At 37.8% G+C, this 72,089-nt stretch overlaps 2 protein-coding genes across 2 annotated transcripts; both read right to left on the bottom strand.

Annotated features, from left to right (window-relative positions):
* Window positions 1-13,864: 13,864 nt before the first annotated feature.
* On the bottom strand, window positions 13,865-17,574 carry LOC149844657 (phytosulfokine receptor 1-like). The gene is made up of 2 exons (XM_089995007.1): window positions 16,839-17,574; window positions 13,865-16,691 (listed from the first exon to the last, which is right to left on the bottom strand). Exons 1-2 carry the CDS (start codon window positions 17,317-17,319, stop codon window positions 14,197-14,199), a joined length of 2,976 nt encoding a protein of 991 aa, XP_089851133.1. The 5' UTR covers window positions 17,320-17,574; the 3' UTR covers window positions 13,865-14,196.
* Window positions 17,575-43,831: 26,257 nt separating this feature from the next.
* LOC149844656 (protein kinase and Mad3-BUB1-I domain-containing protein) lies at window positions 43,832-63,354 on the bottom strand. The gene is made up of 16 exons (XM_089985752.1): window positions 63,346-63,354; window positions 59,355-59,500; window positions 51,805-51,870; window positions 51,535-51,685; window positions 51,282-51,439; window positions 51,072-51,159; window positions 50,075-50,188; window positions 49,911-49,998; window positions 47,110-47,213; window positions 46,903-46,974; window positions 46,458-46,547; window positions 46,176-46,333; window positions 44,953-45,007; window positions 44,746-44,880; window positions 44,487-44,608; window positions 43,832-44,021 (listed from the first exon to the last, which is right to left on the bottom strand). The coding sequence occupies exons 1-16, from the start codon at window positions 63,352-63,354 to the stop codon at window positions 43,832-43,834; spliced, it is 1,746 nt and encodes a 581-aa protein (XP_089841878.1).
* Window positions 63,355-72,089: the final 8,735 nt, after the last annotated feature.

Here is a 72,089-nt window from a genome sequence, read left to right as displayed (position 1 = left end):
GGTAGTTCTTTATTGGGTCATTTTATTGAATGAATCCAGCGATGAATCTAGAAAAGTATAATGCCAGATATATTGTATGAATCAATTTGAATTTAGAACCTAAGGATATGAATTTGAACAACATTCATATCCTATGTGACCTATGGTTTTCCTTAAGCAATTTATGCTTGCATGACCGTCTATTTTTCTCTATGGATTGCGTTAAACTTGATGCTAACATCTCAAGTCACTTTTGGATATGAACACATATAAATCCAATGGATTTGGAGATAGATTTTTGTTTGAATCTGCTAATGAATTTGAACTTATATGTTGACATGCTTGTGATTTGATTGCTTATTATCATATTTGATAAGATTAAAGGCCTCAAAAAAATAATGAGCTTATAATCATTGGTATACCTAAATGGTAATTGAACAAAAAAGAATAACTCTCATTGATTATAGATTTGGTGCATATCCAAATTAAATCTGGATATGTGGATTTAAGCTTTATTACTAATGCATATTGCTTTCAGTTTGTGATATTTTAATACACATATTACTAAATTATAATATGTTAAAAAAGTGAGAGCGAAATTATAATTTGCATATATATGTGAATATTTATTTGCATATGATGATAAATAATCATCATAAATCATGCTCTCAATGGTTTGCTTTTATGAATGCATGAAGGGATGTATTCATGCTTTAGAATCTTTATGCATAGTATAAAACATAATAGTAAGCATATTTTTTAATCATATCTATATATATTTGGATATGGATGTATCGATCTAAAATGATCGGGTGGTGGCTAACCTAATGAGAGTTAATTCATGTTGCATGTGATGATGATGCACATGGATAGTGAGAGTATTAATTTTGGTAAAATATTGAAAAGTGTGAGCATTTGTCATGTTTGGCAAATCATAATTTATCATGAATCCATGAGTTGATGAAAATTTATAGCACTCCACTAGTATGCATGCGGACTTTGTGCAAGGTTATTAGCACATGATAATGTACTAGGGTATAGTCATGGAAGAACCATAAGAACTCAAAGGCTAACTAAGAATGCGAGACCCACATTATGATGTATTATAATAAATATGTCATCCTTATTATATATGTGAAAAATAATTTACCATGGTTTGTTCTTGAGTTGTAGCCTGCATAATTAAATTGAATGGTGAAAATTGAAAATAAATCTTTTTGCATATGAAATTTCACATTAAAGATTATGATTGAAAATTTCGGTATGACAAGAAACTCATATGGTTATATGAAATGAGTGCATGAAATGATCATGATGAAAAAATCAAATATCTTCATGATTGAGACATATCATGAAAGAAACATCTAACTAGCGTATGTAAAACCTCATGATGTCATGGCTAAACTCATACTATGTGTGTAAAGAATCATGGTTCATACAATGATGAAAAGTGCACATAGCTATGTGAGAAATAACTTATAGTATGTGTAAAAATCTTGTAATTGAAAATGAACGATAGAAAAATTCACATGATTATGTCAAAAATAGCCCATGACATTTGAGAAAAACATCATATAAAAATATTGATATAACCCTTAGAATCGTTCAAGTTTATTTTGTGCATACTCTTGGTTATGAAATGCTATATGTGATACAAATTGCACCAATTATGATATAACATACATGTTTCCCCTGTATCACCAAGTGAGAGATATTGAATATTAATGTTATTTAGTGGTTGCATTTAGATGGTTATGGCATGAGGGGTTATTGAGTTAATGAGGCATTATCTCCAAGTCAATGAAAGAATTAATCCAATCCTCCATGGTTGTCTATATAACAAGACCATAACAATGGCAAAAGGCGAAGTTGAGCCACATTATGGGGAGGGTGGGCACATGCCCAGCCTGACCCATAAAAAACCCCTATGGGTCCCACATTGACATGCATGAAACATGGGTAGTGTCCACCCTGATTGGGTTTGTGTGGGTATTGGGGACTGACCCAAGGGGCCAATGGATGATGGCTTACCCCGACCCTAACCTTTTCCAAATCCATCCCCCCTTTCGCCCCCTCCTCTATTTCTCGTAAAGAATAAGAGGAGATCCTTTATATCATGTCTTTTCTCTGCTTCTCAAACAAAACCCATCAATCATTGCACTTTTCATTTTTGGGAATGAGCAAAAAAACCAAAAATACCAGTTTTTGTTCTTCATGTCTTTTGCTTCTTTAAGAATGACTCCCTTTGATTATCAAGATTTAACCTATCAAAGATCATTAGAGTATCAAGATAACACGATGATCTCTTCGACTCCATCAAAGTAGGCTCAAATGGTCACCAAGAGCATAGACAACCAATTTGTTATATGAAGGTTTGATCATTCTTTTCCCCTTCTTTTTTGGTTACCTTCTTGTGTTAGATTACAATTTTCTTTCCTTGTTTTTCTCATGTTTACATACTTGTTCTCTCATTTACTTTAGTGTTCTCCATTGATCTGATTCTTTTGGGATGTTCATGCCTATTATGGGTTTTCATCATATTGGCTTTTCCCAAACACTTTTTTGGATCTTCATTTTCTCTATTTACTTTCTCTAATTGAATTTTGTGGTTTCTTTCTTGAACCTCTTTCTCTTTGCCCTCTCCATGAAGTGACCCCACCTATGGCCCCCTTTTCACGGCTTTGCCTGTGAAGTGACCCCACCTGTGGCCCCCTAGCCACGATTCCACTCTCTCTCTCTCTTTCTCTAACAATTTCCTACCTATGCTCTCCCTGCGACATGACAAACCTATGGCCGCGGCTCCGCCCATGCCCATGACCCCACTCTCTCTCTCTCTCGGTCTCAAAACCCCAAATCCCTTCTTCTTTTCATTCCCAGTCAGTGCAGTCACTGTCAGATGCCCTCCGTCGGACGCTCTCTGATGCCCTCTGTTGTGTGTGCCCCGCTCTCTCTCGATGTGTAACCCTAACCTACCCATCTTTTCTCCTCTCTTCTCCTTCTCTGGCTACCACCTGCCATCTTGATGTACTGCTTTGAACGATTCATGTGTAACCCTAACCTACCCATCTTTTTCCTTCTTTCCCTTCCTCATTTTACCCTCTCCTCTCCCACCACTCGCCCATCTCTGGCCTCCGCCCGCCATCTTGCTGGACGACCTCCTGTTGGCTACTGAATGGCCTCCCATTGCCCTCCCTTTGCTAGTTTGAACAACCTTCCATTTTTCTCCCTCCACCTTCTGTCGCCTCACCGAACAACCTCCTGCCTCCCTTGCCTCACCGGAGAGCCTCCTGTTTCTCCTCTACTCTACCGAACAACCTCATTCCCCAACACCGGATGGCCTCCTGCCGCCTATCTCTCTCTCTCTTGCCTTCCCTCTCCCTCCCGCTATGGTCTTTGGTGAGTTTCTGTTTTGGGTAGGCCAGCGTATTCTAGCTCTGAGTTGGGAGGCAGACTTACGATTTGGGGACGTCTTCAGCACATGTATTACACCAGCTACTCCGTCGGCTTCTACTGCTCCGGTAATGGTGACTCTATCTCTCTCTCACACCTTTCCTCTCCTTCCCGAGCTTGAGACAATGAGCAACACCGTGATGTCCCCTGGATCCCAACCATGTCAAGCACCACCATGCCTTTGGAGGTGCCTCCTCTGAGTCATCAAGCACCGCCGCCACATCGTCAGAGCACTACCACCACACTGTCAGATCTCTCTCTCTCTCTCTCTCTCTCTCTCTCTCTCTCTTTGGTTGTGACCCATGTCTCCCTCATCCCTCTTCATTTGGGGCTTATGCATCACCAACCCCCTGTGTGTCAACCAGTTTGCTCTATCTTCTATCCAAGAGGCTTTGAATGACTGGGGGCTCACTTTCGCTCTACGTCACCAGGGTGCCTTTGTTGCCCTCCCTTTCTGCCTATCTTTTCGTGTGTTCTTCTCCCTGTCGGAGGTCTTTGTCTCCTGTCTCGCCGCCGGATCGCTGCTACCTCGTGACATCGGGCGATTCATGCAGGTCATCAGGGTGGAATCCCTTCAAGCTTGCTCTGTTGGCGCCACACTATGAGATCCTTTTTTCTTTCGTAGGCCTCCTAGTTCGGTCATCGGTCGGGGCTGGCAGGAGGTGAAAGCAACCTGGCAGCGGTCTTTCATCAAAAAGCTTTCTCGTTCTGGTCTTCACCGAGCAATGTCGGGTGACTGGTGGTGCGCGGGTTGCCTATCTCTCAACTTTCGCAGACGTCAAGCCTGCCTCCATTGTGCCTCGTTGTTCAGGTCAAGGCGGCACCCAGTTTCCAGCCGCTCGTGGGCGGTAGCCTCTCTTTCCTCCTTCAGACGGGCCTCTTCGCAAGTTATGCACCTCTCTCGCAAAACATTATTCGCGCCTTGGGTCCAGATCGGCAAATTGGAAGATTCTTCATCGTCATTTATGGGGATCAAGATTGGCTCTTTTTGGGTACCAACACTTTCGTCGCCGGCCGCACCGATGTCGTTCTCAGGGAAGCATTTCGGTCTCAACCATCTCTGTCACGACTGTCCTTGTGGTTCACAATCCCTAATGGGCCAGGTCGGTTCCTGCTCCGCTTTGCCAGGTCCACCTATCTATTGTGTTGCCGCCGTTTATGAGGGCTCTTCTTCCAGTAATATTTGCAGCTCGGGGGTGCAGACAGCGTGCTCTGAGGTACCTGCAATTATTTTGTATTCTTCTATTCGGTGGAGCTCGGGGGTGCAGGCTGCGTGCTCTAGGGTGCCTGTGATTAATTCATCTTTTTCTATTCGACGGAGATACTTTTTTCTCTTCTTTCGCCTTTTTCAATTTCAGAGGAGATGTTAAGGCAAGAGGTAAGAGAGACGACCTTTCCTCGATTCCTATGACGAGTTCTCACCTCTCATTGTTTTGGTGGTCGTGTTGTCCACTTGGTTATCGAGTCATACGACATCCAGTGGCTAAAGTGGGTCTCTTTACTAATGTTGCGGGGTCCACGTGGACGAGGTGGGGTTTTCTTCGTCTGCAGACATCATTATGCTATCCTATGGGGGCATTCATGTATGGGCTACCTCGGAAGCTTGGCAGTGTCTGTGCCTTTGTGTCGACATGGGGATTTTTGCAGCCTCGGGTTGTGAGATCGTCGTCATTATCATTTGCAGTCTCATCCTTTCTGGGCTCATCGTTCAGAGGTACTTTTCTCTCTGGGGGACCACCTTTTTTCTCTTTGGTTATCGAGATTGCTGCGTGTGGCGGCTTTGGAAGCGCGTTTCTGGGTAACCTCTCTCTCAGTATCCACTCTACCCAAGAAGTCGGGCGGCATATCAGCTGGACTAGCGAGTGTGACATGACATCTTTGCCTCGGTCAAGAAAATGCTTGCTGTCATGGGAATCTTGGTGGTCTGAGTCTAGGGTTTCGATGACGCTGATCCATTTGTTTGGTCCCTACACCGAGGTTGATGGGCTTCGGGATCCGTCAGGGGTCGCCATGGCGCCAAAGGATTCTCTCGGCCTCTCTGTAATTACAGCATCTTCAATTTCGTTTGTTATGATCATTGAGGGGTCTAAGATTGGGCCTTTCCCATGAAAAAGGTCTCATCTATCGGAGGCTTTGTTTCTTGCATCGACCAATATGTCACCTATTTTTGGAGTCTCGGTCCGACAACGTTTTTTCTGCAGGCTAGTTGATGGCCTTTCAACCTTGGTTTCGTCTATCACAGACAATAGTATCGTCTGTCTGCTTCGCCTGGTCTCAAACAGTTTTGTAAGTACTCCTCTGTTAGCCATGTATTGTAGGGCTCCGTCTATATTGGACAACACCTCTTTTATCTGGGAGGGTGACTTCGATGGCCAGGGGGCTCCCCAAACTTGGTCTATCCGTTACTTGTGGGTTTGCCATCTATGAGTGGTAATCTTTCATTAATTATGGGTTTGTCCGTGGATAAAGTCGCTCGGCTTCTAGAACTAGCGCTCCCCCAACCCCAGTTACTCGGCGTCGATTCTATTATGCATGAGTCTTTGATCGCGATCGAAGATCATTTACCGACCTTGGTCGCAGATGATTGGCATATCACTAACGTCAGCCCCCAATCTCCTTCGGTCGGGGGGTTATCTTAAATTGTGTGGGGTGGTCTTCCAATAAGGAGACATCATCGGCCTTCACTATCTCCATCCGACAAGTCTGGGGCCTCTCCTAGACGGTCTATGAGGATCCGCACTCCTCGGGGATTTCCGGACTTCCAGTTATGAAGATCATGTGTTGAAATATTCGGGGACTGAATTTCCCCTCCAAGCGTATTTTCCTAGCGAGTTGGATTCGTCAAGAAAAGCCCGATCTTATTGCACTTTATGAAACAAAGATGTCATACATCTCGAGCTTCGTCATCTCCAAAATCTGTTGTGGGGCGGATTTCTTCTTTAAGCCTGTGATTCAATATGCGGGAGGCCTCCTCATCCTCGAGAAGCATTCTCTAGCCTTACAATGGGTGGACGAAGGAGCGTTTTTCATATCCATCGTTCTTCCCCTTCCGCCAAAGATGACACCAACTATGGTCACAATGGTGTACGGTCCTCACCGCCAAAGCCGTCGGGAGGAGTTTTGATCAGATTTGAATAGGGTCATTACTTCATTTGGGGACCAGCATATTATCATGGGAGATTACAACTGCCTTCTGTCTCCTATGGACTCAAGCATTCCGGTTTCCTACTCGGCTTCAATGAGGGGCTTCCAAAACTTTATTCAGATGAACCGGTTGTACCCCATTCCCCATGTAGGTGAAGCTTTCTCTTGGACCAATCGATGATCTAGACTGTGCTTCCGTCTGCTAGACAGGGTGCTCGTTTCATCGGATCTGCTGAGCTCTATTAATGACATTTCATGTTGCATTCTTCCACCATCCGTCTCAGACCATAGTCAGATTGTTATCCGATGGGGCCAAGGCTTCACCGGCAACAGATCCTTCAGATTTGAGCAATGGTGGCTTAAGGAGGCGGGTTTCGAGTAGTTAGTTCAATAATCTTGGAGTAGACCTTGCTATGCAGACCGGGAGGCTACATGATACATGGTTAAGCTTTTTTGCTTATTCTGTGACATCAATTCTTGGCTTATCTTCAATAAAATAAGCAAATTCCAAAAAATAGGGGATTGATAGCGTGAGTTGTTGTCTATCAATCAATTTATCTTGGCTATGACCTCTATGAATGCATCAAATATTGAAAGCCTAAATGCTAGATCGGCCGAGCTGACTCTTCTATTACAATCTTGGCATCTAAAGGATGAGATTCGTTGGAAGCAGCGGTCAAGAGTGACTTGGCTTAAAGCGGGTGACAGAAACACAAGGTTTTTTCATTCTTTAGCATCTCATAGGCATCGAAGACTTGTGATTCATTCTACGTCTATCAACGGTGTCTCCTTCTCGGGCGATCAGGTACTCCATGTTGTCACCAACTATTTCTGTAACCTGTATTCCTGCAGCCAAACTATATGTGGCTATATGGGTACGACATTATTTTTGTCCATGAATTGGGCGCTCTCCAAGTCGATTCAGGTGTTGTTCACCGAAGAATAAATCCTCACGGCAGTGCAGGATTCGTTGGGGTGGAAGGCTCCAAGATTTGATGGGTATCTGATGGATTTCTTTCGCATATTTTGGCAATGCGTTAAGAGTGACATTATTAGTGTCTTCGCTGAGTTTCATCGCAACAGCCGATTGTCGGTTCATTCTCACCTAGCCATTGTGTCACTTATTCCTAAGGAGAAAGCCACATTAGACATCTCACAGTTCTGCCCTATATCAGTGTTAGGGGGTTTATATCGCATTATCGCCAAGGTCTTGGCTAATAGGATGCGGTCAGTCACTCTTAGGATTTTTTTGGAGGCTCAGTTTGCCTTCATTTCTAATAGAAGGACTCAACATTTATTCATTTTGGTCACTGAAGTGTTGCACTCTCTCAAGATCAGTGGGGGGGCTTTTATCACTTTTAAGCTTGAATTCTATAAAGCCTACGACTCAGTTCATTGGCCGTTCCTTTTCAACATGTTGGCGAACTTGGTTTTTGGTAGGCACTTCTTTAGTTGGGTGCATGAGTTGGTAACCAATGTCCAATCATAGATTCTGATCAATGGGATGAAGGGAAAACAATTCAAACTTGGTCGTAGTCTTCGGCAAGGATGTCCTCTGTCTCCTTTACTCTTCAACGTCGTCTTTGAAGGGCTTGTGGTTTTGGTTAAGAGGGCAGTAGAGTGTGGTCTAATTGAGCCTCTCGGTATAAAGGAATGTCGTAGTCAGATCCTGACCTACGCCGATGACATAATTATCTTCGGAAGGGCTTTCATCCAACAAATGTTAAGATTCAAGCTTATCCTTTTTTTCCTATCGATGTCAGGTATATCCATAAACTATGATAAGTGTTGTCTGTCCATGGTAAATGCCCCTCCGTCAATGCTGGCCATGAACCAACGGATATTCGGGTGCTCGGTATCGGAAAACTCTTTTTCTTATCTGGGTGTGCTGCTTCAGATCAGTCGTGTAACAACGGCAATCTGGAGCACAACTCTTCAAAGGGTTCAAAATAAAATATCGGGCTGTCAAGCTTCCTACCTTTCCATCATTGGTAGACTGACTCTCATCAAGCACATTCTAAATGCTATGCCAGAATTTTTTATGTCTATGTTCCTGATGCCTATGGGGTTAGTAAGAAGCTAGCTCGGGTAGTGACGAACTTCTTATGGTCTGGGCGAGGCCCCAACAACAAGCGCCACCTGATAGGGTGGGATACCCTTCGACTTCCTCTATATAGGGGGGTTTAAGAATCAAGGATCCCAGGCTGAGGAGTATGATTCTCGTCGTGAAGCAGAGCTGGCTTGCACACCAACCTGGGTCCACGTGTGCAAGCATTCTTCTAGCTAAATACGGGGGTGTGGAATCATTGGTGGGGGCTACAAGCGTGTGTCAATGAATAATGTCAAAGCTTCGTCGATCATGGATCCAAGCATGGTCTGCAGTTCTTTCAAATAATGAAAATGTTGACTTGCAGTCACAGTTCTTTGGATGCAACTTTGCTCCAAACAGATCTTTTCGCTCAAAAGAATGCTACCTCGCTCTCCTTCCTTCGGGGGTAGACCGGTTCCCGGTGAGCCTGATCTGGGGCAAGGGACCGACTTCTCGATTATGTTTCCTGGCATGGCTAATCTTACACGACTGGGTGCAGACTGACAACTTCCTCAAATCAATCAGATTCCATCTGCCAAGTATATGTGTGTTGTGCGAGGCGGCCGAAGAATCTACGTTTCACCTTTTTTGGGAATGCATTATTTTTTCAAAACATCTTTAAGGTGACCTGGAATAAGTCGGGTGTCAGCGTGCGCCAGGAATCGTTTGCCAGCGACTTGTTGTGGGGTCCCCAGCCAGTTCGTCATTGCAACAAATGGCAGATTATTTGGCGAACTTGACTTCTCTCATCCTGGTGGGCCGTATGAATGACCCACAACAATGCTATTTTCCGGCATATTCCGGCAGTGTTCAATAAATTGGTGAACCTTATTATGGCAGACGTGTATGCCATTCTGTGCATCAGCATCCCTGATCTTCAGCGCAATCTACCTCCATGGCCCCCTCATGATCCAGGGTGATGCTCATCGACTAACTGTATCTGTATCTTGTTTTTCTTTTCTTTTTTTGGGCTCCTTGGCATGTCTTGGGCCGTTTTTGGCTTTTCGGCAAGTTCAATGTTGGTTGAACTTGTTTCGTAATGTTGATGGTTATAGTTCGTCTCTCTCTCTATTCCTTCCCTCCCTCCGCCCTCCCAATGATATGACCCCACTCGTGGACCCTTCTCCACGGCTTCACCCCTTCCCTTGACCCCACCCATGGCCCCTGGCTCTGTGACTTCACTCCTTCCCATGACCCCACATGTTCCCCCCTCTATGCACCTCTGTCCTTCCCGCGACCCCATAGGCCACAAATGCAAGCCCCTGTGTGTGTGTGTGTGTGTGTATGTGTGTGTGTGTGTGTGTGTGTCACCCTCTCATGGTCTGCTCAACCCCATAACACCTCTACTTTCTATGTGGCCCCCTCCCCTTGATAGCATAACCCCACAACGATACAATGACACTGTCAGAGACCCATCTTCATGGTATGGAGGCACCAAGATAGCCTTAGATACCATACACGTTGCTTCAACATGCACATGACAAGATGTGTTCTCTCTCTCTCTCTCTCTCTCTCTCTCTCTCTCTCTTGTCTTTAGGGATTAAATGCATAATCAATGATGTAAGAATTAGAGTTTCGATTAGCATTTAAGTTTTCAATGAGAGATATTAATTAGTTTTTTTTTTATATTTTTTAATGAATATTATACATGATCCACATGCTTAATTTTAGTTAAAAAATTGAGGGTTTTGTTTTAATTAATTTATGTATGAAAACTATAAATCATGTTTGCTAGGTTTGAGGTTTTCATTTTTTTAATAACATGAATCTTTAATTAGGTTTTAGAGTTTTTTGTATTTTTTTTAACATTAAGCATGATTCTACATGCTTGAATAACACAAATGCATAATTGATGATATAAGAATTAGGGTTTTGATTTTATATTGATTTAAATGACATAAATTTAGAATATGCTTTAGGGTGTTACATAATTTTAGTACTTGACTTTGGTTATAATTTAAAATTTTAGAGTTTTTTTTGTTTCAATTAGCATATATGAGAATTTTAGTTTTTTTTTAAATTAGCATGTATTTGTTTTTTTATTTTAATTAGCTCATATTTGCTTAAATTTATTCAGTTCTTATTCACTTATTAAATACATGTTAGTAATCATAGTATACATTATTTTAAAAGGTTATTTGAAAAACTTTGATTGGTTAGTGATTTGATTATAAAAAACAAGTTGTTTAGTTTCAATCAAGGATCCTATTTCTGAATATGACACTGTAGTTCTTCAATTTCTTTCGCACTTGCTAATTTAGTTTATTGTCAATTAATTTCTTTTTTTTACTGTACATTCGTGCCCGCACTAGCTTAAATTACTGTCTTCACCCCTGGCAAGAGGGACAAGCAATATGTGAGCTCAAATGAAAGACTGTGAAAGCCCATGCATGGAGATGGTCTGGAATAACCGAAATAGATATTGCATGTGAGATACGCATAAATGGAGGTTTGAGTCCTCCTAGCGACATGCCCCACTGATTCAATGACCTCCACAAAAACCGAGTTTTAAGAACTTATCAAGTTTCAACACACACACACACACACACACACACACACACACACACACACACACACACACACACACACACACACACACACACACACACACACACACACACACACACACACACATATATATATATATATATATATATGAAAATGGGGATTCTGCTGCCTTCTTTTTTTGTTAGGTTACCGTCAGGACTATAAAAAAATCATAGTTTTAAGTGTTTTATGCTGGATCTGAACTGTAAGATGTGTTTATTGTTGCTTATTTGATAAGAAACAATCTTTGTTTCAAATTGATTTGATGTAAAATGTGAATATTTTATCATCAAATTTTAGTATAATATCAACTATCAAATTTTAGTATAAGATCAACTATGGAAGCTATACATCTTCTTAGACAACTTATTGAAAGATATAGAGAGAGGAACAAAGATTTGCATATGGTTTTTATTGATTTAGAGAAGGCATACGATAGAGTACCTAGGAACGTTCTCTGGTGGACAATGATGAAGAAAGGTGTTTCCCTAAAGTACATTAGTATAATTAAAGATATGTATGAAGGAGTAGTAACCAATGTCCGCACTTGTGGAGGGGTGACAACCAATTTTCCGATAACGGTTGGGTTACATCAAGGATCTGCTTTAAGCCCTTTCCTATTTGCGATAGTGATGGATGAGCTTACGAGATCAATTCAAAAAAATGTACCATGGTGTATGTTGTTTGCTGATGATATTGTTTTGATTGATGAGTCTAGAGCTGAGGTTAATGCTAAGTTAGAATTATGGAGACAGACATTGGAAGCTAGAGGTTTTAAGTTAAGAGTAAGAGTAAGACTGAATATATGGAATGTCGGTTTAGTAAGCAACGAAGTAGTGATGGGAGTGTAGTGAAGCTTGGTGAGCAAGAAATACCGGTGAATGATTATTTCAAATATTTGGGATCCATCATTCAAAAGTATGGAGAAATTGATGGAGATGTAAATCATAGGATAAAGGTTGGGTGGATGAAATGGAAAAGTGCAACTGGAGTGTTGTGCGATCGTAGAATGCCATTGCGGTTGAAGGGAAAGTTTTATAGGACGACTATTAGACCCGCTTTACTATATGGTACGGAATGTTGGGCTGCCAAGAGACGTCATATTCAAAAAATGAGTGTAGCTGAGATGCGGATGCTTAGATGGATGTGTGAAAATACAATAAAAGATAAGATTCGGAACGAGGAGATACGTAAGAAGGTAGGTGTTGCACCCATTGAAAATAAGATGCGAGAGAATCGTTTACGGTGGTTTGGACATATTCGGCGAAGGCCTAATGATGCTCCAGTTAGAAGGTTGGAGAAATGAGAAAATATATTAGTTAAAAGAGGTCGGGGTAGGCCTAGGAAGACTTGGATGGAGATGATAGGAAAGGATATGAATGCTTTGAACCTCACCGAGGACATGGCATTGGATAGAAATGATTGGAGGAAAAGGATTCATGTGGAAGACCCAAAATGAATTTCTTTTTTGGTTCATATCGCTGACCCCAATTGTTTTGGGATGAAGGCGTAGTTGTTGTTGTATCAACTATTCATTTTTTACCTCTTTAAAATACACAGCCCTGCGTAAAGATGCTTAATCAAAATCATATTTTTTATTGAATAAACAATGATAAACACATCTAATGGTTCAGATCTAACATAAACCACTTAAAACCATGATTTTTTAATGGTCTTAACTGAACCTAACAAAAAAAGGGGAGCACAATCCCCATTCTCTCTCTCTCTCTCTCTCTCTCTCTCTCTCTCTATATATATATATATATATATATATATATATATATATATACTGGTGATGATAGGTATACCTAGGCTTCAACTTAGGTACTCTCATTAATCATCATGCTATCGCAACGTTAGTAAGGCTGGGCTTACTAATATCTAGGAAAACCTATAGCCGAACCTAGATTCAATTATCTTAGACCTGTAAGAACCCTCCAAGGATCTAATTCACTTGATGATATTTGAACCATGCTATTTTTTAAAACCTAAGGCCTAATTACTGTTGGGAAAGTGACCCTAAGTACGACAGGCTTAGCCAATGCGACTAGGTCTCTGATCCTAGGGTTGGTTTTCCCCAATCCTTGTGGGAAAAAAAATCAAGTTCAGCTTTCCAATTGTGATAACTGAAGTTAAGCCAGTTAAATGGTTGATCAAATATTAGTAAAGGTTGACCTTAATCAGAAGAAAGCTAGGAAGTCCCCCATTCTCAGGAACTTATGAGATGAATATTTAGAATGTCCTTAAACTTACAACTTGGAATTTGCTTTATCCTGAAAACTCTGCATGAAAAACAATGAGACTCAGAATACAGAGTCACCGACCTATCAACTGCCATACTTTTAACATCTCCATTATACTAATTAATAATCCAGGCAGCAACACAATGGCTATTATGACTTGAGAAATCAGGACATCTTCAAGTAAACAAGTAAACTGAATCCCAAGGGTGTCTGCCAAGGACAAACTGTCAAAGATCTTAAATTTTTATCAGCAAATACTGACTAGCATACATGCATAAATGGACACATGCATATGCCCACATGAGCATGTATGCACACAGACAGACACATGCCCACAGACATAGCCACCTTGCAGTGTGACCAACCACCCTTTTCTTGGACAGAGAGATGGGTCTACAAGCAAATAGAGAGATTTGGTTAAGAACAACATATAAGCATTGGATTTAAACAGATCAGAGTAGTACACTGGTTGGATTTGTTATCATCAGCTACCATGATAAGCTTATCTCTTCAGCCTTTATAAGAAATTGCCAATTGCAAAGCCTGGCACTAACTCAACGTGTATGATACTACCTGAAAGGCATATTATATACAATCTCAAATGTATACACTCGATCAGACAAGGGACAGCCCTTCTCTAATTTCAGCAACTCATCATTTGATGGAATGCTGAATTGGTTCAAATACAGTCCCCATTGCAGCTGTTTAGGGTAATGATATTAACATATAAACACAGAAACCCACTCATGTGATCTGTTCATCTTCATTTCCGACAGCATTGAGCAATGAAACAACCTGCTCAATTGATGGCCTCTGTTTCGGATCTATGCTTATGCATTTGCAAGCAATATCAAGTACTGCTAGCAGATCTTTTTCATGATCCTTGTTCCATATCAATGGCTCGAATACATCGGCATCTTTCACCTCTGACTTCATCTGGCGGACCCAAGCAACCAAGTCCCAGCAACCCTTTGATTTGCAAACATCTACAGGTCTTTTACCAGTAAGAAGTTCCAAGATAACAACTCCCAAACTATAAACATCACCCTTGAATGTAGCTGTCATGGTCTGACTATATTCAGGAGGAATATATCCCAATGTCCCCACAAGATCAGTTGTCACATGAGTGTCATATGGCTTTAGCAATCTTGATAGCCCGAAATCAGCCAAATGGGCTTCAAATTTATCATTCAAGAGAATGTTGCTTGATTTCACATCACGATGGACAACGTTCACGCATGCATTGTGCAAGTAAGCCAGCCCCTCTGCTGCGCCTCGTGCTATCTTCAGACGAGTCTCCCAGTCCAGTTCCGATCCTGCATCAAGCCTCTCATGCAACCAATAATCCAAACTTCCATTCTCCATATAAGAGTATATTAGCAACCTGTCATTACCATACCTGCAATATCCTTGTAAAGAGACAAGGTTTTTGTGCTGAGCTTTTGAGAGTGCTTCTACTTCAGCCTGAAACTCGCGTTCCATCTGACAACAGTCCCCTGAAAGCCTCTTGATTGCAACTTTTGTGCCATCTGGGAGATTTGCTTTATATACAAGGCCAAATCCTCCACATCCAATAATGTTGGCTTGGTCGAAATTGTTGGTGGCCTTCAGGAGGTCACAGATGGTCAGCTCCTTTCCTTCGGGATTTTGAAATAGGACTAGTTTTGCACCCAAGTTGTCAGATATTCTGTGAGGACGACCAATTTCAGCTTCTTCTTCATTACACTGGTTCACTACTTCTCTTCTTGACATGTTGAAAAGGACAACTGCTAGAAGCAATGCAATCCCAACTCCAATACTAATTGTTATTCCTAGAATGGTTTTTCTTCCAGCTTGGCTTTTCAGGATAGATGCTACTTCTGTGACATTTGTTTCATTACAATGTGGAAAAGGTGCACCACACAAACAAAGATTGCCTTCAAAACTAGAGTTGGAGAAGGTGAAGAACTGCCCATCGGTAGGAATTTGTCCACACAGGTGATTGTTTGCGACACTGAATTTTGATAGGAAGGTCAGCTTATTCAAAGACAGGGGGATCGATCCATAAAGATCATTGAAAGATAGATCCAACACTTCTAAGTTGGACATACCTGAAATAGAGTCAGGAATAGTTCCGGTAATGTTGTTCCTGCTCAAATCTAAGACATGTAGACCTTTCAACTGCCCAAACTCTGGCCATATCGTACCGTTGAGCCTATTGTTGCTCAAAAGTATTGATGGAGGGAAACCTGATATCTGATTGTATTGCATGCCGTTGGCACTTTGGTTCCTCTTCACATACAGAGGGATATTCATATATGTGGTGGACCCCCAAGACGAATTGGTCGAAACAAGGCTCTTAAGCTGTGTCAGGCTTACAGGTATCTCCCCGGTAAGAGAATTGTTTGAGAGATCCAAGTAAAACAGGTTGTCCAATTCACCAATCCAAGATGGAATGCTTCCACTGAAATCATTCCATGAGAGATCCAATACCTGTAATTTCTTGCACTTAAGCAACCATCCAGGTAGTTGACCAGAAAGGCCACAATTTCCAACCGCTAAAATAGTTAGCTTCTCAAATCCATCTATATTGTCCGGGAAAACCTCTCCTTTGAAATTTTTTGCCAGGATGAGTGTAGTTAGGTTTCTACAATTCTGCAGTACTTGCAATGCTTTCGAGATGTTTGTGAAGCTATTGTTTGACAACGACAGGAATGAAAGAGATTGAAGTGTACTGAATTCTTCAGGAATTTCACCATATAAATTGTTCTTAGCAATGCTCAAAGTTTTCAATTCTTTGCAATTTGACAAGCTAGAGGGAAGCATACCCTCAAACTTATTCGTGGCCAAATCGAGAGAATTAAGTTGAACCATACCTGTGAAGTCCAGATCAATCTTCCCAGTAAGAGAATTGTTCCGCAGGTCAAGCGTCTGAATTGAAGAACAGAGGCCCAGAGAGAATGGCAACGGACCCGAGAAAGAATTTGACTGAGCGACCAACTGCTCTAATCTGGTCAGATTTCCAAAAACATCTGGCAATAAGCCGGAGAATCGGTTGCAGGAGATCACCAACGATTTAAGCTTCACAAGATTTCCAATTCCGTCACTCAATTTACCAGAAAAATTATTTGCGGGGATCGATAATTGCTCCAATGATGTCAAGCTAAACAAATCACTCGGGAGCTCCCCATTGAGAGAATTACAGCCCATGAACAACTGGTCCAGAGAAGTACAATTGCCAAGCCCTACCTGAACCGCGCCTGAAAAACGATTATCCGAGAAATCAAGAACCTGAATAGCAGTTGATGGGCCGCAAAGGACGGTCGGAATAAGCCCGCTGAAAGAATTATTGCTTATGTTGAAGCTCACGAGCTTCGGATAGACGGGCATTGAATAAAAAAGACTACCATTGAAGAAATTACTGGAAATGTTAATCCATCGGATCGAATTCAAACCAATCCCCGCGGAGTCGAAGAACGAACCTCTCAACTCATTGTAACTGAGATCAAGAAATTCCAATTCCACCAAGCTCGACATCTCCCGCGGCACTTCGCCCCCAAGCGAATTCATCGAAAGATCGAGAATCCGCAGACGATCCAAATACCTCAACGACGGCGAAATAGTTCCTCTGAGGCCTCTCCCGCTCAACGCCAACCTCACCACCCTGCCGGAGCTTGCATTCGCCACGGCCGCACAAGAGACACCTTCCCAAGCGCAGCAATCAGAACCATTGAACCAATTCCACAAAACCGAGCGGTTCGTTAGGTTTCCGGCGAAATCCAGCAATGCTCGCGAATCACCCGCATCACAGCTTCCCATTGCCGCGCTAGAAGAGCATAGCAGAAGCATCACCACCATCACCAACCATCTCAGAACACGAGACCCCATCTCTACCAAAACCCCAGAAATCACCAATACCACGTTGAAAACATGAACCCTAACTCACCACCACCCTCAACAGATGAATAGGAAGACCAAAAAGAAGAAGAAGAGGAGAAGTCATCTTGGGAGAACCCCAACTATCTTATTCTACACTCCTTTAGCCCCCAGAAAAGAACAAAGAAAAAACAAAAGCACCCCCAATTTCTTCAAATTGAAGCAATGGTTTGACAAAAGGAGCATGACCCATAATTCAAATTTTGAAATAAAAAAAAGGCTTTTCTTCTTCTTTTTCAATCATAGCAGAGCATGACGTGTACAGAAAGAAAAGGAGAGGAAGGGGGTCAGAAACAAAAAAGAAAAAAAATCCTCTCTTCTCTTTTTGTTTTCTCTTGTAGTAGTTGGGCTAAAAAATTTGGGAGGTATAACCTAACCTAACCCTAGTTGGTGGGACATGAGTTTATGATCAGATTTTTTTTTCTCTATTGCCTCTCATCCTTTTTCTGCCTCCCACGCTTTTATCACAGGCCTCTTGCTGCTCCACTTTGTATAGCGGCTTAGAGAGAGAGACAGAGAAGTCAACTAAAAGGAAGAGAGAGATCATCACACAGCCACCACTTCTCTCCCTCACCGGCAACAACGCGTGCTGGGTGGCGTTGCGGTCGGCGGACGTCACGCGTTGTTGCCGGTGTGAGAGAAAAGTGGTGGCTGTGTGATAATATGTACGATGAAAACTTCTTTAATTGAAAACCTTAATAAACCTTTTGAAAGAACGTTTTATTAGATTTTTGTTGTTTTCTTTTTAATTTCGGCCGTATAGATATGATTTGTATTCTTGATTTTTAGGAATCAGATCATTTGATTCCATGCATGAATAGGTTTTCATAAGTTTCAAAAATAATTGATTACAATTTTCATAAATTATTTAGGCTCTAAATATCATTTTTTTAATCTAAAATGCATGATCAAGTATAGATTTATAAGAAATTGGTCAAACACATCTTAACAGTAAAAAATTTGAAAAAAAATCAAAAAAATTTCATTCAGAGCGTTTTCATTGGAAGGTTTATATATATATATATAATCACTAGAACATGAGAATTGGAAATATGAGAACTAATGTGTCAACAACGATTTTCATGGAATTATTTTCTTTTCTCTTGAATTGTCCAATCTTAATGCATAAACAAGATTTTTTTAAGGTTTTAAAATCAATTACTTATAATCTTCTTAAATATTCAAGCATTCAAAAATCATATTTTTTCATCGAAAATACATTATCCAATGGTTGATTCCTAGTAAATTCACCATGCAGAGCACATTCACATAGGGATTTGCAAAAGAAGTGTTGAAAATGCATATATTTCTAGTTCTCATATTCTAATTATTCATTAGGGGGTTTCTTATATACATGAAAATAGAAACCTATAAAATGGGCACGGTGCTAAATGAAACATGCTAATGGATTTTTTAGATATTTTTTAAAAAAAAATCTGACCTCATAACATGATTGACTAACTAGAAATCAACACTTGGATCAAGCATTTTGAATGAAAAAAATTGCTATTTGGAGCCTAAAAAATTTATGAAAATTACAGTTTATTTTTAAAATTTTGTAAAAACCTATCCATGCATTGGAATCAAATGCTCTAAGAAGTGATTCCTATAAAAAAAAGTATATATAAATCACAACTAGAGTCAGAATTTAGAAAAAATACAAAAAATTCAGTAAGATATTAAGATATTTTAGGACAAGAATTAATCGAGCTTTGTGTTTTATGAAAAAGAGGCCTGGCACATTTATTATACATTTTGACTGCTGCTTTTGAGAAGGAATTAAATGAATTCAAGATGTATTGAGGCTTTTGACTTTACTTTAGTGAAAAAGCACTCCAGTGGTGGTTGCCTAAAATGCACACTATGTTACTTTCCACGTTCAAAGGAAGTTTTTTTTCTTTTAATGGCGTTATAAACAAGTTATTGATGGATGTTTTGCATACTTGTTAATATTTTGCTTTACTTTGCAGACGTAACATTGCTTCTAAAGTGTGCTTGAAATAAAAAAATTACATTGCTTCTAAAGTATCGAAACTTAAATGCAATAGAGTCACTTTTACTTGGTTTCTTAAAAGTTTTATATACTTTTTTATTACTTCTTTCTACTGTATCTAATTTAGAAAAAGAATCGATATATATATATATATATATATATATATATATATATCCACCTTAAAAGTTTAGAAATGTGCTATTTTGTAAATCAAAGTGCAAGATGTGATCTATATGGTCAAAACCCTAAAAAACAACAAGTGAATTAAGCTTCTTTGACGTGTAAATAGGATTTTATAATGTACTAAAAATTAAAGGTTGGAATTTTTGAAATTCTTTTAGATTATAAAAATCTAATTTATGCAATAAAAAACTTCTTTGGTTGACCATGTAGATTGTATCTGTGAACTTAGATTTATAAAAAGACATATTTAGAATTGATTTTTGAAAGTGGTTTGAACCTTCTTTGGTATGTCTAATTTGTCAAACCATGTGTACAAGCAATAACTGGCAACCATAACATGGTGTTCCCATTTTCAAAGTTAGGTTGGCAAACATGGACGCTGGAGGACACAAAGCAGGTAGGTCTGAAGCAGCAATAAAAAAAAAAAACTTACCTAATTCTCATGTAAATGAAGGTAGACATCATATAGATGTAATAAGACTTTTTTTTACTCGGAGAAGCCACCCCAAACGCAGGGACCTAGCCGCGCTGGCTCAGCCTGACGTACTAACAGTCTCTGTCCATGTCCGAGTGCTTATCCCTTGACCTCAGGAAGTCGTCAAGCTTCGACTTCGGTAAGTAGGTGACGCCCATGGGATTTGAACCTAGACTGCCCGTCAACCCCCTCGGGTATAGGGATAAGACTTGATGGTAATGGTAACCATCAACTATTTTTGACAAAGCTTCGTTTTGCTCTTATGTCCATACTTTGAAGAAAGTTTAGCAAGCGCTGCCTTTGTTGAACACAACAAGCTGACTGAAAGGGATGTGGCGCTTCTCTTTGGACAAAATGGGTCTCGGCCATCTATTTTTTGGCTTTGATGACAATGGTCGGTCACTTTGTCACAGGGACACGCTATTTGGGGCGTCATTTATATGGGTTACGACACGAGACATGGATGCGCTGTGATACGTGCCTGACACTATTTATATTTTTTAACAGTTTTTTTGTAGTCTATTATCTCAAGTCCATAATGTATCCGTGTCCGTGTGTCATCACAATTGACAGACTGTCAAGGTAGACTTTCTCAAGAAAAAACTAAAACAATGGACAGAATCTTCTGTTTGGTTTAGACCGACTCCAAGGCATACCTCACCTGTCAATTTTGACTTTAATGGTTGGTAGTTGATCTGCTTTACCTAGATATATTTGTTGAAGGTAGGGATGGCAGTGGACCGGGGGAAAGCGGGGCCCCTCCCCGCCCCGCCCCTCCCCGTTTGGAGGCAGGGACGAAGGTTAAAATCCATCCCAGTTCGGGGATGGAGGTACGCTTTTCCCCGCCCCGCCCCATCCCCGCAATTGCCCCGCTTCATCCCCGTTTGAACCGGGGATGGAGGGGACATGAAACGGGGATGAAGGCGGGGGTGGAGGTTAAAATCCATCCCGGTGCGGGAATGGAGGCGAGGATGGAGCACTGCCATCCCTAGTTGAAGGTGGGCTGAAGCCGTTGATCCTTCGAATCCTATGAGCGTCACACCCTAAGCAAGTGGTGACTCCTGCAATGGCAGGCAGAGGCAGCGCGACTAGGTCTATGATCCTGAGGTGATTCCTTCGAGTAAAAAAGAAAAGTGGGGTTAACGGAAGGGTGTGAGCCACAATTGGTTCAAACCAAGCAATTCGGTTTAGGTTAGGCCAGAGTGGTTCGATAAGAGGGTGTTTGATTGTGCAGACAGCAGCAGTATCTGTGGATTACTGCTGTCTGCGCCCCACACTCCCGACACAAACGGGAACACACAGGATGCCTGAAACACAACATCCCCGTTTGGATACTTTTTAGGTATCCCACGGTATTTCACCACTCTCCCTGGAGCAGTGGTGTCCGAGACACTTGGGACAAAAACTAAAAAACTGAAAAAAAAATTAAACTAAAAGAAAGTAACACCCAGAACAAAAACTCGATATGTTTACCAATGGGAGCTCCGGTTGTTTGGTAGGAACTGTTAGTGCACATCACCATGTGTTGGGACGTTGCAAGTTCAAAACCGAATGGTATGTTGTGGTAACTGGTGGGGTCTGCCTAACCTCGGCTTGCCTTTCAAAAAAAAAACTCTATATTTGGGGCAAGCAGTATCCAAACAAGACTGTTCTATATAGTTCTGTCTGTGCAATCAAATGTTCCCTTAAAAAGTGTTTGCATGCCGGTTTCTCAACCTTGACTTGAGACGCAAGAGTCTACCCCCACATCCCCAAGATTTTGGGATAAACCAGCCCCAGCTAAAAGTGTTTTGTCCCTGCCCATGCATTTCTCAAATGTGAGACAACCCTTGACTAGGGGAATTTTTGTTCCTAGACAGCGTTTGTCCCGGATATCAAACAGCCCCTAAAACATTTAGCTTAGGCAGGACAACTTTGGCAGCATTCCCTCTCTCACTTGGTGACAAATTTTCCTCACCTTTTCCTTTGAATTCATGAAAAATCCAACCTTTCTCAATCATACAAGCAAAGGATTCTACGTTTGTCCAGTCAACCATTTGCTTGCCTTACTTTTCCTTTTTTCAATGGTCAACAATATCCTATTCATGTTTGGATATGCACCGGGTTTCCTTTTCATAAATATCCTGGGGCCCCACCTATATGCACGAAGTTCACATGAACGTGTTAGACCTTTCGTTTCAATGACCTAAGAATACCAACCGAGGTTGGTCCCTCACAAATCACATGAATCATGAATTTTTGCAATTAACTAAAAAAAAGTTCATGACTTAGAGAGAAAGAAATAATATTCAATTAATTGTTGTTGATGCATAGTTGTTAATGCATGTCACTGTTAATCAAGTTGCATGATTATTAAACTTTGCATTTTTAAATATTCACAATTGGTAGTGGTAGGTCTTATTAATTACTTAATGTTATTTCATGTAACATATGGTTGATTTTCTTTGGGCTTAAATTTAAAAACACACATCAATTACTTAATGATAATAATAATAAATAATAATAATAATAAAGGGTAACTAATAGTGTTTCATGTGGCCCCTCCTTAAACACAAAATATTTTTTCCTTTTTTTGTTAAGTGGCCAAACCAATTTGGATATTATTAAAGGTTGACCTTTTAAACTTCTAAATGATGGCTTGGAAGAAAGAGTTGAGCCTTTAGCTTTACGCTGTCAGCTTCTTGTGGTACCATTATCGTCCACCGTACGATTGAAGTCCACATGAGTCGTGACGGTTCACAAACTTCATTTTTTTTTATAAGTTAGGGCCGGGAAACGAACCAAACACTCCATGCTCGAGCTCGGCTCGTTTACCATGAAACCCAGCTTGAGCTCGGGCTAAGACTGGTATTTGCTCAAGCCCGATCCAGATGAGCTGAGTTCGAATCGGCTCGTGTAAAAAAAGTATCTTGAATATGGAAGATGGGAAAGGTGGGATTCCAGCACTAAACCTAATTAGATAGCATGCACTTTGTGATGAATGTTGCACTTGTTGGGATAAACCATCACGTTGGTGGGTGGTTACCCATGATGTGGGAAGATGATGCTCCTTCCGTTAAACCTGCACAAATAAGGGGGAACAGTTACACAACCGTTCTCATTTTGTGTTTATAAAAAGGGGGTTTCATGAGCAACCTCCATCAAGGTAAAAACACAGGAGAAATCATGAGAGAGGGTTTTTGGTTCCTACCTCTCCATACAGTCAATTTCTATTAAGAGAGAATCGGTCCTGCTCACCGACTGCATCCGGCAACCTGGGCTCATGGAAGGCCGCAGTCCGGCTGAGGAGAAGCCTTTCCCTTCCATTATCAACCACCACCAGTAGCAGCGCGGCCTTCTCCTGCTCCAACCGATCTCCACCAGCCAGAGCAGCTCAGCAATGGTGGCATAAGGTACACTGTCCTCAATGCTCTGTGTTTTTCAGTTTTTACACAAGGCCACCACCACTCAAGGGAGCCGATGGAGTTTTGCCGGAAAACCACCAACCGACCCAACAATGGGTTACTGAATCAGTTCAGAATGTACCGAACCGGGTTTGTTATACTCTGAATCGGTCTCTACAATAGTGAACCGGTCTTAGTTATCTGAGAACTGGTTCTAGAGGGATCAGGATTGGTTCAGAAACAGGTTGAACGGGTTCGTACACAGTTATAGTTTATCCGGATCCGTTCTGTCAAACTGACGGATCCAGAACCATATAATCCGGTTTTAATCGGATTTTGGATCAGTCACTGAAAGAACCGGGTCCAGCTTACCAAGATCTGATCCAGAGAATGTTTTCGAATTCAGGATCTAAGACCCGAAGATCTGAATTCGGACCCAACCCGATTCATGTGGTTTTAGGACCGGTTTGTGGGTCATTTAACCGGTTCATGTGGTTTTAGGACCGGTTCGTAGGTCATTTAACCGCTTCATATGGTTTTAGGTCCGGTTTGTGGGTCATTTAACCATTTCATACAGTTTTCAGACCGATTTATGGTTCATATGATAGGTTCATCCAGTTTTTGAACCATTTAAATGCGTTGTTTAAATATTGGCATCAATGATAGTTAGATAACTTAGTGTATTTGTGTCACCAAAGTGACTGAATACACATATGTTGTCAAAACTTTATACTATCATACGGTTATAGCCAATATTACTGTTGTACTTATATTCATAAAACGATAAAATGATCCAAAGGTAGTTTTATCGTGTTTGTAATTTAAGTAGGGTAAAATAAGGTAAATGTGTTGAGATACATCACACATGTGTATCCAAAGGTACCTTGTGTTGATGGTCTAACTTCACAAGAAGCTTAGTTTTACCGAATATGGTCGGTAGGCGAAGTGGTTTCACGTGTTAGAGCTCTTACCAAAGTAGGACTCCGATGACCCCCTTCACTCGCCTGGAAATAAGCATATCAAGGGCCTTTATTCTTTTGCTTTTTTCACTAAAGTTTTAGTCTCATACGAATGCTTCTTGATACATGTCTTTTGTCATGCAGTTTCTAGTGCTGTGATTTTAAAATGGCTCAAGCTCTATACCTTTTCTTGATGGATCTAACTTTAGTGATTGAAAAGAAACTGTTCTTTTTATATTAGGGTATATGGATTTAGATCTGGCCCTAAGGATAGATGAACTCGTTGTTCTCACTGATCAAAGCACTATTGATCAAAAGATTGCTTTTGAGAAGTGGGAGCGCTCGAATAGGCTTACCTTGTTGCTTCTGCAATCTAAAGTAGCTAAGAATATTCGCAGTGCTATCCCACAATGTAGAACAGTGAAGGAATTCATGAATGTCATTGAGGCACAGTTTGTGAGTTCAAACAAGGTCAGAGCTAGTACCCTGATGTCTAAACTCATATCTATGAAATATACTGGAGGGTGAAACATTCGCCAACACATTTTGGAGATGAGGAACATAGCGTCTCAGCTAAATGACATAAAGCTCACCATCTCTGATTCTTTCTTAGTGCATTTAGTTCTAACGTCCTTACCTTTAGAATACGGACCTTTCAAAATCTCTTACAACACACATAATGATGAATGAACGTTCAATGAACTTATGTCCAAGTGTGTTAAAGAAGAAAAGAGGTTGAAATGAGAGAAGGTGCAGAGTGCACATATGGCTTCTCATACATCTAAGGTAGGACTAAAGAAGAATGCATTTAAGAGAAATGCTAGGAAGAAGTCAACTAGGGATAAGTTATCCCAAGACAAGCAATCTGACTCTACTCCCATAAGGTGCTTTTTTTGTAAGAAGAAGGGACACAAGAAGACATTGTACCTTAATATACCATGCATGGTAGTGCCTATCAGAATGGTGTAGCTGAAAGAAGAAATTGTATCCATAAGGAAATGGTCAGAGCTATGTTGAATTATTCAACACTTCCTATAAAGTTGTGGGGTGAAGCCTTAAGGACTGTTGTGCATATTTTGAATAAGGTTCCTATGAAATCTGTGCCTAAAACTCCTTACGAGCTGTGAACAGGTAGGAAACCATCACTGTCTTATATGCACATATGGGGATGTTCTGTAGAGGCCAAATTGTATAATCCCCACATTAAAGCCTTTGATCTAAGAACAACTAGTGGATATTTCATTGGTTATCCAGAAAGATCAAAAGAGTACAGGTTTTATTGCCCATCTCACTCACCACAGATTGTTGAAACAGATAAGGCAAAATTCATAGAAGATGGTTCAGTAGAATTAAATGCACTTTAAAGCCTTGGTTTTGAGGAAGTACAGGATTCAGTTTCGTCACCTGTTAAGAAAAATATCGAAAGATACCACATTGTTATTCCTAATAATGGTATGGTTGATCATTCAATTGTTAATGCAAAAATCCAAAGTGAACCTATTATAGATAATGTGGAAGAGCACAAACAGGATAATCAGGTTCAATCTGAGCCTAAAGAACCACCTGTTTGGAGATCCACAAGGATTAGAAGATCTGCCATATATTCTGATTATGTGGTGTACCTTCAGAAGCTTCGTGATTTCATAGATATGGATGATGACCCGTTGACTTTTATGGAAGCTGTAGAAAACAAACAATCTACACATTGGATAGAAGCCATGAAAGAAGAGTTAAACTCTATGGCTAAAAATCAAGTGTGGGATCTTGTCGAGTTACCTAAGGGAGTAAAACCCGTTGGGTGTAAATGGGTCTTTAAGATCAAGAAGGACTCCAAAGGTAGCATAAAGAGACATAAAGCAAGATTGGTTGCTAAAAGATTCACCCATATAAAGGGCATTGACTATAATGAGACATTTTCTTTTGTCTTATTTAAGGAGTCAATGAGGATAATTTTGATCCTCGTAGCTCATTATGACTTAGAGCTACATCAGATGGATGTAAAAATAGTGTTCCTCAACGGGGATCTGAATAAAGAGGTATACATAGAACAACCTCTTGGTTTTTCTGAAAATGATCGTCTAATTTGCAAGCTCAACAAATCAATATATGGACTTAAACAGACCTCCCAATAATGGTATATTAAATTTTCCCAAGTCATTGTGACTTTCGGGTTTACAGAAAACATTATTGATCAATGTATATACCTTAAGGAAAGTGAGAGTAAGTTCATTATATTGATGTTATATGTGGATGCCATTTTACTTATAACCAATGATATAAAGTTGCTCTCAGAGACAAAACAATTTCTTGTATTACATTTTGATATGAAAGATATGGGTGAGGCTGCTTATGTTTTTGGCATTGAGATTCGTCAAGACAGAGCAAAAGGTTTTCTAGGCCTATCACAGAGATCCTATATAGATAAGGTATTAAAGCGATATGGGATGGAGAATTGTTCTCCTATTTCTACACCCATATCAAAAGGTGATAAGCTGAGCCTAAAGGATTGTCCACATAACGATATTGACAAAACACAAATGAGTGCTTATCCATATGCATCAGTTGTTGGCAGCTTGCAGTACACACAAACATGTTCTCGACCAGATATTTCTTTTACAGTAGGGGTACTTGACAGATTTCAGTCTAATCTAGGTTTACCCCATTGGAAGGCTGCCAAGAAAGTCTTGCGGTACTTGCAAGGGACAAAAGACTATATGTTGACGTATCATAAAGTTGATCACCTCGAGGTCATTGGCTACTCAGATGCGGATTTAGGATGATGCCTTGATAGTAGAAAGTCTACTACTGGGTACGTCTTCTTACTTGCTGGGGGTGCGATCTCTTGGAGGAGTAGAAAGCAGACGACCATTGTTGCCCACACCATGGAGACAAAATTCATTGCATTGTACGAGACTACTTTGCAGGCTATATGGTTAAAGAACTTCATATCACAGTTAAAGGTGATCGATTCCATTGGGAAGCCACTGAAGGTCTACTATGATAATGAAGCTGCAGTGTCCTTTTCAAACAACAACAAAAGTATTACGTCATATAAGCATATGGAATTGAAGTATTTTGTTGTTAAAGAAAGGATAAAGAATCATTTAGTACATGTTGTTAACATTGGTACAAAAGAGATGATCACTGATCCTCTTACTAAAGGGCTAGCACCGAGATTATATTCCGATCATGTAATGGGGATGGGATTGTTAAACTCTTTTTGACATATGCATATAAATAAAGTGATCACCTATAGAATAAAATAAAAAGGTCATTCTATTAATCAAGTTATTCCCATAAGGTTTTCTGGTTAAAGGGTTTATTGTCGGAACAAGTGAGAGAATATTGGGATAAACCACCACGTTGGTGCTGGTTACCCACGATGTGGGTAACGCTCCTTCTCTGAAGATGCTCCTTCCGTTAAACCTGCACAAATAAGAGGGAACGATTAAACAACTGTTCCCATTTTGTGTTTATAAAAAGGGGGTTTCATTAGCAACCCCCATCAAGGTAAAAACACAAGGAAAATCGTGAGAGAGGGTTTTTGGTTCCTGCCTCTCCATACAGTCGATTTCCATTAAGAGGGAATCAGTCCTACTCACCGACTGCATTCAGCAGCCTGGGCTCGTGGAGGGCAGCAGTCCGGCTGAGGAGAAGCCTTTCCCTTCCATTATCAACCACCACCAGTAGCAGTGTGGCCTTCTCCTACTCCAGCAAATCTCCACGACCCACAACAGCTCAACAATGGTGGCATCAGGTACGCTGTCCTCAGTGCTCTGTGTTTTTCAGTTTTTACACAGGGCCACTGCCACTCAGGGGAGCCGATGGAGTTTTGCCCGAAAACCACCAACCGACCCAACAACACTTGCATATATTTCATATGTTTTGTTTTACAAGCTTACATGAGTCGAGCCTAGCCGGCTCAAACACCCCATGTTCAGCCTTGTTCATGATAACAATATGGATCCACAAAAACCGGGATTGGATCTCATCACAGATGGATCTCAACAACAACATGTTGACAACCTAAATGAAGCAGTCGATAATCCAAATGAACAACAATTATACATTACGGTGGTAGTTATTCCACAAATCAAATAACCAAAACTCCTAAAATTGAAGAGTTTGTTAAGAACAAGAGCCATGCTGAGAATGTAACATGAATCTCTATTATAAGGAAACCTCTTTCTCTAATAAATAGTTGAATAAGAGAGGAGAGAATATATAGTGGGCATAGGTTTAATAACCAAACCACTTTAAAAGAGTTTGCCTGTGTGTGATTGCTTCAAAATAATCTTCGGTGCTCGTTTATAGTATCAAAGCTTTGTTTAAGATCCAACGATCATCATCTTTCAATGGAGTCGTAAGGTAACCCTATACTGTTGATTTTTTTTTGCTCCTTCGAATCTGCAACATTTTCTTTGGACTAAGCTATCGTCAGAGAACTACCTACTCTGAGAGTTGCAACTCACTCCCCTCCTGCGTAGCTTGAATTTACTCGAGTTTGTTGATAGATCAACACCCTGTCCTACACGATTTTTGCCTGCTGAACTAGGCAAAGACGCTGCTGAAAATTCTGCCTTTTAGAAATGAATGTGCCAATATCAACTACTTCTCAATTGGTTATTGACCTTATTATCAGATATGGTTTACAACCAAGTCATTGAAGTTGCCTCGTCCCATGAGCTATGGACCACCCTCAAATGCATGTTTTATGCATTTTTTCGGTCTGGTATTCAGCAATTGCGAGCTCAGTAGAGTCTACTTTCACAAGGTGAAGACACTAGCTCATCACTTGGTCATGGCATCTAAACCTGTACCACATGATGACTTTTGTATGTTCATCCTGGTCGGTCTTCCTGCTAACAACTATGGTGCATTTTACACTGTTTTAAACACCTGAGGTGAGTCTCTGTCTGTTGATAATCTTTTGAGCATGCTCCCGGTACCCCGACTCTAGCGTTATCCATCAAATCACAACGAACCTCAACAACTTAGCACTTAAATCTGAATATCAAGGTAGTGATTTTGTTCGAGTGATGCAAAGCCAAAAAATTTAAAGCATACTTGAAAAAAAGTTAGATTTAAGATGCATTCACTCAATAAATTATGAAAATATGGATTAAAATGCAAAACTCCATAAAATCTAAAGCATACAGGAGAAAATAAATTAGATTTAACATGAATTCACTAAGAAAATTGTAAAGTTATAGATTAATATGCAAACTTTTAAAATTTAAAACATACTTGAAAAAAATAAGATTTAGGGCAAAACTCTTAAAATCTAAAGCATATATGAGAAAAAAAATTAGATTTAGCATGCATTCACTAAGAAAATTGCAAAAATATGAACTAATATGAAACTCTTAAAATTTAAAGCATATTTAAAAAAACCAGCTTTAGGATGTATTCACTCAATAAATTATAAAAATATGAATTAAAATATAAAACCCTTAAGAAATAAGACATACATGAGAAAAAAAATCAGATTTAGCATGCATTCACTAAAGAATTTGCGAAAATATGGATTATAAATCAAACCCCTAAAATTTAAAGAATACTTAAAAAAAATATCAAATTTATCATGCATTCACTGAATAAATTATAAAAATATAAATTAAAATATAAAATATCTAAAATAAAAAATATATATGAGAAAATAAATCATATTTAGCAAGCATTCACTAAGAAAATTGAAAAAATATAAATTATAAACAAAGCTCCTAAAAATTAAATCATATTTAAACGCCAAAAATTAGATTTAGCATGCATTCAGTCAATAAATTATAAAAATATGAATTAAAATACAAACTCTCTAAAATCTAAAGTATACATAAGAAAAAAATTAGATTTAGCATGATTTCACTAAATATATTATAAAAATATATATTAGAATACAAAACTTCTAAAATCTAAAGCATACTTGAAACCAAAAATTTGATTTAGTATGCATTCACTCAATAAATTATAAAATTATGAATTATAATAAAAAAACCTAACATCTAAAGCATACTAAAAAAAATTAGATTTAACATGCATTCACTTAATAAATTATAAACTCATAAAATCACGATAAAAAATCAGATTTAACATGCATCCACTCAATAAACTATAAAAATATGAATTATAATCCAAAACTCCTAAAATATAAAATACATATAACAAAAAAATATATTTAGCATGTATTCACTGAATAAATTATAAAATTAGTAATTAAAATATAAAACCCATAAAATCTAAATCATATATAAGAAAAAATCAAATTTAGCATGGATTCACACAATAAATACAAAATTATAGCTTATAATAAAAAACCTCTAAAATATAAAGCATACATAAAAAAATAAGATATTATGCATTTACTCAATAAATTATAAAATTAGCAATTAAAATACAAAATCTCTAAAATCTAAATCATATATGAGAAAACAAATTGGTTTTAACATGCATTCACTCAATAAATTATAAAATTATGAATTATAATTCAAAACTCTTAAAATCTAAAGCATATATAAATTTTTTTTTATTTTAACATACCTTGGATGAGGACGCTAGAGAGAATGCTACCGAGAGTGAAGGATGACAGAGAGGATGCCATCGAGAGCGAAGGACACCGGTGTGGTCGAACAAAGTACCAGAGAGAGGCCGACTGGTGAACAGAGGGAGAGAGAAAGGGAACAGACAGAGACAGAGGAGGATGCTTATTGTGGTGGGAACCAGTGGTATTCGATGAACACAGACAGAAAGAGAGGGAGAGAGAGAGAGCAGAGATTTTTTTTTTAGAGAGAGCCCACAAAAAAGTAAAAGGGCATTTTTTTTAAATCATAGTCTTTTTTAATGGCATACTTTTTTTCTGTGTAAAAAAAAAATTTTTTTTACTGGCACACTTCTATTGTGAGCTAGAAAAAATCTAATATTGGCCCACTTTTATTGTGTGCCTAAAAAATCTAATATTTAAAAATATACTTTTATTAAAACAATATTAAAAAAGTATTATAGAACATTAAATATATTAAAATAACATTTGTATGTGTCGGTGTATGAATTAATATGTTTGCACATATCTGCTCGTGTCATCAAGAACACACGACCAAAATGGCGCATCCCTATGACATAGTCCTAGCGTCAGGAGATGGCGAAATAGAGTGCTCGTGGCATTTTCATGTTAACATATGGATGAATCATATCATTTGCCATATCGCAAGCTCCTCTTTGGTTTCCAACTGATGCCAAAATGGATAATACTAAAATGAAATGTTCACTAGGGGGTTGCGTAATTAAGAGTGTTAAGATGAAGATGCTAGAGTGTGTCTGCAGCTTTTACACAGTTGGGGGCACGTAAGATAGGTTGGCCATAGTCACTGTGGTGGTCACCTGTGTGACCAGTGGGGTGGTTGTGAGGGTGTTGAACTGAAGGCACCAGATCGAACTCCACTAGCGCACGAGTGTGTATAGTTTTCAATGGTGGGCCACATAAGGCAGGATGGTCTTGGGGTCCCACTCAGGGTTTTCTTCACTTTGGCAAGGATTCATCATCGCAAAAAAAAAAAAAAAAGATAGGGTAACCATGCATGGCTCCACCTGATGTTTATCTTGCAAGCACGGCAAAGCAAGGATTGTAAAGTAGGGTGGGCACAAATACAAAGTAAAAGTAAGTTAAAAAAAAAAACTACAGCAAAACCCTATTCTCTACAAAACATCATAAATTATTCATTTATGCTATTTGATAAAAAACCAAATATTCTAACCAAAATCAAATTACATAATATTTATGGATTCATGCTAATTAGATGAAAAAAATACCAAAAACCTTAAAACTATAAACTAAATATTTATAGCATTTTTAAAAAACACTAATATTATAACCAAAATCACATCTCAAAATATTCATATATTCATGCATGATGACTATTGAAAAAACACAGAAGACCCTTTAAACCATAACCAAATGTTTATACCATTTAAAAAAAGCCAAGACCCTAATCACTACAAACATTATAAATTATGTATTTATGATTAATTAATAAAAAAAACCTTTAATATTCTAATCAAAATCAAATCACACAAAATTCATGGATTTATGCCTAATAGTAATTAAACACACACACATTAAAACCATAAATATAAATTCTTACATCATTCTAGAAAACCAAATAAAAACCTTAAATCCTAACAAACTTCACATTATAGATATGATAATTACCCCCTTGGGGGATTTTTCTAGATTAGGGTGGGCATGCCACCCTACCCACTATGCATTTCCATTCTTGCTTGTAAGGGTTGTGTCCATTGAGTGACTGGGTTCTCGACAAGGGTTTCTTGTCATATATATATATATATATATATATATATATATATAATGCATTTTGGACCTTGGTGGCCCCGTAAAATAAGGTGAGATGGCGAAATAGATGAAAAAAAATAGTTTTTTTTTATCGCACAAATATGCCGTTTCCCCCCTTTTTTCCTGAATTTTTGGGGGTCAAACCTCGTTGCACCAAACACGGTAAGCTGCCCCCTTTTCTACCGTCAATCTGGAAAGTGGAGTGTGGGAGTTCAGAAGCTCTACATCAAGTCAGGGCGATGGAGTTAGTGTTGCCTCGGGATCCAGAACCACCTTGGATCCAGCACCGTATTATATATCAATTTGTAACCTTTCGTGATACCAAAGTTATCTGATGCGCCCTCTACAGTTGAATGCATTAAATATGTTGTGACTACATGATTCTAAGTCAATGGACTAGACTCCACTTTAGTGTCCTTCTCCTACATGATCTTGGATCCAACACCATATTATATTCACCATTAACAGCATTGGTGACACCAAAAATCTTGAAAATGCACTCCTACCAGTAAACACCTTAAAGTCAAATTTGGGATTGAATGATTGTCGTTTTGTGGTGTTTAGATCGTCGAATTATGGAATTAGAACTACAAATCCTTGACTGATTTTGGATCCTTCAGGGTTGATTATATGCATACGGATTCAAATTGAATCTCAGGGATCCCATAATGATCGTGTCCAGTCTGTCTCTAGGTCCAGTGGTAAAAGGAAAAAACAGCAACATTGTCAAGTTTATGGGGTCTAGACAACAGAGCAGGACTGCAAACGGATCAGATATCCTATCTGAATCCAATATGTTTTTTCCGGATATAGATCTTTTAAGTACGATCTGAATTTATACTCGGATCAGATTAGGATCTGTTCAATCAGATTACTTTTGGATTCAGACCAGCATTTTAAGTCCGATCTTGAATTGATCAAATTCAAAATCTGACCCGATTACATTTTTATATGTAAATAGCCTGTTTTTGTTTTAATTTTTCAGATCCAGTATTACCACATGTATTTCCGTTTCAGATTCAACCTTACCTCATTAGATCTTGTTCAGATCCGGATCTATTATTTACATTTTGGATTCTGATTCGCACATATCATGATCCAACCCGATTCATATTGGTTGATCAAGATTTGATTTCCGTGTCCCTCACGCCACAGGTTTATTTGTCCTCAGAGTCAGAGGGATACTATTTTTTCAGGATTTGGCAGCTGCCACTTTTCCAAATGCATAAACTCTTCTCAACTACCAGTTCCCAAACAGAGGTTTATTCGGCCCAAAACTTGAGGGCAACCTGTTATACTCAGGTGCTGCATTTTTTTTATGTCGAAGAACCCTTACCAAGAAGGAAGCAGATCAGGTCATGCTGAACATGAGCGTTTTTGGTCATGCCGACATCGTGGCCCCGTCTGTTTGCATTTTGGATGAATGCCACGTGGTTTTGTCGACTTTTCAGCTTTTTAAAATAGCCACAATGTCGGCATGAGAAAAAATGCTCATGTTCAGCGTGACCTGATCTGCTTCCCACCAAGAACTAGGCCACTTAATAGACCCGCCCCCAGCAAGGCAAATCCTGGGTGGGGCCCACGATCACCCCCTGCCTTATGCCGCCCATCTTCGAAAACCACAGACATACCCGTGCACCATTGGGGTTTAATCCGGCACCTTCATCTCAAGGCCTTCACATCCACTCCCTGGTAACGCGGCATTGCCAAGTTTTTAACAGTAACAGCCTACTCATTTGTCCACCAACAAATGTGGGGACCTTCATCCTTTTTCTTCTCGTTCAACATCATGGACTCCACAATTCTAATACCTTTCCAAAATCTTTCTCTTTCTCATGAACTGCTTCAAGAATCATAATTATATTTATTATTTTCCTCGTATTGCTAGCCATAAATGGGCCACCGGTAGGGATGGCAGTTGATCGGGGCGGGGGCGGGGGACAAGGTCTCCACCCCCGCCCTGTTTCAAAATCCGAACCTCCATCCCCGCACGGGGATGGATTTTAACCTCCAGCCCGCCTCCATCCTCGTTTCATATCCTCCATCCCCGGTCCAAACAGGAGCAAAGCAGGGCGGGGCAAGGCGGGGATTGAGACAGAGACGGGGCGGGATGGGGGAAAACCGTAAGTCCATCCCCACACTGGGATAGATTTTAACCTTCATCCCCACCTCCATCCCCGGTCCAAACGAGGCGAGGCGGGGCGGGGCCCCCGGTATCCCCCGGTCCACTGCCATCCCTAGCCACAGGCTTCGACTTATGCAAGGGGATAATGCTCGCAAGAATCAAACCTTGACTGCCTGTCTGACAGCAGACACCCGTTCCAACTACGCTAACCCCTCGGGTCTACCAACTTTGGTCACAAAATGTTGAAAAAGAAAAGGAGAAGTATCATAAAGCTTGAAGCATCCAACTATTACGGCAATGAAGTGGGGGAGGGGAGGGTGCTTGGTCTATATATACTTCCTCAATGTCTATGCTTTGAACGTGCTCACACGCCACTTTTGGTGAAGGAAATAAAATACAAGAATTTTTGTGCAAGATAAATCCATTTTCATGAGCCAAGTACATACAGCTTTGATGGAAATAATAAATTAACAAGAAAATAAGCATATTAAGGTGGGTGCCCATGATCTCAAACCTAGTTGTCATATCATAGAAATTTGAAACCTTCTAATCCATTTTTTTTCTGCTAAGCTAAGACAAAACCCAGTTGTTAACCCACCCACAATAACACCGGTAAAGCCCTCGAGGTCCTCCACAACCCCAAGAGGTGCCGGGTAGGGATGCAAATGGTTAGGATCCGGAACAGCTAAATACATGAAAATTCAGATGGAAATAAGATTCAAAACAGCCAAAAATTGCAAAACCACCATCCTGAATCCGACCTGCTTGCATCCCGAGGCCCCATGAAAACTAGGAATGCAGCCTTCTAATCCATGTTTTACAGTCTTGAAACGTTTATTATTCTGTTCAGTCTTGATCTATAACGGTTCTTGAGGCTTAAATAGATCTGAACACCAAAAGCTAGATATAGCCCTTGGGATATATTCTATATGGTCTGTTTATTATTTCGGTTGGCTTCACCCCTACCCCTTTTTTTAGATCCACATTTTTTGCAAAATTAAGACCATATAGAATAACCTTTAACTGTCTTTTCGGGAGAAGGAAATAAAACCAATGTACTCATCCTGACTTTTCAATTGAGCAAGCATGAGTGCATGCACACATGCACACACACACACACGCAATCACACAGCACAATACCACTGAGATACACACAAAATTCCATATTGTCTTCACATTATATGCACACAGACACACACAACCTCCATGCTTGATTGAAAAATAAAATAGAAAAATATATCAAGACCGTAGAATTTCAATTTTAATATAGAGATCAGCCTGAATATTCGCATAGTAATATTAATCCAAGTGAACCCTACCAAATCAATGAACTTGGGGCTCGTTTGTTTCAGGAGAAAAGGACCCATTTTCATAGAAAAGTAGTGGATAATTTTCCTGTCACACGGGTGAAAACAAACATCCTTGACACCCATGACGTGGGCCCATGTTTTCGTAGGAGCAGCTGGTTTCCTACGAAAGCCAGCTCATACCTCCCTACCTTGGGAAGGTGTTTCTCACTGGGGGCGGTGGTGTCTCGAAAGTTGTGATTTTCATACAAGAAGACCTTTAAAACAAACGGGTCATTAGAATTTTCTTTAACACGCTTCTAAAGGGCCCCATTAATCATTCAAACTTTGGTCAAAGGGCTACAAGAGAAAAGCTCATTATTACAACAGAGAAAAAGTCCCACGGCTTACCTTGAACTTTAGGTAGGGATGCCAACTAATAGGGTTTTATCCGATATCAGACCCGAGTTCTATTCTGTTTAGTTGCATTTGGTAAGCCAAAACCATATCCGATATGATTTTGATTTTTTGTTACTAAATCTAACAAAAATCCAAATTTGACGGATATCCGAATTCGTTTATACAAAAAAAGTGGACCTGATATGGATTTTTCACCATCCGAATCCAAATCGGATTTAGGCGACATCTGAATGGCTGAATATTGGTATTGGCAACATGGGATCCGAATCCGAACCGTTTACGTCCCTAACTTTAGGATTTCAAACTGTGTACAAGTCAGAATACCATGCTTCCTTGAAAAAATCATGATGCAACTCTTTTATTTACATAAAATATGGGCACATAATAGTGTCAAAGGCCTAGGGCCACTAAGTGGAAAGGTGGTGGTGGAAGCTACATAACAAAGGGTGGCTATAAATTGGAGCATCCGCATTCATTATTTTATGTTAAAATAAAAACATGTACGTGTGCAACCATATATATAGCCACATGCACAATCAAAGAGAAAATTAATACATTATGTCATCCTTACTCCTTAGTAGATGTGCACATTACTATCAAGCAATCCACAAGAGCTTATGAGTCTAATGCAGTAAATAGAACGTTGGCTGGATCTAATTACTCTCGGATTGTGTCTGACTCTACTGTACCGGAACTTGGTGAATTGACCCACTTAGATGCCAAGTAAGTTCTTGATCTTGACTATGCAGTCAGATCCTGGTCAGTATCCAGACATTTGCAGAGGTTCCTGGCTACTGACAGGCATACAAGTCTAACTTAAAGTAGGGACGAGCTGAACAAACTGAACATGAGGTGTTCAATCTCACCTCATTTTTATGGCGAATCAAGCCGAGATGGAACTTTGATGAGCCAAGTTTGAGCTGGCTCATTTACAAGAAAAATACATTGTTTCAAAGCTGAAATTGTGGAGAATTTTGAACTCTAAACCTATTGAGCCAAGCTCAAGTTGACCTGTTTACAAAAAAAGAAAAAATACATCGTTTCAAAGTTGGAAACAGTAGAATTTGAACACTAAACCAATTTGCTTGCAAGCCAAGCACTTCAACTGTTTATTTTACACTGCATTATATGATATACGATGCATATAGAATATATTTTTTAGTACTTAATGAGCCTGTAAGAGCAGAGTCGAACTGGAGACCTGTTGTTCATGTTCCTCTTGCCGAGCTTATTTTGCGGTTTGAACGAGCTCTTTATGAGCTGAACCACAAGTGACTCATCGACTTACTGCTTCCATGTTTGGCTTTTAGTTTAAATCTATTTTCTAAGGATAATTCCACCACTTAAACTTATAGTTAGCACTTTATCATCATTAAGCATTTGCTTAAGTGGATGGTGTAGGTTCAACTATAAATTGTGGGTGCAGATCATAATGATATATTTATTCTCTGAGATTATGGGGCCATTTCTTTGAAGAGATGGCGCAAAAAAGGATAGCTTTAACTTTTGTTTTTAAAGGCAAGCTGGGGTTAGGCAGACCCTTACCAGTTAAACAACTATACCATTGAGTTTTGAACCTGCAACGTCCCAACACAAGGTGACGTGCACTAACTGCTACTACCAGACAAGCCGAGCCCTCGTTGGTGGGATAGCTTTAACTTTGTATGGATGGGTTGACAATAGGGATTCTTATTGTAGTGGTGATATCAGATATTCTATTTGGTGAACATATCCACGTAAGGGGCCAATGTAATTCTTGATAAGCCACATTCTAGGGTTGCGATATCACGTAGGAACTACTACTGTGAGTAAAATATTGAGTTTTAGGTCATAATCATGACTTAGATGAGTAGATTAAGCACCATGCATGGTGGATTAGATGATGAAAATGAGTCAGTGGAACGTTAGATAGACCTATAGAAGCTATTGGGATTAAAAAAATTGGAGCACTTTTTGCACAATTTGTTATAGGGCATCTTCACTGATTCTCTTGAAGAGTTTTATCTGAGTTCACTTCATCTGGCTCTGGGTCTCGTTCGAGACTGAAACCCCATGTTATGATAGTCTTAGAGTGACTATCTCTATGGACTCGTCAAGTAACGCAAAGTGATTCCGAGCATCAGAACTCGGGGAAGGAACTACTAGAGAAAGACTTTCCAATAGCCTAATTAAGTTTAAGGGCACGTTTGGAAGCAAGAAAATTTCTCACAGAGAAAAAGAAAATTTTGCCTATGAAAAGTTTTGTTATGATAACTTTTTTAAATGAAAAATGTTCACTTGTTTGTATAGCAAGAGAAAAACGGAATATAAAATGTGTGTGTGTGTGTGTGTGTGTGTGTGAGAGAGAGAGAGAGGCCTGAAAATGGTGAAAGATGAAGATGGAGGAAGCTCTTCTTGTGGCAGCCCATGGGATGAGGTGTGTTGTGGGTGAATGGTTGCCCTAATCAAAAAGAATTTTTGATAAAAAAAATTCCTCCACCCCTCCAGGTGGAGAACTTTTCTTATCAAAAATCACACTTTTTAGAAAAACTTCATTTAAAAAATTCTCACATTTGGAATGGTTGGAAGAGTTGCCATTTTTACTTGCATTTTTTCAACCATTTTCTCGCTTCCAAACATGCCCTAAAAGTGGATTAAAAAAGATTATCAAAATTTCTAATTTCTGATTCCATCTAACAAAAAAATGTTGTCACATTAGCAAGTTGGTGCAGTACTCGAAAATACTAAATGCTAAAGAAACAGGAATGACATAACTATGCCTTACATTTTACGGCCTAACTATGTCTTTTGTAAGGGACTTTGAAGATATTTTAAGTAAACTAACAGAAGAAGATTGGAGTATGATCTAATTTGTTTTACTAATCAATCAAAACTGGGGTATCTTACAAACTTACAAGAACTAGTAGGCATAGCTGCTCATTATGAAAACTTTTCTTGCCATCTTATGTATTCCATGTTAACCAAAATAACCATGCCTTGATTCTATTATTATCAATCCATTTAATTTCAGAGACTGGATTTCAAGATTAACTAATTTCCCTATAATAAATTTCCAATTATAATAATCTCAAATTAACTAATTTTCCTATAATAGATTTCCAATTGTAATAATCTCAATTTGAAATCAAGATAATTTCCAATAGGAAAGAGAAAGAAAAACCAAAGCAAAAGTTACTTTGTTAGCTAGAAGAGCACCTGACATAGGATAACAGCCCATAGAAATTTGAAAGTTAACATAGAGAAAATAAAGCCTTGAGAGCCCTAAATATCACTGATGTAACTTTACAAATTTCCTAAACATTGCTTAGCTGTATCATAACTCGCTGTGATATTATGAAACAAATTTTGCTGTCCTTACTGTTTCTGCTGCTGCTCTTATTATTATTATTATTGTTGTTGTTGCTGTTGTTGTTGTTGTTGTTGTTGTTGTTGTTGTTGTTGTTGTTGTTATAGCTACATAGAAACACAATACCGAGGCAGTAAGTGTTGACATGGGTTAAGTGCTTTAGAGCATTATGATGTTCTTTTCTTGACATTTGAGTAGTGGACCAATTTCTTTGAACGTTAATTGGTACGGCCTAATTTTATTGTCATACTATTTCAAGATCTCATACTGTTTTCTGCTTATTCCCAATAATAGGCATAAACTCTTAAAAAGATGCAGTCAACTTGGCAACAAAGGCAATTGTAAACTAAGAAGAAGAAATGCCTTTAGAAGGCAATGATCAGAATCAGATCTCTAATGTGAAAAAGCTGGTTCTCTTCAAAATCAAACACATCTTGGGGCATACCATAGAACTTCATAGCTTTCTTGGTCTCCATGTTTTATGCGAGGAATTCCATTCTTAAAATGTCATCAAGATAAGTCTATAGACTTGAAGAAGAAGCAAAGCAAACCTTATTATTTCCCGGATTTATAACAAGATTAATATGTCACATCAGCTGATGTGGTGCTATGCAAGTATGGTAGCACAACAATCAGAAATTTGAATGTTTATGACTGGACAGACTGACCTGCAGAATTGCATCATTTAAGTAAAATTTTCAACTTTACTGTAATTATTCATTTTGTTAGTCTTGATCTGTGCACCAAATTGGTAACTTGGATAGACACGGTTTGAGATATCAAAAACTTCACTTGGCCACTCCAACGACTCAACTGACCAAGGTCAGCCACAACACAGACCAGCCATAATAAATAACTACAGGTAAAACTGTTGGGTAGCTTATGCAGCAAATAACTCACATAACCTACTGTTTAGTCAAATAGGGGAAGTGCCAAAAGACCAAGTCATCACAACCAATAAGGTTTTCCTCATGAGAAAGATTTCTACAACTCACTCCAGATGGCACTAGTGTGTGTATGAGCAACTAAAGAGACGGCACCTGAGTAGATTTCCAAGAAAATTCATACCAGTCATTTCATGCTATGACAATCTGCATCAGTATCCAGTATAGCATGTCAAGCTATAACAACTAAACTCTCATATAACCTACAATCACATTATTATAAAATATATTTTGATAAAAAGAATTATCCATTAATTTAAAAATCAGTGGACAAAACCCCAAAGTCGAATGTGCCTCCGACAATGGATCTTACATCCCTTGAGATATTCAAGTCATTAATATGTTGAATGCCTCCTCCCAAAGCTCTGTTCGCTAGGCCTCTCTAACCCTCTATCTTAACTTAGATAATTCTTAAGATAATCTTTACCTTGATAAGCTTACAGTGAATTCTACCCTTGTATAGGTTTCCTCAAAACCTTATCTGAAGTAGCCTTCTAAAGAGATCCATCTTAACACATCTGAATTAGGCTTCTTGAGACTCTTCCAAATGGGACTAGAAGTCCATACTAAGCCTCTGCATAGGTAAATCTCTTATACGGTTAACAAAAGCTCTCTTCACTTTGAAGAATACATTTTAGTTCTCTGACTTGCGAACAATGGATTAATTTCTTGATGAGGGTTCTCATGCAAATAATCTTCAAACCTTTTCCTTAAACTTTGTAACTCCATAGTATTGAAAGAGGAACCAATGTTTACCAGCTGGGAGAATGAATTCTTCCAAATATTCACATTCCAATAGCTAGCATTTAGGGGCCATTTATTACACGCAACAAAGCGGAATGCATAATGCCACAAAAGAGGCATTATGGACAGAATGTTGTTGCGCAGGCCTACGAAAGAGCCTAACAATGTGCCATCGAATAAATCTGTTGCATCTCAGTTGCCATAGGACTCTTCCTAGTTATTTTGTTTCTTTTATTTTCATGATGTATTTTGGTTGTTGGGGTGATGTGAAACTATTTGACATGGGTGGTTGGTGGATACCGTTGATATGGGTTCATTGTAGATTTTATGACTTTTTGATGGACAACTACATGTCCAAACTATTCAGACATGGTGCTTTTGATCTAAAAATGCATTATGTTCTCATTTTATGGATATGATATGAATTACGTGTTTGATTATGTATTTGAACGAATTTATGAGCAGAGACCGGATTTGTGTTTGAATGTTAGAAGAAATTTATGAGCAAAGAATAAATTTATATTTTTGAATGAATTCATGAGCAGGTTATGAAGTTATATGTTTGAATGTTTGATGGGCAGGTTAAAATGTGTTTGAATGAATTTATGAATCTTGGAAGCAAGACCCCAAAGTTAGAATAGGTTCTATGAATACACATTTTACATGTGTGTATATAAAGGATACATGTTTGTGTTTGAATGTTTGATGGGCAGGTTAGAATGTGTTTGAATGAATTTATGAATGTTGGAAGCAAAAATGAGTTCTATGAATACAAATTTTGCATGTGTGCGTACAAAAGATATATGTTTGCGTTTGAATGTTTGATGGACATATTACTATGTGTTTGAATGGATTTATGTGCTTATGGATACATGTTTTAAATGCATGTATACAAAGGATATATCTTACATTTTTTTTAACAAATACACAAATTTTAAATGTATTTCGATGTTTGGATTCAATGTGATACCCATATCCAATGCTAAACTCCAACCCAAACTTGTCCAAACACTATTCGGGTTGAGCGGATTGGATCGTACAATCCAAAAAGAAGCTATCCGACCCATTTTATATATGTTCCAAGTTGTCTGCACTAAATGAATCAAATGCAGTACACATGGACAATCACATCCTTGTCTGGTCAACTCAAATGCTGGACAAGGATGACATTGTAACTGTCCTGGGCAAGACAGCTCTGTGCCTGGCCAACAGTGTCCAGACAGCAACGTACTTGTCTAGGTTGTCTGCACAATCACACACCCCCTTAAACTACTAAAGGTAAAACCATTAGGTAACTTATGCAACAAATAAAACATGTAACCTACTGTTTAGTCAAATAAGAGAAGTATGAAAAATGCCAAGTCATTGCAGCCAGTAAGGTCTTCATTCTGAGAGATTTCTTTTAAGAAATTTCAACTCATAAACCCCAGATGGCACCAGATTGATTATACCTACAATTAGTCAAAGTCCTAATGAGGCGGCAGCTGAGTAGATTTTGGAAAATTCACACTAATCAATGCAAGATATAGGAACCTGCATCAACATCCAGTATAGCATCAAGCTATATCAACTAAACCTCTTATATAGCCTACAATCACATTCTTATAAAATATATTAATCAATTATATGTTAATTTAGAAAACAGTGATCAAAATCCCAAGTCAAATGAGCCTTTGATAACGGCTCTCACATCTCTAGAGATATTCAAATCATTTATATGCATATGAGAGTCATAAACATCTTCAAGAATAACATGCCCTAGAGACTTACTTTAGGATCCATGAATTCACAACAAAATTTTGATAACTTTTAGTTAAATACCAACGAACTCTGCTTCCAGAAAACTCTTCTTCAACCATTTACGCTTCAAAGTGACTGTACGTCAAAGCGTGGGGTCAATTGGTGATAATTGGATTAGATAGTCATACTAGAACAGCCCCTGTTGACAATCTAACAGAGGGTTATCCTAGAAAGAAGAAATGAAAGAAGCAGAAGGAAGACTGCCTAGCTTCATTAGTTCAAAGTACCATTACAAGAAAGATATAACATATGCTTACACATAAGTATCAACAATAAATAAAGCTCATAGCCTCATACATATTCATGCAAAGTGAACCAAATTATTCACATTGAAGCTAATGCAACCATACAATCAAACAGAGATTAGAATGATGAATTTATTTGAGGAAAGGGCCACAGCTTGTGGAATCAGAAATGAACTGGCAGCTGATGGTAGAGGGCAGTGTACAGAAAGAGCAACCTTCACTTTGAAGAACACATTGTAGTTCTCTGTCTTGACAACAACTGTATTAGTTTCTTGATGAGCTGGGGGTTCTCATGCAAATAATCTTCAAACATTTTCCTTAAACTTTGTAGCACCATAGTATCCTGAGAGGAGCCAATATTTAGCAACTGGGAAAATAAGTTCTTCCAAAGATCCACGTTCCAGTACCTAGCATTGATGATCCATGTTAGAGGGGCAAGAAGGACATATTATTTCCAAGGCACTTAAAACCATGCTTGAGCAGTTGACAGGGTAAGCCTGGTTGTGACCCAGTTAACCCTGTCATCTAAACACACTAAGAATCAGCAATATAAATTACTTTAATATCATACTAATGCAGTTGATTGGACTTGTGTCTTGGTAAATCCTACTTCCAATACTGTCATCTAAATGGTAGCAGTACCCTAACTGTGAAAACTATCAAGTGAGGGCATTTCAAGCAATTTATTCAGCTGTTTAAAAAAAATGCATGCCTGGTACAAACAATAACATTTATAATTCAGCATCTATGCTCCTTGACATTTGAAATTTGAAGTGTGAATCCATAAGCATAGGAGGGTACTCTTGATGAATTTCATTGAATCACCCTTAAATAAAATTACAAAGTGATAAGATAGAGTTTCTTAGTAATACCGTTTAAACGATAGTCTGGGCTGATAGTGGTAATGTGCATCTGAAGATGCCTTTTTCTCAACATCCATGTACTTACCATGCAGCATCATGTGTACAATAACACAAAGCCCATATGTATCTACCTGTTGCAATCATTGTTTCATGATCAGAAACATATAGTTTCATAAGGTGAATGGGGTACCTACAATGAAGCAATTTATGGATGCATAATGTACCTACAATGAGGCAACTTATGGATGCCTAATGAAGAGAAAACTACCTGAAATACCCAGGGCCTGCTTTCCTGCATTTCGATACAGCGAAAACCAGATGTTCTACAGTCACCCAGAAACTCCATACCATCAGGAAAAAGACTCTGATCAATTCCCCTTCCCCAGTCCACAAGACAAAGTCCCTGTCATAAACTTACTAGTTACATGTCATGAGTGAAATATTTTCTTTGAAATCCATGAGGCATGATATGTACCTGATCTTTCCATGATCCAGAGTGACTAAAAAAATCCTCCATCCCCAAGTCGTCACTTCATGAAAATAACAACAATCGCAACCATATCAGTTCTAATATATATATATATATATATATATATATATATATATATATATATAACTTTTACTAAGAGAAAGCAATTAAAATACTTAGCGGAACCCAAACACCTATGGAGATTCTTAATAACTATACACAGCAAAAAAGCTTAAGGACATTATCAAACATCATACAAAATGTACTATATTTTAGATAGTATCTAATTCTGACAGAAAATAGGAAAACAAAATAGAATCAAAGTGCTAGATCTTTAACTCCATCATAAGAATATCAGCCAAAACAGTGAAAAACAAATGTTCCAAATGTTGTAGCAAACACTACCACTGGAAAAGTACAACAAAGTCTACAAGACAATCAAACAGTTACCAAGTGCAAAATGGAGTTGGCTGGGTTGCCTGATAATATGCAGGTAAGAAACGCAACTGATTGAACCAAAATCAAGGTTCATTGAAGTCTTCAAAACCGCAATACACTTTGTCAAATGGGCTACATGTTGAACCAAGGAAAAGTTCAATCTGGACACATTTGCAAAAGGAGTTGATGAAGCAAGTCTCATGCAAATGATGGATATTTTGGCTGAGACTTGATGATACTCATTTAGATAAACTAGGCACTAGGCCTTGAATTTTGATAAGCAGGATATCCCATAAAACATCTAGAGTTGACTCAAACAAGAATATTCATAGGTGAGTTTCAGTTGACTTGGTTAGAGAGAGAGAGGTGTGAAACTCTGCCTGACTATTGACATGCTGCAGTTAGGAAATTTAGAAAAGAATCAAAGATACATTTGCAAAGAATAATGTTTAGACAGAATAAGAATGCCTTAACAATCGCATACAAAGCATTGCTTAGAAAATCATTATCAGACACGGCACATCACAGAATGATGCCAGTACACATGCACATGCCTGCAACATTGGATCAACATATTGTTCATAAAAAGCAGCTTACTTCAGCAGGAATATGCTGTTATCTTAGTTTTATCAATAAATGAATTGCTAGATCAATAACTGAATTTGACAGAAAATCGTCTCTTCCCACAAAATGTTCAACCAGAAGTACTAGTGATCACGGTGTTGGATTTCAGTTAATCTATTGAATGCCTTCCAAGCTTCTGTGCAAAACAACAAGAGTTTAGCACTTACCTAGCATATCGAACAAGCAAATTATCAGGTTTGAAATCACCATGAATGATGCCAACTCTGTGCAATGTTTCAAGAATGTGCAACATCTCTATGGTGTAATAGACACATATAACTTCATCCATGGCATGGCCAGTAACCACATAAGAATTCACCACATCCTGCGCAAAGTTTTCTTAGTGAAAATATACTAAACAAAGATAACCAAAACTAACAAAGTAAAAGGATTGGCAGTCAACAAACTTTATCAAGAAAAGCTAGAAGATGCTAATATGAAATGTTTACCTGAAGGGTTCCATGTTTTACATAGTCACACACCAGAATGCTGCAGTCAGAATATATGTGCATCTTTTGAGCGGATCCAAAACTTGATCTCTGCCAACCAGACAGAGAGTTAAAAAAAGAAAAAAACAGCAATAAAAGACAATTACATTGAGTTAAAGGAATATGATTTAAAGCAATAAGAAAGTAGTTGGGGCTTATAATGAAATAGTTCTTTAACTTGAGAATGGCTGGACCCCAACAGGCCAGGTATGAGAACAATCATATGAAGGAACTCAGCTCAACCACTCAACTTTCGGCTAATCGCAGCCAATCTATTAGACATTGGAAGACCATTTTCCAACCCAACTAGAGCCTGGAAAAGTCCCAAGTTGGTGCTTGGCCTAAGCTTTGTTTCAAGGATAGCTTAACACAAGTTAAATTAAAGCAACTCCAGAAAATGACATACTTCTGTGTATGGGATTCTCTTGTCAAGTTGTCTGTACATGTAGAACTCCCATGGGAAAGAAGGCTTTTGTATCTGACAAAGACGTAAATAAAAATCAGATACTAACGAACTAAGTAAACCTGCACAAACGTGAACACGCAAACAGAGAGAGAGAGAGAGAGAGAGAGAGAGAGAGAGAGAGAGAGAGAGAGAGAGAGAGAGAGAGACCTTCAAGGCAACTACTTCATCCGGGTTGCCATAAACATGAGACTTGAAAACCTGTGCGTATCCACCCTTGCCAGCACAACCTTTGATCTGGTATTTTTTCCTACCTTTCAATATTGTGGTGTAGAAATTAGAAGATGATGAAATAGAAGCCTACATATGGGAATTATGCATTTTTCTTTTCTCAGTAGCACAGAAATATTGAGAGAGAAAGAGTTGCTGATGTAAACGTAAACGTCAATTTGAACTAACACTTTATTAGGTATTCTTATTTCATGAAATTTTTTAAGGTGATAAACTAGTTCATTTGGTTCGCCATTTGCATTGAGATTAGATTTCCGTTAGCAGTAGAAGGTTTATGGTTTCCCAATGGTCCAACATATTTCCAACTGTTGGAATTTTAAAAAATTAGATATTCTTTGCAGGACTTTGTTGTGAGGAGTGAGATCATGATGGTATCATGGAAGATTTGCAGAATGCCTGGCTTACCATACCAAAGCTAAGAGATTTGAGTATATTTCAATTTTGGGTAGAGATACCTGTAATGAAGTAAGCGGAATCACTAATAACAAAGTGTAGAACACTTACAAGTCCAACAATGGACAAAAACAAAAAGAACAAACAAGCACTTTAAGTGCATACACAAATCCACAAAGGGATAATGCCAAAAAGGCAAATAAAAGATGAATACTATTGAGAATAAGTAAAAAAGAGTACATCAAATATGAAGGGGGAACTCCCCTATTTATACACAACAAGTGAGAGAGAGGGGCCTTGGGAGCTCCACCTCTAGGAGATATTGGGGAGCTCCACCTCTAGGAGATATTGGGGAGCTCCCAACGACTCCAAGAGTGGGGCCCCAAGTCTCTAACAAAGAAATAAAATAAAAAAGAAAAGAAGAAAGAAGAAAAAAGAAAAAAGAAAAAGGTAAAAAGTTGTTTCTAAAAAACAACTCTAAGAAAAGTAAAAAGACTAAAATACCCCTATCAGGCAATGCAGTTTATATATATATTTATATTTAACAGTACCTCCAACCAAGAAATTTGAAAATTGTTGAGTGATAGAGCCAGTGTTAGTGGGCTTTCAAAGGAAAAGATTTGAAAGAAGAAAGATGAAAAGGCAAGGCCACAAGTAGTAATAAGGCAAAAGCATATGTGCATACTAATAGGAGGAAAATAAGAGCTTTTTTATGGAGAGGATTTACTAATCTTGAGCAGAGAGTTAGTAGCTGTCTTCCTAGAATAACCCTAACTGTCCAACCCAGTGTTATCAAAAACGCGCCTTGAGGCGCAAAAGGCGTGCCTCGCCTTAAGGTGCGGTTTTTTTTTTCGTACAACAAGATTTCTGAGACATAATCAACAAGATTTTTGTAGGTTAATCTCATATATTTTCCAGTTATTTCAGTTATGTAATCAGTTTCTTAGTATATTTTAATTTTTGTTGGTTAATCACATATATTTTCCAGTTATGTAATCAGTTTTTTAGTTACTTTTATATGTTAATCTCATATTTTTTAGAATAATCTCATATATTTTAACTTTTGTATGTTAATCTCATATATTTTTCAATTATTTCAGTTATGTAATCGGTTTCTTAATATATTTTAACTTTTGTTGGTTAATCTCATATATTTTCCAGTTATGTAATCAGTTTTTTAGTTACTTTTATATGTTAATCTCATATTTTTTAGAATAATCTCATATATTTTAACTTTTGTAGGTTAATCTCATATATTTTCCAGTTATGTAATCAGTTACTTTTATATGTTAATCTCATATTTTTAGTACTTATTTGAGATTTTCTATTTCTTATTGGTTGTTATTTCATCAATAACGCATTTTTTTATTTGTATTTTAGATATTTTTTTTAAAGTTTTCAAAAAAAAAATTGAGGCTTACACTTTATGCCTCGAGGCTTATGCCTTGCTGCGGTTTTGGGTGGAGCGCCTCGCTACGCCTCAACGCTTTTCACAACACTGGTCCAACCTGACACTAGTTCAATGTGAATGACTGAGCAGGTGCACTAATAGTAGTTTGAATGATCTTTCCAAGAGACATGTACAACATTTAGTGCAACAATTTCTTTTCAGATTTAGGCCATAAATGATAATATTATCAGCATAGGATCCAATTATAGGATGCTTTATTATCATGGATTGTGAATTGTACTTGCATATGCAGTTGCAGCAAAACTGAAGCAGCAGTGTAGTGGGTCCAAAATCCTGGAGAACTACAAACAATTAGAAAAAAATGGTGCATGAAAATGAAATACTTATTCAATTTCCTTGTCTCCTGTCCAAAGGCAGTAATGTTCTTTAAATGAGTTAATGTGTTAGGATGAAGACAACAGTTCCTTTGGCAGACAGTTTCAAAGGTGATAGAAGAGGTTGGACCTTCCAATGTAATCCACCTTATTATTGAGACAGTGAAACAAAGTTCAATACAGCTTGCAAAGTGGTTAAAATTAGTGTTTCATTGAATTATCAGTTTGTCCTTCTAATTTAATTTGCTTGAATCCTAAGCTTGATATATTGGAGAAGTGTATGGATTGCTTATGCTGTTAAAACTTGAAAAAGTTTACAAATTTGATATATAAGCATATCCTGATTTTTTTATGAAAAGGTTCAGAAATGGTGTGGAGTTGCTAGGTCCTACAATAGCATGATTCACTACATAACAGTGCAAAGCATTGTTTTTGGTGCTAGAATTCCCTAAGCATATGTGTACAACAGTTCATGCATCGATAGATATAATACTAAAGCATAATTCCCATGTAAACCACTTAATGATGAAAAAGAATATCACCTAATTCTATGACCATATTTCGAGGAACAGTATTAGAAGAGGATAAAGGTAATTTGCCCGGGTAGCTTTTTGTGCTCCGATAGTAGCCCTGAAACCATTCAAAAGTTGACATTAAATAGACTAGATTGTGATTTTAAAACCACAAAAAGCAAAAAGTTCCTCACATCATATTTAACTAGGTACTTATTTGTCTTTCCCAAAAGATCCTCAATGGTGGATTTTGACCATGGATTAATGCCATCAACACTTCCGTGCTTGATACAATTACTTGCTTCAACCTAAAGCAGCAGCCAACAGGAAATGCATTAGGAAAACATACATGATCCTAGCTTTTTTTCCTACCAATGAAGGCATGGTAATTGAAAATACCAAGTTCCATCGAAGAGAACTGCTAGAGGTAATATGATCACTGTTCTCTCAGATAATGTACCTTCTGATTATGTGGACTTAACATATATGGTAGATCTAAATAACAGAGTGAAGAAGTCCAGATTTTATAGTTGATTCCATTCATTTACCTTCCTGCAACAGTTTTATCCCTTTTTTGTTTTTTCCTATTTTAAGCCTCTGCCCTCATTTAGATGACTGCTGCCAACAGCAGCAATATAATAAAATGGCTATTATGAGATGATGAATTTGGATAAATCACTCACTTTTAAGAATGATGGAAGAAACATTTTTCTTATTTTCCTGTTATCCATCCTTATTGAGATGGATTGCTCATTACATGCTGCAACAAAAATGAAGTCCATGCTTTATTTGAAATGCAAAACTGGTGAGAACCTTGTTAGATAATTTCAAAAGTACCAACAGTTTGCTATGTAAACACTGACTCAAATAGGGGACAAAAAAAATGGAAACTATCCAGTGGCATCTTAGATTGTTCTTTAGATGTAGGCAGGAAAAAAGAATTAAAGAAGCATGTCCATGATTCAGGCTAATAATTCAAGGAGACATGCCTAGTCTCATGCAAATACTTTTTAAAGAAATTAGCAATTTGCCTCCAATCACAGGTTCAGGGAAAGAAAGACTCCATCACAAAATCTTGCAGAGTTACATGAATCAATTGTCTAGTGGTGGCTAACAAAGTTCAATCGACAGCCCAATCATTTAACCTTTTCCCGTAGACCAAAAACACCATAAAAACGGCTATCAAAGTACCTCATTCTTCAATGAAACGTTAGCTTCAGTAACTCTCTCGAGGAACAATTTGTGCATACTCTTGAGTCTTTCAATCGGCATCGCATTCCTGTCAAGAGATCACCATGAAAACCACAACTTGCGTTCAAGCTACATAGTCTGGCGAATTCAATGATCCGAATTGCGAAGGATATATTCATGGAAATGAGGAAGAAACAGAAAAAATATCACCTAGAAATGCCCAATTGATAGATGCTCTGCGCTTCGTCCCATTTGCCCATCAATTCGAGATGCACCGCATACGCTTCATACAGAAACGAATGCGCTATGCCGATCCCTTTTGTGTTCATCATCTCATAAACCCTTTTGAAATCCTGAATCACGTCAGCCTGCAAAAAGAAAAAAGACCCAAAATCATCATATCCTTCATCTTCCATTTTGGCTATAAAGATACCTAAACTATAAAAACACAAAAATCCCTTACATAGATTACCCAAATCTTCAGAAACCGGATGTCATTGAGATATCGCTCGACTTGCTGGAATTGCGCAATACAGTATTCCAAAATCTTAACGAGTTGGGACAAATTTGAGCCCGAGCTTTGGCGAGAATTGTCCACAAACCTCTTGATGACACTTCAGATTAGAGAAAGAAAACCAGATTAAAATTACGAGAGAGAGAGAGAACCTCTTGATGACACTTCAGATTAGAGAAAGAAAACCAGATTAAAATTACGAGAGAGAGAGAGAGATACCTCAGCCAATTTTGTATGGGATCATCTTCAGATTGGCCTTGTGAACGACCCATTTCTTCGAATTCCCTGAGAGTGCAGAATAAAAAACCAGAATAAGAAAAGAAGAAGCAGATTTCCATATACCCACAAAACAAGAGAGAGAGAGAGAGGACAACCGAGAGAGGACTGAGAGGGATTCGTTGTAAATGTCCATCTTGAATCGGAGATCAGTGCTGGCTGTAGTTTCTTTTCCTTTTGCTTTTGTTTTCTATATTTTAGTTTTGTTTTCTATTTTGTTGGGTTCAACATTTTGTTGATCTTCATGTGTGATAATGTTGATCCTCTTTCGGCTCTTCTTCTTCTTCTCTGCAGCAAGAGAGAGAAAGTTAACGAGGGGGCGAGATTTGAATCAACGATGGCCGCGCGCGGAGGGCACCGGTATTGCATCTGGGTCCAGATCCAAGGACCTGTATTTAGCAGGACCAAATCTGGGCACAAATCCATATGATAAGAACCGGATCCAGTAAAACCCCCTTTCTTTATTTATTTTTTCTTAAACGTGTGACAGTAAAACTTCATTGTCTTATCGACTCTCACACTGGTTTATAAACACCCAAACTATGAACCATGATCCATCTATAACCGTGATATTAGTTTTTTTTATTGTTCATGTTTGTATTTATATTTTTATACTGGATTTATATTTGTTATATTGATGCATTCATTGATTTTTTTATCAGTATAAGCCCGTTTCTGATGATCCAAAATCTGGTTCCCACTAAATAAAACATGTAGATCACATCCATAGTATTAAATGCGAGTAAAAAAAAAAAAGGGGTTTCACCACTTTGCTAGCAAATATATTTTCTTTTATGTGTACCAATATATTTCCCAAATTTTCCTAAGACAAACTATATTTTCCGAAATGTGTGTTTTTCTCGTTAATATTTTTTAGAGAACAAGATTTGTGACTATGGTCTAGACTTTAATATTGCTGGGATAATATCGGGCCTGGTCTGGTATGACCCAATCCATTAAGATTTGTAGGGAGGAAAAATTTATAGCCAATTCCCTTGCAAGTTAAACACTATCGGCTCAGTTCGGATATAGGCAACAACCAAATCCGATATAATTGAACAGTGAAGTAGCGATCCAAGAAAAGAGACCTATCTACAGATTTAAGTCTCACTCGGGGTTTACAACCACAAAACCCACCCCTCCGTGGGTCCCACTTATACTGAGCTACAGTGAGGGGGCAATAGCCTCGGGGTTTTACACAGCTGGGCATGGAGACCATAGGTCGACAAGATTTTTCAGTGCAGTGGGTCTCCCAACTCGGCATCGGTTTCTCATGTACTAAATTGAAAAACACTAGTCACTTGATTGAACATTGGCTTGAAGTGAAGTTTAAACAAAAGTTAAGTTTATGGACAATGAGGTAGATCATGGCCATGGCTTTTATTGAAAATACCATTGCTAACTGCAAGTTAGAAAATATAACGAACATGGCTAATTTTCTATTTACTTTATACTTTTTCCCTTTGTCGCCTAAAAATTTAGGCGTCTGATTTTTCAGGCAGCAACTTATATGACGCCTGATTTTAACAAGCACTGACATGGTGCCTGAGTTTTTTCAGGCGACAATTACATGGCGTCTGTTTTTTTCAGGCGAACATTTACATGACCAAGGTGTCTAATTTGTTAGGCGAAAAAAAGGTTCAACAAAAAAATAAGTGGCCATATTTGTCATAGTTCTCTAGTCTCTGTCAAAACAATTTAGTTTTGAAGTCTTGAATCTAGTCTAATAGAAGAATTGCAGAATCTAAGGTATTCTAACATGTGACCAGTGGATCAAATGGAATCAAAGGATGTATCTATATTATATGGTTGGCAATGGGTAACGTATGACCTGAAACCAACCCAAATGTAGTAAGTATTTGACTAGATTTTAGCCCAAAATCTACCACCTTACAATAGGTCCTGCTGCATCTTAGTTAGTTAGAGGGACATTGCCAACTATTATCTATCTCTTCAAAACTTTCCAAGTGCAAGTTGTGTGCATAATTATAACATAACTTAATGCTTTCGGGTTAGAAGCAAGGTTGATTCAGTAACAGGAGGATCACTCCTAAACCCCACAACAATCAGCACCCTAACACAGCTACAAAACTAAAAAACTAAGAAAGACATGAAAATAAGAGAAAATCACAAAGAAAATAATAAAATTCATCAATAATTCATCATCAACCTCTATTTTTGCCTTTCTATAATGAATATTTATAGTAAACAAAAAGAAACCCTTAGAAACCTTGATCCTAATACAAATTTGAGATAGATCCGATTCCAGACTATGATCCAAAAGAATCTTGTAACCTGGTGGTATCCTGCTCTTGCTCTTGCATCAAAGGTGCTATATACATATATAATAAAATTCATTAATAATTCATCATCAATCTCTACTTTTGCCTTTCTATAATGAATATTTATAGTAAACAAAAAGAAACCCTTAGAAACCCTGATCCATTGAGATAGACCCGATTCCAGACTACGATCCAAAAGAATCTTGTAACCTAGTGGTATCCTGCTCTTGCATCAAAGGTGCTATCTATCTATCTATCTATCTATCTATCTATGTTGATAGTCGGGGTGAAGAGCTAGCTGCTGGTGCTGCATACACATGTAACAGCCCTTTGTTTCAAGTGTCAATGGTATCTAAAACTCATTAGATTTTTTTTTAAATGTAAAGAACGAATAAGGAAACAATATATATTGTATCTAATAGTTTTATGTATATAACGATAAACTAATTATTCTCGTCAATCACTTATCTCATGATTTAGACCCAAGAGGCATTGAGTGATGACTAATTGCACTTGCCATTACACTTTCATTTAATTTGTGGTGTGGTTGTGTGATCGAGCGCAACATGCACTATTTATCAGTGGTTGGGCTCATCACTGAATCTGCTTTTTAATTGGTGAATCACATCATAAACTTTAGTGTGCTACTCCACCTGATCTGCCCTCCATCTTTTGTTGGGCTCCACAGCTGACAGGTTGTACCACAGAGATGGAGGAAGGTCAGGTGAAGCGGCACATATAAAGTGTGCAATGTGATTGCACCCAATCTGCCCTCCTATATGATAGGTCGTGTCTCTCCCCTCACGAGGGCCTCTGGCTTGTGCATATGAGACACTCATGTTGGTTTTCTAATACAAAATGTGGGGATGTGTCCACCTCTCACACCCACCCCTAGCCCAATACTGTGAAACTTGCTAATAAACTATGACATAACAAATGAAAAAGTTAACTTGATTTTGAGCTACGTGAAGGCAACACCAAGAAGCGGGAAAAGAGATGTGAAGCATTTTAAAATTTATAAGAAATGAAAAGGGGGGGAATGGATTTGAAAACAAAATAAGAATTGAAAAATAAGCAGCATGCGAATTGAACAATAAGCGAAATAATAATGAATTGGAAGCAAATAAAAACAAAAATAAAAATGTCGTCTTAAATTTAATGATTTTTTTAATACAAGAATTAAACTTCCGTCAAAATCTAAAAATGATAGTTACCAATTTAGATAAAACATATAAAAAGTGAGTGGAAAGCATGAGAGAAAGCATCGATGAAATATGTAGGAGGCATGGTAAAGTGTGCAAGAATCGATATTTCCATCAAGTTTCAAAAGCAAAGAGTATCACACTTCCAAAACAAGTTTCGAAAAAAAGCCTGCTTCCCACATATCTAAGAAGTGTCCAGTAACCTCGGTTTAAAGATTCTTCACAACAAGTGTATGCTAGTTTCTTGCATCAATTTGGATCTCAGCCAAGTGAGAATATTACTAGATTTGGTAGTCTTCCTCACATAACATATTTGTTAACACTTTGGATAACTTGGGGTTTCAGAACATATTTTCTTGAGATTTACCAAAGCATGGAGTATATCTCTTGATTGTGTAGAACAAATATTTGACATCTTCAATTGGCAAAAACATGGTCCTATCCCATGTATGATCGGTCACCTAAGATGTTTTGGCAAACCGTGTTTCAATAGTAGCATTAGAATTTGTAATTGACAAAGTAAAAATATTGGAATCATGTCAAAGTCCATTGGAACTTGGTATGGTGCATGCCATAGATACTAGAATGTCGTAGTTCATTGGAACCTCATATGGTGCAGGGCATAGATACTAGAAGTGCCTAGGGAGGCTAAGAAGTATGCTTTGTAGTAATAAGGATGTATCTTTTACATGGATGGAGTTCATTGTGATAGTTATAACCAAACCACAAAAAGATACCCTATTAAGGGCATCTAAGGCAACTTTCAAACTGCAAAGACTTTTAAGTAAACACAATATGTAGTTGTCTTGCAAGGGTTACCCAAGTGGTTAAGGAGGTGTGATTTCCCAGTGTAAAAAAAAAGCACAATATGCTGCTGAAAATAAAATATAAAATTTGAATCTGATCTGTTTTCTGCAAAGCCATTTCTTTCCTGGTGAAATAAGGTAAGTTTTGGTTCACCTTGAGCCAAGATGCATAATTTCGTAAAGGTTTAAAGAAAGAAAAGTTTGTGATATATACATGTAAGCAACTTATTCATGCAACTTCTTATGAGACAAAAGACATCTTTTTTGGAACAGTTCAGATGATAAATCACCGTTAGTGGTGATTTTCAATATCCACCATGCATCTTGTCTAGGGGGGATGCCATACCAAGATGTCCTGTAGGGCAGATTAGGTTTGTTAGGAAACAACGATTCGACCTACATGATAGATTGAAGAAACAAACACAAAAAATCAAAAGAAAATAATCACACACATAACAAGGATTTTACATGGTTTGGCTAAAACCGCTTACGTCTAGGATTGCACTGAATCTTCTTCTTTATTGATTGAGATGTGCAATACAGAGGAGGATACCTCCTTAAATAGGACTCTTCTAGTTTTACAATAAGTCTATTAGTGTTGCAGGATATAACAAGGAGTATAGAGTAAAATTATAAAACTACCCTAAAAAAATTGCCTTAAGAGCTACCACCTCGAACGCCCACCTGTGGGCAAGAGGATCACTCCCAACTAACTTACTGTGAAGTTGAATCTGTGAAAATTATGGATTTATATTCAGGTAAGAAACAAGCTCCGCACTCCTCCAACAAGGTTATTTGTTAAATCACTTTAAGAAAGTGATTTGACATACTAACCATCCATTGCTTCAATCTCATAGTCCTTGTTCAAGTTATGGGGCCCACCAAAAAGTTAATGATGACATCATCATTGGCAGGCATAATGGTGACCATTGATCACCATAACGAATGGTGAGGATGTCAAATCACTTTCCCAAAGTGATTTGGCAATTCATCTGATCTGCTCTTAGATGTCCTAGAGGTATGAAGATGACCTTGAGGGATACTAAAGGGACTCTCCACAAGGTGCTCCATACCACCATTGAGATGTGTGGTGGTGAGTACTGAAAAATCACCATTAATGATGAGTATTGAAAAATCACCTAATCCAATTGCCATCTTTGAGGTTTGTTTCCCTCTTGGGATGAAGATGCAAAAGTAGAAACCCTTACCATCTGTCCTGTCTTTTACTTCCTGCATTTTAGGAACAAACACATCCGTGTACGATCGAAGGAACTCTTAAGTGATCCCTTATGTGCCCTCAACTAATCACATGGCTTGACAACATTTTGAGTGGAGCTTGTATTTTGTTGCTATGAGGTCCATGAAATGTTGTTATGTGATTGACTCAGGCAAAAATGTTGTCATGTATTGGCTGATAAAGGATCACTTAAGAGCCCCCCTATATCTCAATTCAGTTTCACTCATCCCCTATGTCATCTCTGCCTTCATTCCTCATCTTAGGATCTCACTATAGCAAGTTGTTTTAATCAAATCCATTCTCATAGATGTGTTGGACATGGTTCTTTTAATGGATATCAAAATCTGAATTGCTAGGGTTTTCTAATAGATAAAAAAATCAATGAATATCAAAATCTAAATTGCTAGGGTTGTCTAATAGATAAAAAAAATCAATGAATATCAAAATCTAAATTGCTAGGGTTTTCTAATAGATAAAAAATCAATGGCTATAAACATGCCAAGATTCATTGATTAAAAAAAACATATTTTTGTCAATATATTGTAATTCAAAGGTTGATTCCTATCAAATTGACCATGTTGAATCCATTTATATATGCAGCCATATTTGGTTCAAACAACTTGCATCAATGAGATCTTGTATGGTATATGAAGATAAGGATGAGTGTTACCAAGTGCTTACTTCTCCTCTATGCATTTGTAGACTTATTTTTTCCATGAAATACAAAATACTACATTTGGGCTCTCTTTGTTGGGAGCCATAGTTGGGAAGGGAAACATGGGATTCTTGTTGGATCTAGGTAAAAGATCTAATGTAGCCATAGGGTTTTACAAAAAGAATACTTTGACCCGCTAACACCGTGGGCCCAATTAAAGAGATATGAGGTTACAAACCCCATATTCAAGGTATCCAATGTAACCATATGGAGGTGGTTATAGGATTTATGGGTAGAGATAGCTACCCAAGGAAGGTAAAAAAAAAAAACTTGCTCTACATGTAATAGGGATACGATCGAATGCAGATGAATTCCCTTGACTACATGCCATTTTCCATAGGTTCACCAATCCAAACTCCTCCCCTCTCCACTTCAGATTTCTAACAGTGGTATCAGAGCGAGTTTATTATGTGTGTAGAGGATCGATGTTGATTGCTGCTTAGAGCCGCCTATCAAAAGTAGAGGTTAGTATTTTCTATTTCGATCACATTTATCAGAAACAACTACCAATATCAAAGTCATCAAAATTCATGTCTGGTATCTCAGACACCAAAAAATCATTACCACTATTATAGTCACCAAAATTTATGACTAGTATCTCAGTCACTGAAAAATTATGAATGATAAAGTACAAAAATAAATAAATAAAAAAAGGGGGCAAAAGAGAACCCTCTCTACTGATTTGGGCAGTAGCCAATATTAGGTGCCAAAGGAGACCCCCTGCTGCGACGGCAGGGGTGGCATCACTGTCGGTGTTGGGTGGTCACAACTAGATTTCGGGGTTTCATGGATGCATGGAGAAAGAGATGCTATCATTTTCTGCCCCGACTCTGACAAAGGTATGAGCGATGCTCATGGAAAAGGTCGAGAGAGCTAGCATCCATGGCATTGAGAGGGATCAACTCAAAACTCATGACATCATTGATCTTTGAGTTAAGGCACTTCATCTAGCTGATCATGTGGTCGAAGGATCAATTCTCCATGTCAAGGACCACCACGATCTTTATCGGCCAAGGAATCAACGAAGTTGCCAGATGCAGAGGGTCGTCCATGGGGTTTTCTCACCATATCCAGAGGCAGGCCATATTTGTCTTTGCACCAATCATCTACATCGTGATCATGCTCTACTATATGAGCTTCTCCATCTCTACCATCTTTGACTCATTGGCACTCGGTTCTATCTATCCAGCCTGAGGTCTTCGCGAATGTTAATAACTCAAGCTACAATGTGAAAATAGAGAAAATGTCTACCTTTCACCACCAATCCTGGGATGTCCAGATTCGTCAAAGCTTTGTATCAAGCATCTTCTTGAGTTGTTGGAGGTGAGTGGAGCAGTCAAAGATGGTGGAGACTCCCCATCGGGCAGTTTCACCAAAACCAACGACTGTGGATAAACCTACAGAAGAAGAGGAGAGAAAAAAAAAGAAAAAAAGGGAGAAAGAAAGTGGAACTGTGGAGGCAAAGGAAGATCATCAGTCAGTACAAGATCAACAAGCGGAAGAAGAAGAAAGAAAGAAAAGGGAAGAAGAGGAAAGAAAAAAAACATATCAGAAAAGGAGAGAGAGAGAAAGAAAGAAAAAATGGGATGAAGAAGGGTCAAGAAAGATTCTTTTTACTTTTTTAAAGTAAAATTATTAGAATGCCCTTCTTCTTTTTCTAATATTCCTCTCTACTTTTTTAATTATTACCCTATCCTATTTGGTAATTTCTTTATTTTTATGGTCAATTACCTTATTACTTTTGCTCTTTTATTATAATTCATTTTATTGATTAAGATTATGCTTTTGCCATTGTTACTCTGTAATTATTCCTCTTGCTTGTTGAATTCCTTTTCTACCCTTGATAGTTTTGACTATTTAATTTTGGATCCTTTTTTTCAAAATAGGGGCCCTTTTTTTAAAAATTATAGAAACGGGTTTGTTCTCTGGTAAATACCCAAGACAGGGATGTTGTGTCTATATTTTTCATAAAAGCTTATATTATTTTTTTTGAAATTGCAGAAAAGCACCTAAAATTTTCTATTTAACTTACAAAGTTTTAAAAATTCTATTTTAGTGATCTAGTTTGTTATTTTTGCTCAGAACTACCTTCTGACTTTTTTTATTTTGCAAAGAAGCTTCTCTGATTTGTTGAATACCTCTCAATGCTTGATCCAAATAGGTTTGGATTTATTATTTAGTCCATAGATTATTTTTATGAGTTCGGTATTATTTTTTTTTGTGATCCAAAAACTCATGGTTGATTTGATTTTTTTTAATCTAGTTATAATATTGATTGTATCTCTACCCTAATATGGGAATGATTGGATTTTTTTAGCATGCATTTAAAATGAATCCTAAAATATTATATGCAATTACATATTATATTTATATATTTTATGAGTTAATTCATGTTTTGGATCATATTAATATATAAGTCTAGTATGACTTAGTATTGATCCAGTTTTTATGATGGACCAAGTGTAACTAGACTAAGATCCATTAGATTTGATGTTTGGATCAATATTGAATGACTCTTGGATCAATATTAAATCTATTGAACTTGAATGGATCTGAATAGTTCCAGTTGAATGTTTTTAGATTCAAGAAATACCATTGAACATGTTTATACTATTATCATACTTGAATGAGTCATCTTATGAGTTTTGAGGTTATTTGAGTGTTGAGTAAAATAACTTGACGTGGACCAAAGGATTGAGATCTAGTTTTAGAACTGATTATATCTAAAAACTTGTGAGGTAACATGTACTTAGTTATGGTCCGAATGAAATCTATATATGATATAAGTGAGTTTGGATCCATATGAGATATGAAAATGTTTTATAGAATTGCATCTCATGGATATACTTATTTGTTTTATTATAAATGAATCTATTGTGGTTCCACATAGTGTAATGACATTCAAATTTATTTAACTTGGTTATGTGAAACTATGCATGGTTTGATGTATGTATAATTTGGATAGTTTCTTATTGGGGCCTCTTATTGGATAGATCTAGTGATGGATTCAAAAAAGTATGCGGATATGTTGTATGAATCAATATTTGATCTACAGTTCATGGTGGATCTAGATAGTATCAAGCATGATATTTGGATCTAATAATATTTTGTATGAGTCTTGATTTGACCTGGATAGATCCATATAAGTATAATGTCGAATGTGTGGTGTGGATCTATTTGAAATTTAGAACATATGAATACCGATTTGAACATTGGTCAAATTTCATGTGATATATCTCAAGTCAGTTTTTGATATGGACTCGTACAAATCTAATAGATTTGGATATAAAAAAATTTTGTGAATCCAATAATGGATTTGAACTTGTATATTAACATACTTGTTGTTTAAGTTGCTTACTACCATAAGACTAATACCTTAAAAAATGAATGAGTTTATAGTGTTTGGCATATCTAAATGGTAATGAGAGAACTGTCATTGAATATGGATCTGGTGCATATCTAAAATTGAATATGGATATGATGACTTATGCTATGCTTTACTTCTAATGCACATTACTTCTAGTTTGTGATGTCTTAATATGCATATATTATTTAATTGCAAGTGAGGGTGAATATATTTTATTTGCATATGATGATAAACAATCATAATAAGTCATGCTCCTTACAATTTATTTTATGAATGCATAAAGGGATATTTTTCATGTGTTAGAAGCTTATGCATGGTATGTAACATGAAGTTATTCATATTTTTAGTAATATTTAAGATTATTTGGATATTGATATATATCAATAAAAAATGATCAGGGGTTTAACTTGATGAGAATTTGAGCATGTTGCATGTGATGATGATGCACATGAATAGTAAGAATGTTAACTATGATGAAAGCTTAAAAAGTGAAAGTATTTGCTATATTTAGTAAATTATACTTTATCATAGATCCATGAGTTAATACTCTATGAACATAATGATGTCCTAATTTATGATCATGGAAGAAAAATATGAAACCACATAACTAATTAAGAAAATAAGACCTAAATTGTGATGTATTGGAATGAATATGACAACTTCATGATATATGACATAATATTTCATATTAAAGGATATTATTTAAATTTTGACATGATGAAAAACCCATATGGTTATGTAAAACAAATGAAAGGATAATGTCATGACTTAAGCCCTACTATATGTAGAATAAATCATGATTTATATAATGCTAAAAATTCACATGACTATATGAGAATAACTCATATCATGTATGAAAACCTCTTATTTTTTTAAATAAATAATGAAAAAATCTACATGACTACGAGAAAAATATCGTACTTGATTATATAAAAATAATGAAAAAATGTATATAAAAATATAGAAAATAACCCATAGTATGTATGAAAAACCTCATACTTGAATATGAATGATGAAAAATTCACATGATTATCTAAAAAATAACCCATAACATGTGAGAAAACATCATACTTACATATTGATATAACTCTTGGAATTGTGCATGATATTTTGGGCGCATGTTTTGTCTTGAAGTATTGTATATGATACATGATGCACCAATTGTGATATAATATATATGACTGTTCATCTCATATGACCAAGTGAAAGATGTTGGATCTAAGTAAATGATCTATTGTGGTCATAGAGGCTCGCAAAAAGAATCCTACAACCCACTAACATGGTAAACCCAATTAAAAAAAATGTGTACCCAATTAAAAAAATATAAGGTTTACAAACCCCACATTCAAGGTATCTAATGTAATCGTATAGAGGTGGTTACAAGATTTATGAGCAGGAAAACAACTACCTAAGGGAAGTGAAAAAATCACCCCATCTTATGTACACTAGGGATACAATCCAATGAGGATGAATTCTCTTTGACTTGAGGCCGTTTTTCATAGGTTCACTAATCTAAGCTCCTCCCTTCTTCACTCAAGTTTTCTCCTCTCTCACGCACACTACGGTCCCACATTTCCAACAATTCATAGAATTCCCATCATCTCCATCGATTGGAATGGAGACATATCCGAGTGACGTCGGAAGGACATTGTTGCAAAGTCTACCACTCTCATCATCGGTCTCATCGCTGCTTCCAACAACGTCTCCCAAACCGAGCCTTGATTAACGTGAGAGGTGGGACACGCTAGACGAGACTAGGGTGTCCTCCCTTCATGAGGTTGACTGGGAGAAGAATTTTACAGACGCTTTCATGACGTTGAGAAAGTTTATATATTTGAGAGATTTTGAACTTTCTATAAACAACAAGAAACTCACGCCATACATCGCATGAAAGAAAAGAAGAATTCCATTTAGGATGACCTTCATTTCCACAACTTCGAAGAGCTATCTCCATATATCCTCCAATAAAACACAACAGAAACTTCCTTATGTGGACGTGCATTTGTCTGTGAGAGAGGGAGAGAGAGTCCCACCCTAGAAATTCATAGCACCACCTTCTTCAGTGAAGAAGGATAGCTCATCATCCTTGAAGCCATCGAGCATTTCCAGCCAGCTAAAATCACAATGATCTTGTTCAGTGGTGCAGGACCCAAACGAAGTACTGCTAATCTCAAACATATCTTCAGGAATCACACTACCACTTCCCATGCACAGCTCCCTTTCAAACTCCAAGCCGCTACCACCAATTGCAAGATTGGAGACATCTCTAAGAAGACTTCTTGAGTCGATTGAATGAACCATTTGACCATCTTGATCTTCCTTATTGATTATTTCATTGTTCCCATCATAAGCAGATGCCTGTGGTTCCTTTGCTTTTCTTGAAGAGATGAACTTTTTTTTTACAAATGCAAAATGGAAAAAGGAAATTCAGTAAACATGAAATCCTCTCAGAAATTTTGAAAATTTCTTTCATGCAGCTTTCTTGGGAAACTGCTGAGCTGGCAATCCTTTTTTTTTCCTTTCCCACCATGAATTAAACAAACATCAAATCAACATGCTGAGAAAGTGCTAAGCAGCTGATTTTTTTTTTTTAGAAATCCTAGCCCCTTCTCATTAAAGGCCTTTTCCTTACGCGAGAATGAAATAAACGGCCGTTATGACATTCACATATTGGATAGTGAGTGAAGTGACCTAGTAGGAAACTAATTAGGGTGCATTTGATTGCATCTAACCTCATATCCAAGGCTATTAAATCTCCTAATCTAAGATCCTGAAGACCATCTGCAACCTTTCCCCCCACCATTTACTACAATATAAAGAAGAATAAGAACTTACAAATTCTTGGGTTTCATCATCTTTGTAGAGAAACATGTAATCCCCAGTTCTAAGGTGATATTTTTGTACAAAAAAACCTGCATAAATAAATAATACCCCACATCAAACTTCACAGGAAAACAGTACTGCTGCTTGAAAAAGAACGAACTTGATTTTTATACCTATGTTTTCTATTACATACATCCTGCTAGTGCTGTTAGGCCAAAACCTGTCAAAAAATAACAAAAAGTGAGGCTTGTTTCATCTAATGAAACGTAAGAAGAACCTATAAATCGAAGGAAAGATGTGTAAGAAAATGCAAGGAATAAGTCAAATAATTTGTAACTAAACTCCCATGGTTATCCATACTTCATGGCCATTAGATCATAAACTTGATTTGGGGGGTTATGCGGACTAGTGAGTGCTTTTTTGTTTTATTTTTTTCTAGGCTAGGTCAAGGAGACACCACACCCACCAAAACTGTACCACATTGGCAGGTCTCCAGTTGGTAAAATCCTCGAGGTCTCTCCTGCGTGGGAGTACACCCACCTTTGAACTTTGTATCAAGGGATGCCCTCTATAGGTTCCAGACCATGGGCGTACCATATCAGGTGACAAACCACAGTCACCCTTAGTTAGGAAGGCTGAGCCCTTGTGAGCTATTAGTGAGTGCTAGTTGACACAATTGGAATGTAAACTTTTTAATGTAAGAACCAAAAATAGTTGTGTATTTGAAAGTACTATCGAGTGATGCTTTGTATGTAGCTGACTATTGATTATATTCAATACTCACGCACATCTCACTTGGAAACTGTGAGAGTGGGAATCGCTACATCTCCATCAAGTGAGATGTATGGTCAGACTGAATATAACAAATGAATTGGTTATATACAACATGATCTGATCTGGAGAGCAGGTCAAGTGATCTGCCAAATCGTGATTTGGCATCCTCACCGTCCACAATGTGCACAAGGACCTTGTGGGATGAGGTAATGGACGGTGAAGATGTCAAATCACTTTCTTAAAGTGATTTGACAGATCACCTGATCTGCCCTCTCGAAAGGAAGCGGATCAAGTCAGGGTTGACCATCATGGGTGGAATGGAATGCCCATGGCTTAGGGGCATGGTTCTTTGTTATATGAGTTCACCCCTTTTAAGATGGGGGAAGTACACTGGGTCCCTTTTTTCATAAGGGGGAAGTAACTACGTGGCTCACCCTGATTGGTCAGAACACCTTATCAGATATTTTACCCCAAGCACTAGATCTGCTCCCCATCACTTGGATGTGCCCCACCATTTTTTCTCATGTCATCCATGCTGTAGATGGATGGCATCAGAGGGGCTATATGGAGTGCTCATAAAGAGCCATCTGTGCATATTTGTGGATGATCTTCATTAAAATGAATGACATCCAACACATCCCTGACAGTAATCCCGCAGGGGCCGCCGTCGACTGTGGTGCCTGGATGCACCCACTTATCCAAAAAAAAGTAAGATGGTCTGAGAATTTCCATTGTATTCCAAATTACAATTACACAACCTATCCTATCTTTCCTAGTAAGCTCCCGATATCGTCTTGATTTCAACTGCCAAATATGTATAAGATTAAGATGCCCACGTGGGCTCCGCTCATCTGGCTGGATGGCAACACATAAGGTCACCAAGTTGAAGAGATGTCATGAGTTCAAAACCTGCAGTGCATGTCCCTTGCTGCAAGAACGAAGCTGGGTATACTCCCTGCTGGGTAAAGGGGACGTGGGGGTGTTATCTTGATGAATAATGCAAATAAGCTGCGGTTCAACAAAATTGTACTTTTGGTAGACAGAAATTCATTGGGTTTTCTTGACTATCCCAAAAGGAAAATGAAAGGACGTTTACGAGTATGGAACTAAGGGGTATAGAGTATCAAACCATGATAATCCCTCACATATATATAGACAAAAACATCAATAAACATTTTGAGGTTTTATTCTTTTCTGGCTGGGACAAGGGGCAACCCCCTATCATTTGGTAAAATTGCTGAAGTTCCTCCTGTCCATTGGAGAGGTACACCCACCTTCGCAAGGGATCACCTTTCATGGGTTTCGAACTCCTGACATCCTTTCAACTTAGTGACATTGGAGAATTAATCAAATAAACTATTATATGTTTTCGTTTTTATAATAGGGCTTCATTCTTTACATAGTTATATCTTAAGATGGACGGACAAGGTGGTACATATTTTTTCTTGGATAATCCAAGGAAAAAACCCCATCACTGACCGCACATTGGCTGGCCTCCGGTTGGTAAAACGCTTGAGGTCCCATGTAAGGTTCAATACAGCACTGCTCTTTGTGCAGCTCTATCTAGTGATGGATAAACACGGTGCTTCTATTCAAAAGATGACTACGTTATCAATAGTATCTTAAAATGGAACGTTCATTATAACACTTAAGCTGCGAAAAAAAAAGGCCATATATATTTATATATATGATGTAATAGTAATAATTGACTTAAAAGTCGTTTCATCTCTATCGTGGATTACTCAAAGTAACAGTCAAGCATAGAAGATGGGTCTTAGAGTTTTCGAGGAAATGTTATCATGAATAGCTCCAACAATGAAAGGTAGCAGTATAACAAGTTGCGCAATCTTCTTTGCTTAGATTACTGCCATATCTTGGGAAGGATATGAACCATCTAAAGGAAGTATCAACTTGAACCCTAGTAGTGGAAACTTCAAAACCAATTGAATCTTACTTAACCTGTATCTCACGTTCCACGTCTGGCCGCTGTCCATTTCTTTGACGGTCATGTGGATTCCCTCCTTGAAATCAAGCTGTGGTAGATTTTTCTCTGCATCTTTCTGTCTCTCAAACCAAAAGTTATGAAAACATGATTAGTGATTCATAAATATTGAACTATATATGTAGGTGAGGTGTAGTACATTTTTACTGCTTATTGAAAAATAACCATAGAAAAGTTCACACTATTTCATTTTTTTTTTTAGCATAGGCCCCATGGGAGGGGTCCTCGCGCCGCTTCCAGCACGATGACCGTAGGTATGACAGGCTGAGGCAGAGTGACCAGGTCTTTGTGACAGGTGCAGTTTCTTCAGGTTGTAAATAAAAAAAAGATGTACATCAAACTGATAAGAAGCAGGCCAGTACCTTTGGGACTACAATTCTTCCAAGTGAGCTCACATCACTGTTCTTGAGTTGCTTCAGCATCAGCAACTTCATATTCTGTTGCAAAACACAAAATATCATCTTTCTAAATGAAAAAAGCAAATAGAAACATGATAGAGAACAAACCACCAAAAAAAACTCACTGGTTTCAAAGGTGGAAGTTCATGGACCATCTGTTTCTTTCTGGAACCAGTTGCTGTTTTTTTTATTGATCTGCGTTTCCAAGAGAGAGCCTTCATTCTGGTGACATGGGTGATCCTCGAACTGGTTGTATGTGCTCTCTTTTTCTTACTTCTTGCTGCTTTTATGGGCCAGACAGGCCATGGGTCTTCCGACCCGCGGATAGAACTTCTGTTACCTTTATTATCAGTATCATTATTGATAGCAGAACCACCGTTGAGTGATTGTTGTGGACTGGTTTCTCTTAGGGTCATATCAGGCAGAGGTTTGAATCCATCAAAGAAACCAACAATGGAAGTGTCCATATAAGGAAGCAAAGATGAGTAATCAGGCACTGTGAATGGGAAATATAGTGGTGGCTGCTCTGGCTCAATAGGCTTGGTGGGTAGGTTTGCAGAAGTGTCTAAAGGCGAAGAGGGGAGAGAGAAACAGGGGTGAGAGTCTAGACAAGTAAAGTCATGACCCACACTCAAAGATTTGAAAGGTGGTATGTTCATTGGGATCATAACTATAGCAAAGATGATAGTGGTAGTGGTGATGGTGGACTAGCAAAGATGATAGGGGTAGTGGGAAGAAAGGAGATGATATATAGGAGAGGGTGAGGTCAATGAGGCATTATAAATGGGAGATTGAAATGAAAATATATAGCACTTTGTGTGGGAGGGGAGACAAGGAGAGAAACGCCTTGCTTGGTTAATGTAGTGGTGCAAGTTGGGAGGGAATTTTACCATAATTGGGGTTGTAAAGAGAGAGGGCTGCTGCATCCACTGCCGAGGATTGGCCAGGGCCATGAGGCGATTTTGGCATGGTTGACAAGGGATTGACAAATGGGGGGTGTTGTTTGAGAGTATATACATTGTCTGAGAGGGAATCATGTCCAATGTATATTCACCATCCTACCTGCGTTATTGAATTTACATGCTCTTAATTGTCATGGTTGCTTGCACGAAGCAGCATATGGAAAATGAGGTATCTATCTCATGGGTTTGGCTATCAATTGCTTTGGTTCAAGTGTATATGATTGGATGGGGCTTGCAGTTGCATACTCTCTCTCTCTCTCTCTCTCTCTCTCTCTCTCTCTCTCTCTCTTATGGGTTTGGTTGTCAAATGCTTTGGTTCAATTGTATGCTTTGATAGGGCTTGATATTGGCATATGGAGTTAGCCAAGGGCATCGCAATTATTGGAAGGGAAGGATTCCGGGGATGTACTCAGGAGATACTGCATTTAAGGCTCCTTACTTTTAAATGAGGACTAGCTAATTTCCTTGTTACAAAATTTGCCTGGTGGCCTAAGTTTGGAATGAGGCATGGTGAGCAGCCTTCGGCTAATGGGACACATGGTAAAGCTGAGCAACTAAATGGCACATAATATGATGCCCTTTCCTTCCTATTTGTCAGTATCTGCTGCCAAACGTAACGCTTCTGGCAGTGAGAGCATTCACTGTTCGTTGCCAGTCCAAGTGTAACTTACACTGCAGACTATGGATTTTTTTTAAGGAAAAGTAATGACATGAGAAGGCATCCAAGATAGGTCCAACCAATACTTTTAGTAGGGATTTTGGATGGCCAGTCAATATTTTCATGATGCTGATTATGGAGGTAAGCCATTGTCACTCTCTCCATTTCTAGGCATTTTCCTCCTTAATATCATAAATTGGGCTTGCTTTTTGGTTTTTCTATTTTACTTAGGCAAGCTGGGATAACCTAGGATATTCCAATTCAAGACCCCTCGGTCATGATAGCGCAACCTAACCATCCAGCTATCTCATTTGACTCCCAAAGTGTCAGGCATTGTATCATGCATGTAGCCTCACAATTTTGGATTGTAAGAATCAGCTGTTGGCCTTCATTTTACTATGTTGGTTGGGCAATATAGTGCTTGTATAAGGGCAAACAAATCCAAGGTTCAGGCAAAAAGATGCCTTTTACGTGTAGATGAATGTCATAAAAGATTCTCAACATATCATAAGCTTCTTGTTCTTTAAGAGAAAATCAATGCCTTTCCGTATCTAGAAAACAAACAAGATTCCCGGATCGCTCTGAATCACGAGTCTAGGTTCATGCACGTGGTCGAAGCAAAGGCTTGGTTTTTCCTATTTTTAGATGCAATCTTTAGCATGCAAAGTATAATCGGAAATGACCATACTATATGACAAAAATGACACATTTTTTTAAATGCCCAATAATTTTCAAAATTTGCTCCATGTACAAATTATCAAATATTTGATTTCTTTAGGATCATTTTACCCTCCATAGAAGTGAACCTCCTGAAGTTTGCAAGATACATCGGTATGCTCTCTAGGTATCACAAACTCTCACTAAAAGGTAGATTTGCATGTTTTTTGTGTACCTCATAAAATCTACATAAACATATATATGAATTTTTTGTAACTTAAACCTGTCAAAACTTTGCAAATATTTCACTAAATTCGCATATATAGTACAAAGTTTAAATAACTAAATCTGTGAAATTTCTATAACTAAAATTTGTCATAACTTCACAAATATTCTACTAAATTAGCTATATAGTATGAAGTTTGCATAACATATCTATAAACTTCTTGTAACTGAAACATGTTGAAACTTCACAAACTAACTTCGCATATATAGTACGAAGTTCACATAACCAAATTAATTTGTGAACCATATGTAACAACCTAAAAACTTCACAAATATTTCACTAAATTTGCATAAATAGCATGAAGTTCATATAACCAAATATGTGAATTTTTTGTAACTAAAATATGTCATAACTTCGCAAACATTCCACTAAATTTGCATATATAGTAACCAAATCTGTGAATTTTTTGTAAATGAAACCTATCATAATTTCTCAAATATTCTACTAAATTCATATATATAGTAATCAAATTTGTGATTTTTTTAAACTGAAAATTGTCGTAACTTCGCTCACTAAATTCGAATATATAACACAGAGTTTGCATAACTAAATCTACGAACTTCATGTAAACTTGTTGAAACTTCATAAATATTTCACTAAATTTGCATATACAGTATGAAGTTTGCATAGAAGCATGCAGATGTCCTTTGTAACTAATTCTCAAGGAGATTCACAAATATGGGGCAATCTGTGCAAATTTTCTTATATTTGCATGCTTATTAAATCATATACAGTCATTTTTATTCATTTTAAATTTTTTCTTGTTTATTTCTGAAAAGAACCCTAATCTCTTTTTGATGATGACACCTACGAGAGACACAGGTCACAAACGCATTCCCAAATATTGATGTACACAACTAGCATACATGCCCTAAACAAAACCTAATAAACACTGACAAGGCCTAAAAACATAACCAAATACACACACATAATCTAGGCAAAACCTAAAATAACTTGAATATGGTTTAATTTTAAAATGTATATTTATACACCAAAATAATGAGTCAAATACAAGCAAATATGATTTAAAAACATATTAGAGATGCAACAGAAAATTTAGGTTGAAATAAAGAACTTGAGCTCGTTGAGGCATTTCACACTTGGTAAGCGCCTCAAAAACAAAATTTTGACAAGTTTTTTCCTATTTGTTTCAACACCAAAAATTAGTGAAAATACATATAGAACAATACCAAACAGATATATGAACAATTACACATAAAAAATCAGATTCTATCTATTCAAATCAATTCATATGCATCACAATTTATCAAATCTAAACAAAGTTTTTACTAAACTAATTTGTGAAACTAAAATTTAACACACCATAAATGTATTTGATTCAATCTGAATCAAATGCAATCACGTTAGTAAATTTCTAATTCTGATTAACAAGTTTATGCATATAACACAAACTAAAAAATTAATAAAACAGAAAAAGAGAAGGTGTCGACCAAGGGGATTGGATTGCTTAGCTCCCGCAATGAACGTTGACCAAATCCTTCACGCATTAGCACCAATGCAGCTCCAGCCAAATCAATGGTCATTCAACCAGCTACATTCCCTCACAACAACTCTGTTCACCAGAGTGTCTTCACGAGGTCACCAATGAGAGCACGATAAAAGGCAGCTCCAATCGATGTCTTCTAAAGGGTGATTCCATAAAGGGGACTATTTTCATATTTTTTTTAGCAATAATACACTAGCAAATCCAAAAAGGGGATGTCTTTTTAAAACCAAAGGGAAAGTGAGAGAGAGAGAGGGAGAGATGTTACCAATGTTTCTCTCTTTCTTAATTTTCAAGCACCTCCCCCAAGGACCCAATAGTAGGTCCTTGGAGTCCAATGGGTGGGAGGGCATTAAATGTGCCTCCCCCTAAATGGATCCAAACCAATGGTAGGCTGGATTCAGACCCGCCCCGGTTTGGATCCAACATGGCTAAAATTAAAAAAGAAGCCACATAAAAGATACAAAAAATGCTAACAATTTTATAAAACTAATTGAAAACCCACAACACCCTTTGATGGCCTAAACAAATCCCAACGACCATCAAATCTATCAT

The sequence above is a fragment of the Nuphar pumila genome, chromosome 2, assembly GCF_984573655.1.
Source record: "Nuphar pumila chromosome 2, dmNupPumi1.hap1.1, whole genome shotgun sequence".
NCBI classification, from domain to species: domain Eukaryota; kingdom Viridiplantae; phylum Streptophyta; class Magnoliopsida; order Nymphaeales; family Nymphaeaceae; genus Nuphar; species Nuphar pumila.
The sequence above is the reverse complement of the archived record's forward strand: the minus strand, read 5'-3'. Positions and strand labels throughout refer to the sequence as shown.

Bases quoted from the DNA above. Each gene is read 5' to 3' on its own strand.
- LOC149844657 (XM_089995007.1), bottom strand. From the start codon at position 17,319: ATGGGGTCTCGTGTTCTGAGATGGTTGGTGATGGTGGTGATGCTTCTG. The intron at 16,692-16,838 runs GTAGTCTTTTTT...ATCGTTTTTCAG, and splicing joins TTCCAGTAATTTCTTCAATG to GCGCGGTTCAGGTAGGGCTT.
- LOC149844656 (XM_089985752.1), bottom strand. The intron at 46,975-47,109 runs GTCTCTCTCTCT...CGTCTTTGTCAG, and splicing joins ATGAAGTAGTTGCCTTGAAG to ATACAAAAGCCTTCTTTCCC. The intron at 46,334-46,457 runs GTAAACATTTCA...AACTTTGCGCAG, and splicing joins TAAAACATGGAACCCTTCAG to GATGTGGTGAATTCTTATGT.